Genomic DNA, 72,089 nt, shown 5'->3' with positions numbered 1-72,089 from the left:
TATTCTACGTGATAGTCCACCTCAACCCTCATGACAGTATATGCTTACCAACAATGATATCGATTCTATGGTCGTAGATTAGAAGCTTTAACATCTAGATTATGTACTATCTATACAAAGGAGACGATTGCCAAACCTCACTCCAATCATACATGGCAAGTGTGCTGGCAAGTGTGCCATGATCCAAGGCCTATATAACTTTGAAGAACAAAAGTTCATTTTTCAAATATAGAGTAGCTTCCCGAAAGCAGATGTGGGCATGCAAAGGACCTCATAGGATATGGGCAATGTAATATATAATGAAGTGCAATCTATAGGACTAGGGAAGGCTAGATATTTACAACAAATTATCACATTATTGCAACTACTCCAATCAACCTATGGAGATCATAAAACTCTTAATATTTAGAGTCAAGTTAGGGGGTCCTACCAAATACAAGACATCAATCTATGCATACATCTATAGAACTTACAATATATTATTTGACTTAGACTCATATATTTCCTTATAGGAGCTCACAAAAGGTTTGTCAATGCAAGGACATATCTTAATGAGCTCTACTTTGTGGGAAACATATATTGTGGAGGTGTATGATGCATTAATACAGTCCAAAAAATAGTTGCTATGATGGGATCAAGTGGCATGACACATGATCTTGGATATAGTGGAAGTTTACACTCGATACAACTGTATATAGAGAGATAATGATGATGATCATTCAACTACAGTGGTGCTAGAAGGATTATATTCATCATAATGAGTTGTGAAACAGAGGTCTACCAATTTTTCTTAGGCTAGGATAGCTAAATGTTGAAGGAATGACATGAATATGTTTAATGATACCCCTTCTATATGTATAGAAAGGTCTAAAAAGGGATTAAAAATATCCCTTCTATTGAACCCCTGTATAGAATTACATATTTATGAGTGAACCACGCCCCTCCTCCTTCCCTCCCCCCAGAAAAAAAAGTGCAATTGTCACTTATATGCTTGTGTCTTGTAGGTTTATATGCTTTCGTCTTGTGTGCTTACTTTTTTTCTCCAAAAATCTTATAGGAGTTACAATGTGTTATATGAACAATTATTGCAATAGCCTCATACTATATGTATTGTGAAGAAGAATGAGTACTATGGGTATGGCTCAAGGGGACTAGGGAGGGACAATTGCATAAAAGAATAGTAGAGGCACAATTTATAGGTAGGCCAAGTCTTTGTGGATGTAAATGGTTTTTGCAAGTGGGGATTCAATAAGAGGATCCACAATTTCTTACTATCTTGTCCTAATCATAATTGATACAACTCTTGCTCCTATATTTAAGGGCATGTTCATTTATTTCCTAGTACTGTTGTTATCTTTATAACAAGCATTGCCATATTAAACATTATGTGAGATGGTGCCACTTGGTGATCTGCTACCTGCTCTAATGTGTGGAAAATGATGATTGAAGATGTTGATAGGAATGCAACTAGTTGTATTACAAGGTCCTCCATAGGGATATAAAGGTCCAAATAGTTGGTTGGTGCAAAGTAGCATGTTGTTAGGTAGATGACTTTCAATCTCCCTATTTGGTTTTAGACCCATCTAGCTTGGCCAATTAGACTACACTTACTAGCTCCTCTCTATGTAGTATGCTAGCTCCTCCAAATCCTATCATCCCTCCTAGTGTATATGGTTAGAGCCAATGAATTAACTAGCATTTTTAATCCACCACCCCTAGTAGTTGAATTTATTTGTGTCAAGTGTAATATATATCATGCATTGCTACTCTTGTAGTGGTATTTCTTTATGTCGAGTATCATCTCTCTCCATCCATGTCTCCTCAAAGAGCATTGTGTCCATTCATAGTGCTCCATTCCAAGCCCATGCTCTTACTGTCCCTAGGAAGGTCTCATAGGCCTTTCACCATCATTGGGTGTGCCTCTTTGGGATAACAACTTTATTGTCTTTGTACATTGTTCACATACCCTGCTTCCTAGCTTGGAGAATTTGTAAGATACATTTCAAATCGTTAATTTGGTGGGTGGTATATCATTGTAGAGCTAGGTTCTTTCTCCCTATAGGGATCTTTTCTTGGAAAGGAAAGCTTTCCTCTTCCTTGAACCTTCAAACACTGAGGATGAATACCCTATCATTTGTAGTATCTTTAGCAACTATTATTTGCACACACGAAGGATGCACCCTTAAGTAGCATTGTTGTGTTGCATCTTCCATTGGGCATTTTCACTTTTTTCATTCCACCATATGCACATGCAAAGCTCACACTTACCCTTATTTTCTCCACTTCTAGTGTGATATGTACAATTCATGGCAAACCCTTTTCCAACCTAGATCCATGTTGAGAAACATGCAAATGTCTTTAACATTGTGCCGTCATTGTAGCTAGTTATTGCCTAGGGCTCACCCACACCCTCCCAAAATCTAATCTCATAATGTCCATCTTGAGTCCTCGAGGGAAGTGAGACTATAGTCAAATGGTGGATGTGCATCTATCCTCATTCCATGCTGAATTGCACATCTAGACATACCAACACTGGGTATCTTGCTTCATTGCTAACTACCTATAGAATGTAGGTGCCAAGAGGGGGTATTTATACTGGAGCTCTCATAATCTTTGCATGAATGTCATTTTCAGAAGATGTTATTTCTAACCATAGGTGGCACCTATAATAATCTCATGAGGTACTTAAGGCTTATTATGAATGACATGTGCTATCATTATAACTAAGCGGTCTCTCCATGGGCTTCCATCCAACATAAAAATACTTCTCCAATCTTATAGAGGTCTTGTAAGTGGCTCTCTCCCCTTGTGATAAAGGATAGGCCCACATTTCTTTGCTATAATAATCTTATAGTGTACAACTAGAGGTCTCTCCATGGGTTGCTATCTATCATCAAAATCTCATAGGGTACTAATAACTTGCTCCAAATGATGTGTGCTATCTCATGGGCACCAATGGCTTAGTCCAAACAATACATGCTATCATCATAGCTAGTGGTCACTCTACAGGTTGCCATTCACCATTGAAATATCTCTCCAATCAATTTGATCCTTTCTCTCCTCATGTGATAAAGGTTAGGTGCCCAAATCTTTGCTCCATAAAGAAGTGTTGATGTGATCAATGTATTAAAAAGCTATAGTTGGTGCATGGTTTCTGATGTTGTACACATGTGCATTGTCCCTCAAGTGCACCTAGTGCTACAAAACATTGTGCTAGCAATACCTTTGAGCCTCCCACATGGAGAATTGTGAACCTTGCAATATCACTTCCTAACAATTTCAATGAGATCTTTGTCAAAATTGATTTGATGCTTTGCTCTAATTATCCAAGTCTATGTGGTGTTAAGAACTATTAGTTGGTCTTCTCAAGGTTTGTTGGAGGTCTTTATCTATGCAAAAGGTTTATGGGCCATCCAAATGCTAATGTAGACTCTTTGGGGGGGGGGGGGGGGGGGGGGGGGTTGAGATAAGCATGAATTCATTTGTATACAACAACATGGACACTGAGATGCCAATTAGGCTCACGCCAAGGTCTTTCAATTTATTTATGTAGTCTAAAATCTCATCGATGAGACCAAACAAAGTGGGTGACAGTGGGCACTCTTGCTTCATCCAAATGGTCCTAGTCAGTCTATCTAATAGTCCTCTTGATTTACACTATCTATCAATAATTCATACAAAGCATGTATCCCCTACTATATCAAAAACTGTGGGTGAAAATGTGCACTTTGTTTCACTCAAAATGGTGCGGGTTAGTCTCTCCAATAGCCCTCTTTGTGCACACACTTTACTTGTGATTGATTCATACAATGCATCTACCCTGCTTTAGGTATTTTGGCTCTCAAATGTCTTGCAACCTCCTCATAAGCATGGCTCATGGTACAATCTCAAAGGCTTTGCAAAAATATACAAAATTATAATGAATCCTCCTCTCACATGTACATTCCTCTAATAGCTTAGAGTGTAATTATATGATCTAACTTAGTGTAACCCCCTCTTGCCTTGTAGCTATGTGCCTATATGTATTTTTTGAATGACTTAGCTTATGCTCAATAATGAAGCCATAGATCTTAGTGGTAGATCATAATGGTATGGTGGGGCTACTTGGAAGGATGGGGTATTTTCTTTTAGAAACTAGCATGATAGTCTGATTAGTCTCGTTGCTCAAAAACCCCTCACATTTGGCCCTATTAAACATGTGTACCAAAACTAGAATAAATGTATCCAAGGTTCAAGTACTTACAACTAAGCTATCAGTGGCATCCATGAGCATGATTCTAGATCAGACACTATGTAGGAAAGTACTTAGGAAATAACAAATAAACATAAATCTTTGATCATTAGCACTAAACAACTAGAATGTTATTGTTCCATAACATTATAGCATAATCAATAATGAATTGACAAGTAGGATAGTGATAGTAACTACAAATTAAATTTTTATGCTAAATATTTGTGTCAAATTGCTTGACGGCAAACTTCCCAATAAAACAAAGATGAGTAAGTGCTTCCTACAAGTGCTCAAGTGATGCTTCATACAAATTGGTAAACACAAATTACCTTAGTAAGTCACACTTGGGGAAAAGATGCAACAATCACGGTTTCCATTTGAAGAGACAAATGAGTAAAACCTCCAAAATAAAAATAAGAAATTAATCACCCATAATTAATTATTGAAACATTACCTTGGGGCGAGAAGCCTACCTTTGGTTACAATTGCGATAATGAGCATTGTTGAGGAATAAATGAGATCAAAAGGGTATTATTCCAATTTTATAAACACATGATAGGAAATTAACTTAGGAATAATAAATCCAACAAGCACAAATTTTTGTGAAATACTTTATCAATGTTGCGAAGATGAGGTAAGATTAGAAAAGGCTAGAAATTTTATGAATATCCTAAAGAGATGTGGCTACAATATATCACACGTACCCAACATGGGCTAGTTTGAGAGATATGACTTGTTGTAAAAACACATATTTGATAGATAATAGGGTTTCTAAGAATACTAGTAAACATTTTTAATTTATGTGCAATCTTCCATGGCTAGATAATGCATGCTCAACATAGTTTACTTAGTAATGTTATTAGATGTCCAAATAACCTAGAAGGGTAGTTGAAACTAAGTTAAATTAGTTCAAAGAATAACCTTTGTATACTAAATATGTGTGCATAATTACTAAATTTAAAAAATGATTTATTGAAGAACTCAATTTCAACATTGTGTGTTTGTGATAATTGTTAGTTATTAATTAACTAAATAAATAAATAATACAAAACTTTAATGTTCTACACACATCTATCATTATCTTAGTATCATAGAAAAATAAAGAAAAATGGATTACAAAGTAGAATTGTTAGCTATAGGGTGACTCACCAAAGTAGACTATAAAGACCAAGAGCATGGTGTGGAGTTATGGCACTATAGGAAAATGCTAAAGGGACATCAATGCACAATACATGCGACTCTACTAATTGGTAGATGATCTTGGTGAAGGCTATAAAATGCCCAACAACCCCTTCTTTGCATAACTTACTCTTTGTATTAGTACATTATTATGTTCCCCCTTTATTTATGTAACGTTAGAGGGGTCAACCATGGCTTAGAGTAAGAATATCATGCAACCCCTTGATTTATGCTTAGTGTAGAATGTTGGTCTTGAGTTGGGCCTTTATGGTGTTACTAATAAGTCTCAACCTATCTATGTTCATTATCATGGCTACTTTCTATTGCTATGTTCATATATGCACTCATCTTTTTGTTCATTTGAAAATACTAAATGCTTATAACTCTTCACTTTGTGTGGGCCTCATGTTGCTAATTGGATATTTGGGCATGGTGCTACCCCATGGCCCCCCCATGGAGCTTGACCAGTAATCTTGTTGAGGCTTAACCAAATACAATTGATGACCATAATGTATAAATCTCCACTAGTAAAAGTATGTGTATACTTAGTCCCAAGGGGATGCTTACACGACCATCCCATCATCAAAGGCCACTCTAGCATTGGCACCCCACATCCTATTCACACAAGAGGGCGATGATACTTCCCTTAGCCCAAAGCACCGATCCCTTTGTTGTGCCCATCTTTGTCCCCAATAATAGGCCTTGATATTGTTGCAACTAACTCTTTCCCTGGAGTTTATTTTTATGATTATGGTGGCAGTCTTAGTCAATTTAATTCATGGCAAAGATATGACTTGGGTTCCCATATGTTGCAATTTGAGAAGATTTATGTACTAGATTACCTATGCATGGTGGATGAAGCTTGGAAGGAAGTAGTGTTTGAATCCCAAATTAGTGATAAAGCAGTTGCTTGCCTAATTGAATATCCCATCAATAGGTTTTTGACCTATGTTGCATTAGAAAATGTATTCATATGCCATTTCTACAAGAAAAAGTTGATACCCCAAATTGTGCTTGCCTAATTGAATATCCCATCAATAGGTTTTTGACCTATGTTGCATTAGAAAATGTATTCATATGCCATTTCTACAAGAAAAAGTTGATACCCCAAATTGTGCCCTCAAGAGGATATCAACAATGAGCTCACATTGGCCATTATGGATTATACAAAACTACATTGGATAATGTCATTGATCAAGCTATTAGAACAAGTCCCTCCTTGGAGAGTTTCAGCCTCTACAACAATGCGATAGTCTGATCTGAGTTAGATTGAGGAGAGATTTCATAAACTTCTCAAAGCCAAGCAAAAAGGCAATAGCAAGAGGAGAAGCCACTCGTAAGCCACAAACAAGTCTTTTGTGTAGAAAATGAAATGATCCTAGTCATTTAACCCTAGATGCTATGGTCTAATCAACATTGGTGGGAGATATGCAACACCTACTCACAACATAAATATTTGTCATTACAATGGTCAAATTTAACAATCCCTTTCATTGCCATGGCAAAGCTTTGGTCTAATTGCACCCACAAATTTTTACGAGTATTGGCCTCGAGGTCATGGTGCCACATGAATGATCACGTGGGTGAATAACCCGACATGTAATCTTTGCATGGAGGAGGCCCATTGATAGCTAGATTGTTCTAAAGCAACCAGTGAAGACACCCAATGCGAAAAGAAGAAGATAAATAAGGGTAATGCTCATATGCCCTCTCTTTATATGGTCTAGATTGAAGAATTTGAGGATCTCACTATGAATGTGACCACTAGTCTAATATCAAGGTCACCCATCTAGTAAAAAAAGAAAAGCAATGTATGTATTGGTAGGCCCAAGTTAAAGTTTGACATCGGATGGATGCCTATATGACCAAAATTCCATTGGAGGTGATGATTGATGTATCTCCATAGGTTTTTTAGGAGCTCCCCATTCAAATACTCTTATATTTGACAGACCTATTGGGGGGTAAAGGTGCATGTGTCTAGCCACTTATGTATCAGTTATGCTGATAGTATTTGCACTATGTATTAGTTACTCGCACCACTACAAGTGGTGGGTGCCCATCACTGTCACTTCATTCTTTACTCTTTTAGTGACATTTGAATAAAGAGAAGGACAGTCACACACTGTGACCATTGGAGTTCTCACATCTTCTCTCTCTCTCTCTCTCTCTCTCTCTCTCTCTCTCTCTCTCTCTCTCTCTCTCTCTCTCTCTCTCTCTCTCTCTCTCTCTCTCTCTCTCTCTCTCTCTCTCTCTCTCTCACCATAGCTCTTGATTTCACTCGTGCTTCCACTTCATGGCTCACTCCCTTCGACTGGTATCACAGCCATCTTCCTTGAGAGCTTGAGTCTGACTTGACAACTTGTAGAGAATACCATCAATTCATAGTTTTCATGGCAACCATGGCTTAGCCTGACGTGGTGTATATTGTTGCCTACTTACTTCCCATTAGCTTGTCATGTTTTGGAGCTTCATTGAGCTCCTCCAGAGTCTTGTTAAGCCCTATTGACCTCAACTCCAACTAGCATTGAGCCCAAGATAGTAGGCGTAGTTTGTGATGATTGGGCTACCCCATTTTTTTTTATCAAAGTTGCTTCATTCCACATCATCTTCAGCTCCTAGCATTGCTCTTGGCACTTGGCACAACCTTGTGGACACTTCCTTGTCGGCATTGGTCTTCTAATTCTAGGCATCATTTGAATCTCCCAAGATCAACCATTGCTCACAGTTTGTGACAATTTGTTGTAATATAGCTCAAAATATGGGCAGGGTAAAACACAAGACAAAAATAAAGATGGTAACATTGTCCCTATCAAGTCTAGTGTTAAGATTGAAGAGACTAATGTCGTGCAAACTGATTTTGATAATGATTTTATACTTGCAACTTCTTCTCTTGATACTTCATAGTTAACTAATGCTCTATTAGGATATACTCAATGTTGCATGATCGATTTAGGGGCTTCCTTTCATGTGACCGCTCATAGATAGTGGTTCCATTCCTATCACAGTTTGACTCAATCTATCCGTTTGGATAATGGCATAGCATTAGAGATAGTTGTTATTGGTGATGTCTAGCTGTAGTTCGATTCATGTTGCAAATTCACTCTTCATGATGTATGCCATGTACTAGCTCTCATGAAAAGCCTTATCTCTCTAATGGCACTTTGGATGATGTAGGCTATGTTGTCCCCTCTGATGATTCCTCAAGGAAGATTACCCGTGGGAATCTTATCATTGCACGTGGTGCTAAGTGCCATATTCTCCCTTGCTTATATCTAGGTCAGTTGACTATGTTTTGGTAGTGGATGTAGTTTCACATGTATCTCTTTGGTATTGGCACATTGGACACATGTCCTTGAAAGGAATGAAAATGCTTACCCATTTGTAGTATCTTTTGCCCTCGTTGACTATGAGTATTTTGAGTTTTGTAATCATTGTTTATATGGCAGACAAATATATAATATGCATAAAAAGTTTGGTATGATACACGTGGGTGAGCCTTTGGCTCTTGTTCGTTCAGATGTATGTGGTTCTATGCCTTGCAAGTTGTTAGGTGGTGCAAAGTATTTTGTTACCTTCATTGATAACTATACACATAGGGTCTGGGCACACTCCATTAAGCAAAAATCAGAAGTCTTAGCTTCCTTTGGTTGAGAATCAATATGGGTATAGGTTGAAATGCCCAAGGCTAGATAATGGGGGTGAGTATGTCTCTAAAGTCATTGAGTAGTTTCGTGACGAGAGGGGTATTAAGCGTCGCCCTGCACATCCCACCCCAGAATGGTATGGTTGAGCACATGAATATGACAATTTTTAGGAGCAAGTTCATAGTATGCTTAGCCAATCAGTATTACAATAGCATTTTTGGACTGAGGCAATTACTACTATTGTACACGCTTAATCAATCCTTCTTATGTATTGCTCTTGACTCTAGTTGTAGAGGAGGTATGGTCTGGCAAACCTCCCTTATATGCTCATTTGTGTGTCTTTCATTGTGAGGCTTTCTGCCATGTTCCCAAGGACAAGTGTACTAAGTTGGATCCTAAGTCTAAGAAATGCATTTTTATTGATTACAGAGATGTAGGTGAGATGAGCTATCACCTATGGGATCCACATGCTTGGAAGGTAATCCGTAGCTATGATGTTATTTTCCACAAGGAGAAAATGCATAAGCAGCCTAAGCATGTCATTAAGGTATATAGGGGTGATGCATAAGCATTAGGAGTGTACACACGATGATATTTTTGAAGGTCCCTAATGTGCTCCACAGGACGTACATGCCCCAATCCTGTTTTGAGGTGGTCCACTAGAGATAGATGATAGATTGATATTTTGCATCCTCTATGGATTATGTTAGGGTGACAGATGTTGGTGAGCCTCTTACTTATGATGAGGCCGTGTGCAAAGGTGATAGTCACTCTTGGGAGAGAGCCATATAGTCAGAGTATGACTCACTATAGAAAAATCATATACATGATTTGGATCCTTTGCCTAGTGGAAAGTGTGCTTTGCCATGCAAGTGGATGTACAAGTTGAAAAGTATCCATGGACACCCCAAGCTAGCATATAATGCCAAATTGGTTGCTAAGGGTCTCAAGCAGGAGCATGGTGTGGACTTTGATGAAGTTTTTTCTCTTGTTGTGAATATAACTACCCTACGCTTGGTATCGGCTTTGGTTGCTCAGCTTGACTTGGATCTTTTTTTAGATGGATGTCAAGTCGACTTTTCTTCATGGGGACTTGCTTGATGAGTTTTACATGGAGTAGCCTAAGGGCTTTGCAAAACCTGGCAGGGACCACCTAGTATGCAATTTGAGAAAGAGTCTTTATGGTCTTAAGCAGGCACCTAGGGAATGGTACCACGAGCTGGATACTTTTATGCATTTATAGGGATATTCCCGTAGTGATATGAATCTGTGTTTATACATGAAGAAGGCTCGTGATGGTAGCCTTATGATTTTAGTACTCTATGTGAATGATATGCTGATTCTTAGGAGCACTCATGATGAGGTGGATACCTTGAAAGGTCAACTCAAGAAGAGCTTTGAGATTAAGGATATGGGATAGGCCTCACATATTATTGGGATGTGCATTACACATGATCACTCTAAGGGGCTTCTTTACTTGTCACAGAAGGAGTACATTCAGAAGGTCCTTGAGTAGTTTCGTCTATAAGTTGTTAAGCCTATTGGCTGTCCTTTACCTTCTCATGTGAAGGTTACTCAAGCTAATTGTCCGTAGTTTGATAAGCTGAAGGTCGAGATGGCCAATATTCCTTATGCATCCGCAGTGGGTTGTTTGATGTATGCCATGATAGCCACTCATCTTCTATTTTCGACATAGATAGAGCCGTAGGTAAAAGTCAAAAGATCAAAGAGATAGGCACAATTGCATAAGAATGATTAATCCATGAGGAACAATGAGAGAAGGCTCAAGTTGTGTGTGTGAGAGAGAGGGAGGATCACCTGTTGATGCTTGTAAGGTACCTAGGTTTTGAAGATACATTGCTACCATTGTTGGCAAATTAAGAAGCATGAGAAATAAATAGGGAAGAGGATCAAAAACATAGAGAGGTAGCAACAAGCGAGTCATCTGGGACAACAATCGCACTAAGATACAACAAAGGCGACTCAATGCTTTTTGGAAAAGCATCGATTAGTGTTTAAAAAAGCAAGAAAGGCCTTTGAAAGTTTTGAAAGCCTTCGGAAAGCTTTAACACTAGAAAAGCTAAAAAGCTTGGGAACTTGTGAGAAAACCTATAAGAAGAGGGTAATTTAGAGACAAAGGGCCCTTCTCTTGAGTTTCTTTCTTGCTTCTTAAGAGAGAAGAGAGGAGGGTCACTTATCAGTTGGCAAGATTTAGTGTGTCAAAATTTCTACAAATTGGATGCTGAGGGTTCAGTGTTTAGTCACATCCACTATGAGGTACGAAGCTTATAAGCAATTGTTCTTTCAAGTTCATATTTTAAACCTTGTTCAAGGTTTTAGATGCTTTTCTTGGTGCGTGTTTTCGATGTCATTGGGACTACAAGAGGCATAGTTGTTCAATTGTGCCAGTGTGTTGGTTGTGTTCTGGTTGTAATGAACCAAAAATTCATTTGTGTATTGTACTTAGACAAAGTCAATTCCATAATTGGCACTTCTTGTCATTTTTTTTCGGGTTTTATAAGATGTTTGTTTCTGATCACTGGTCGAAAAAACATCTTTTTTGGTGCCCTTGCTGAGGAGTGCTAAAAATAACTTTGTTTGTAATTTGTGAATTGTTTTGCTTGAGACCGTATTTCAATGGCTAGTTCTTTTCTGGAATTACACAATACAAAAGGAGAGGATCCTCAACGATTCCTCGAAAAGCTTGAGCTTGGATGTATACTCCAGCAAATTATTAGCTTGACCATGAAACTTCAAGTTTTAAAAATTTAGTTGTTGGATGAAGGTAGAAATTGTTTTGAGGATTATGAAAAAAGTCTTAGATTGTGAAACCCTCTTGTTCCTACAAAATATGAAACAACCAAACATGCATTTTTTGATTGATTTAAAGAAACCAAAACTTCCTAGGACCTTTGGTGAAAAATAGAAATATGTCAGAAAAAAGAAGATCAGAGCATAAAATTGTTCGCCCTAGAATACACCTGACTTTGGGAGGACTGTTGACACGCATCATTAGGCCCAAGAGAGAGAGCACCTGAAATGTTCAAAATAAAACATTTTGTAGAAAATTTGTAGGGAGAGGTGAGAACAAAATTAGAAATAAAGGAGCCAAGCACCTTTGAGGAAACTATAATAATCACCATATAAAAGGAGAGAATTTTTAAGAAAATACAAAAGAGAGAACCACTGAGAGTACCAAACATCGAAAACAAAGACCAAAACTAGTAAGGGGATGGACAAACTTTTCAAATGTTAGTGAGAAAGAATACTCAATTAGTGTTAGAGATCGAGGACCATTTTAGAGATCGAGGACCAATTGTCTGGGCAAATGCAAAACATGAGATTGGGAGCATTGAGAGGAAGATCTTGGGGAAGAGGAAGTGAGGAACCTGTAGGACAAACCAACCAGGAAAAGTTAAGAGGTGGAAGAGGAGGAAATGGAAGAATATATTTTCAAAGACCAATGGTGACTTGTTTTTCTTGTGGAGAGATAGGTCATATAAGTACAATTTGTCCTTATCCACCTAGAGCAAGAGGGGATATGTATCGTCTACCTCAAAATGATTTTGGGATAGAAATAAAGGACCATTTGACATCCCAAGCATCAAGGCCAACGAAAGAAAAGAAAGGGAAAAGTGCCATTAATTGTATTCTTCTGGAAAAACAGAGTGAGGCAAATAAGACAGTTGATGTAATGGCCACAATAAAAAGGAAGAGAGATATAGAGAGAGATGAACTTAAGACTAGTAAGGCCGGTGAGGAAAGAGGACGAAAGATAAAGAAAGGAGAGAAGAGAGAGAAGAAATAAGAAAATAAATCGAGAGCGTCTAGGAAACATTATCATGCTTCTAATATTCTATTGGGGGAAGGAGAAAGTGATTATGACCTAAAAAGAGTGTGGGAGCTTTCGCTCAACCGCCAAGACCCACGGACCACTTATTGTTTCAAGCGTTCCAAGCGAGCTCTAAGGGCTACCTCTCACATAGCTGACGCGCCCTCGATCCTAAGAGTGTAGTGAGCTTACCTTGATGCCGATATGAGTTGCCTCCTCCCTTCCACACTCTGGTAGCTCCATGATCCTAGATGCTAGCTCAAGCATGCTCAAGCCTCCTCCTTCTCCAAGCTCCAACCTCCATTGCCATGCGCGCAAAAGAAGGAAATGAAAGAGAAGAGAAGAGAAGATGCCCTTGATCCCTCACTCACTCCCTCTCACTCCCTCCCTCACTCTCACAAGGACACACACAACAAGCAAGGAGAGGAGAATAAGAGGAGAAGAGAAGAGCTCTTGTTGGGCACACACCAAAGAATGAGCTTCCATTCACTTTTTGAACTTTATATATACAAACCCTAAAACCCCATGGGCACCCATCCTTTTTTACATGACCGGCCATTGTGGCAAGGTCCCTTTTTCTAATTCCCTCTTTTTGCTTTGTGCCTGAGGCCTATATTCGGCTATTCTTTTATAGGTGGCACAAGAGGGAGCTTGGTGCTCTTTTACAAAAGTTTATTGGAGTTTTTGAGGCGCCTTTTATTTAAAACTATGCTTTTGGCCGTGGCTTAGCTTTGGAGTCTGCCAGCGTGTCCTTGCTCCTTTTCCATCTTCTTTATGCTTTTTCATTTGTCTTTCCTTCTTTTCGGCTTGGGGCCAACTTGGGGTTAACATTACCCCCCTCCGAGATGGGTGCCAGTCCCATGGCACTCTTGTTGACTGTTGGTGGTTGAAGAGGCAGTCGGCGGAGCAGTGATGTGGGGGCAGGGTAGCATGTAGACTCGGGTGCTCATGGAAGCGTGGGAGGAAGGTTGGGTGGAGAAGTAAGGGATGTTGACGGGGGCCTCCGAAGTTGGTGGGCGGGCGTGGTGGTGGTGCTTGGAAGAACAGGGGGTGGTGCGCCCCATAAGGAGGGGATGTTTATCTTAGTGTGCAGTGCAAGTGGCTCAGGGTGACAGGTCTAACCATAGGCGAGTGGCCTCCCTAGGTATGTCCTGCCCTTGTTGGGCCCTAAGCGTGCAGTGGGGGGCAAAAAAGGGCTAGGGGGTTAGGAGCGGAGCCGACCGACCGAAGCCACCGGGCACGCCTAACTTGAGGACCCCTAGGTATGGTGATTGTGCTTTATGTGGTGCTTAGTGGTTGTGGAAGTGAGTTGTTTGGCTTATTCCATGCATAGGGATACACAGGTATTCCATGTGTAGGGAGAATTTTTTTTTGTTTTTTTTTTTTTTTGCACTACTAGGAGAATGACGGCCCGTACCTAATCTTCCTTGTCTGATGGAAGTGAGTTGTTTGGCTTATTCCATGCCTAGGGATGCACAAGTATTCCATGTGTAGGGAGAGTTTTTTTTTGGCACTACTAGGAGAATGATGGCCCGTACCTAATCTTCCTTGTCTGATGGAGGTGGAGAAGGGGGTCGGATGGATTTGCTCAAAAATTGGCAGCTTTGCATGTACGCTTTGAGGTTCATGCAGACGTGGAGAGAGGTGGTAGAAAGGAAGGGGTGGTTGCACCTAGTAAACTGGCTATCGTTCATGTCTTCTAGGAGAGCTAGGCAAAAGGAGGGAAGTAGGCTAGCTCTCATCATTAGGCATGCCATAGCGCAGCTATCAATAGCATTGGGGTCAAAAAAGAGGGGGGGCAAGCCACTCTATTGTGATGTCGGATCTTGCTTGAGTAATAGCTTAAGAAGCCTAAGGTAATTACATGTAGTTATAAAGGCAGGATCTGGATAGGAGGAGAAGTCTACGAGAAAACGTGTCATGGAGTCACTTAGGCTTCCTAAATAAAAAAGGAGGGCATGCTCGAAGGAGGTGGCATTGAAGTTGTAGATAATGGGAAAATCATGCCTCCCATGGAGGGCGGCAATAAAATCCACGCCTACCCTATGAGGATATGCCATGAATGTGGGGTTCCTCTCGTAGGGTAGGGTGTTGCAAAACGCCATCCAGGCGAGCATGTTAATATCGCATACTCGCCTTCTCCAGAGAGGTTGGCAGTTGTAGCCCCTTACAGTGTGTTGTACCTTGAACACCTTGTCTTGCCAAAACTCTGCTTCCTCCATGCCCCACAGAGTGGGGGTCTTTGCCCTGTCTTCTAGCCATTTTTGGCCCAGCTAGCTACCAGCCACGATCACCTCCTCCATTACCTTAATTGGCATGACCCTTCTCAAGCTGTTAGGCATGAGGAAACTAAAAGTAAAAGGGTCCTTTTTGTTTTCTTGATGTTCCCAAATTACCAGCTCCACGTGGAATTGCGTTGGGAGGTCATTGGGGCATGGTGGGAGGGAGATGGATGGCCGCATGACTGGTTTGGCTGGCAACTGCCTTCTGGTTTCTTCCAGTAATTTTCTATGTCACTTCTTGGGTGTGGTTTGTCTATCCGGGGGCGGGTCGAGTTGTTGCTGTTCCTGATCGTGCGACGAGGGGGTTTGTGGGATTATTTCTTCGATGGTTCTTCTTATGACAAATTCAATGTCAGTGCCCTCCCCCTACCAGTCGTCTAGCTGCGCTCTTCCTCAAAGCTGAGTGTATCCGCCTCTTGGGGGGTTAGGCCGGCCAATAGCAGGTACTTTCGTTATTCTTCTAAGCCCAACCTAACCTCCGTAGGTTGGGGTGGCATCTGTAGCCCCGCATGTAGGGCTCTACGTGCGATGCTCAGTTTCTTCTGCACCACCTCCAACGACTCCTTTCCCTCCGGCCACGTTGTGTCCAGTAATGTGTTGAGAAAGGCTTGTTGTTGGGCAGTGAAGGCTATCGGGGTGGCGTCCGCTTTGCTTTTTGCCAAGATTTTTTCTTTTTCCACCAAAGCGAGGTGTCGCGCCAGTGCTTTCATCCATTTCTTGTTTTGCTTGGCCCATTCCTCGGCCCTTCTGTTCATTCCTTCCATGCTCTCCCCCTGCTTTTGTGCTAGGGTTACGAGCTTCTGCTCCTGTGCTCTGAGTTCTTTGCTCATACTCTCATGCTCTTTCCTTCTGAGGTGTAGTTGATCAGTCAAGGACTCGATCTCTTTTCGTTGTTGCTCCTTCTCTTGTCTTCTCTCCTCTTCTTTGGCATTTAGTTCCTCCATCATCTCCTCAATATTGCTAGTTTTCGCCTCCAGGTCCCTATGTTGCATCAGGAGGAGCTTGTATTCTCGCTGCATCTGCACAAGTTCTTGATTCTCGTCCTCAAGTTGTTGTTTGTAGCTTTCTTCCATGTCTTCTTTTGCTTTCAATTCTTGCTTGAGGTCAAGTATTTGGCGTTGTTGCATGGCTATGATGCAGGTTTTCTCCTGTTGGAAGGCGGCCACTGGCTCTTTCTCTACCACTAACTCAACCACCGCCATTCTCTTTTCCTCCTTCGCCCTCTCCAATTGGGAGAGTAGCTCAGTGACATATTCATCGTAACTAGCTGGTGGCATCATGGTTGCATGGGTGGGGGTGGTTGAGGCCTCCACACAAGGGTGCTTCTGGTCCTGCCTCGATTCTGCATCCGCGGTTGGCCTTTTCTGCCCCGTGGCTGTGGTTTCTGTGCTCTTCGCTTGGGCCATTTCTTTACAGATGAAGTATTGCATCCAGGCCACAAAGTTTGAAACCTCCATGTTGGTGGGGATGCTAGGGGTGAACATAACGGGTTCAGTGGAGGGTGCCATGAGGGTGGGGATAGGATGGAGGGGTGCTTTGCCTTTGCCTTCCGGGACTGCAGGCGGCGCGACTTCTGGTGCTTGCACGCTAGATCTAGGCCCTTCTCATTAAGATACTTCCATAGGCGATGAACGAGGCCTTGGACGAGGCTTTTTTCTTTCTGTGGCCTTAGATACCAGAGACTCTCCTCCTGCGGGCATGCTTCCTAAAGCCAGCGCCTTAGCTGCCTGGTCGATATTTTTACGCACATAGCCGTTCCAATCGACTTCATGCAGGGTATGAGCCGCCACATTCTGCACATGTACTATTTTTGCCCGCAATTTGGTTTCTGCATCAGGGATATCTTGAATGTTGATGCCATCGTTTGTCCACATGTCATCCTTTCTCATCCCCAGCATGGCGTACACATCTCTCTTATGCTTCTTTTCTATTTTGGGTTCTAGTCCCAGTGCCTTTTCCACCAAGGCGGGGGTTAAGCGAACCAATACTTGCTTGGCATTTTGTCCCCTTCCCATTGTGACAGTGCTGCATTCGTTGTCGAGGTCATAAGACCTAAGAAATTCCACGCACCTTGTGTGGTCGGGTTCTTGTGCGAATCTTTCCAGGTACCTGGTGAAGTTGCAGTTTTCAACAACTCTCCTGGCCGCCTCTTCCTTGGCCACCAATCCTTCTATGTTGTGAATAGTTTGGAATTTTAGTTGGTTGTAGGTGCCGATCTCCAGGGTGATGTTGTACTGCGCTCTCTCCTCTTCCGTGAATGGAAGCCGGTGGGCACGGTCTTGTTGCGACATTTTTCATTCGTCTCATGAACCCCAGTTTCCATTAGTTCTTCCAAATTGACAATAGAAAAATATTCTAGACTGAAAAGGAAAGATTTATGTGTTTATTGAATGGAAGCTTTAAAATCCTATCCAACGTGAAGCCCCCCTTTTCAGCTTTAACTTTTTGCCTTTTATATTAAAGTTCTCTTGTCATTTTTTCTACTTTGCTTGTTGCCTACGTGCTTAGCGTTTTACTTGACTTCCGCGAATTTTAATTGATCTCTTGATTCTGATTTTAATTGATCTCTTGATGCACCTTACTCCCTTTTCCCTCCCAACTTGAGAAGAATCCTTACTAGGATTGAAGGTGTGGGGGTGGAGGACTTTGGAATGGGTCTTAGGAGTCATCAGTGTAGGAACCAAGTGTAAAAGTCGGAGTTGTACTCTAACTGAGCTGTGCGATCGAGATCAACCAGGTGAGTGCTCACGTGCGTTATGTAAGTGAGAACATCTGTTAGGAAATCGTCGGAGGCATTGCGGCTAGCAATGTGTAGCTCCTCCTCAGTCAGTAGGCGATCGAGGTAAGGATGTCCCTTGATGTGGTCCTCCAAGGGGCGATTGTGAAGAGTGGTCAACTGTCTGTACGAGGTTGGCGCGATATAAGTGGGGTCATACTCCGCTGTTTTGATTGCACGACGTTGCTTCGTGTTGGTCATAACTCGGCAGCCCTCTACTTCCCATTGCAACCTAAGAGTGTACCAATGTCATAAAAATGGGGAATCTGTCCCAGCAAGTTGGGATAATTATGCGATTTCTTGGTCGGTGATGGTAGAAGTGGTTCTCTGATTGTATGATGTTATGAGATGTTGTTTGAGTGCTTGCTCTTTGGAGACCTCATTGTCGAGTAATACAGCCGCAGAGTTTGCTGCCTTTGCAAAGGCAAGTTCAAACGTCTCCCAAGAACAAGGCATCGTGTGAATTTCGATTGTGAAATGTTCGGGCAACAAGCCTAAGTCCAAGTGGTCATAGCTTAGAGCCAAGTCTCTGAAGGTGGCATCGAGCCGTCTAATGCAATCAACCACGTCATCCCCTATATCTACAGCTAGATTTGAGGCTAGTGTCAAAAATGACTTTCACTCGTAGGAGGGCTTAAGACCTGCCGGTGGTTGGGGTTTGATGGCCCAAGAGCCTTTGACAGCAGATAGTTGTGGTTGCGGGTGTGCCAGAGGTTGCGATTGGGCATCCTGGCTTAGGGCTGGTGGAGCGGTAGCTACTTCGGATGGATTGCTGTCTTCAGCGTGGATCATTGTCATCGGATGGGCTCTAGTGCGTGATGGGTTATGCAATGGTGTCCGTCGTTTGGCCCGGTAGGCTTGTTCGAGTCTCTCGGGCATATGTGTAGATGGGCTTGCTAGACGTGGTCTTGGGGAGCATTGCGGCTCGTTGTGTTGAGGTTTGATGGGGTCGAGGGTGATCAAGCTCGGGGGTAGCATACGAATGGCGGTCTTGGCCAGGTGGGTTTTAGGGATATACAACCAGGTGTTTCCCTCATAGTAGCCTTGCACGAGCAGGAGAGCTTTGGGGACCCACCTGCATCGAATCATGCCCTGATTTCTATAACTGTGCCTTGGTGTCCTAGTTTTAGCGCCATGAGTCTTATGCGGTCGTGCGTGGTGACTCCTAGGCGGCGGTTGTGGTTGTTTAGGCCTCCATTGGAAACTATACTGTTGAGCCTTAACTTTTGTCACCATGAGTAGTGGTGGGGGGCGGCTGGGCACTACCCTTCTCCTTAGATTCGGATGCTAATAGTTTTACCGGTGGTCGTGTGGATTGTTCCATTGCGCCACCCTTATTGAAAGGTGCATCAGTGCGGATGCTGCCTATGGTGAGGTGAATGCGTTGCGACTCATAATCGATGTGGCAACGAGTTTGCTTGTTGAAGGTTCACCCTAGCAACATCTCTGTGTCTGCACCCTTGGTGCTTTGGCAGCACGTAGAAGATCATTGGTACAGTTTCGGTCTTGATAGAAACGACGGCCCTGCACTTGCCAACGAGTGCATAAGAGCGGTCCCCATATGGGTTCAACCTGGCGTTAGTGGGTTGTAGTGGTGGTTTGCCAATTTGGGTCCAATGATCGTGAGTTAGGACATTGAAGTCCGCTCCCTCATCAGTTAAGGCATTGAGGATGCATGTCCGCTTGGTAGTGACCATGATGTGCAGGTATGCAGGTTCCACGACCTCCTTCTCCGCATTGTCGATTTCGGTGATGGCGGCTACACAGACGTTGACTAGTGGTTCCAACATTGGTGGTTCATGCAAAGGATGCACGGGGGGATAGTATTTCTTGACATGGCTGTCATTGAAGAAGCCAATTCCGTCGCCGGCTAGGGTTTCGAGCTCGACGTTGCCTGTTCGACTAATTACATGGATCCTGAAAGGTCCAAGACCTCGAAACTTCATTTTTTGCTTGTGCCCCTTGACTGAGTATAGGAGCACTAGGTCGCCTTGTTCAAAGTCGCATTGCTTGACATGTTTGTCAAACCAGATCTTGCATCGTGCCTTCTCACATATGAGTGCGTGAGTGGCTAGGAGGCGGGTCTCTGAGAGGCGTTCGAGTTCTACTAGTCGTTATGTCCATGCTTCCTTTCCTTCCCATCGCTCCTAAAGCGCAATTCGTAGGCTAGGCACGAAGAATTCTACGGGGAGAATTGCTTCAGTTCCATAGGTGAGCATAAAGGGGGTCTGTCCGACGGCTGTTTTGTAAGCTGTGTAGTAAGCCCACAAGGCCGCCATTAGCTTGTTATCCCAGTCACTGCGTGAGGCCGAGACTACCTTGGTTAGGACGTTGACAAGAATCTTATTTGTGATTCCCTGTGTCCGTTTGCTTAAGGATAGTATGGGGAGGATTTTCAATGGATAATCAGGAAGGTGGACAGGAGATGAGTTATCACTTCATTAATGAAGTGTGTCCCCTGGTCACTGACTAGTTCGATGGGGCATCCAAATCATGAGATCACCTGCTCCCATAAGAACTTAGTAGTCGTTCGAGCATCGTTCTTTCGGGTCGCTCTCGCTTTTGCCCACTTTGTTAGGTAGTCTGTGGCCACAATGATGCATTTGGCTTGAGAATACTGTGCAACAAGGCTGATGGGACCTATAAAGTTGATTCCCCATTTTTCGAAGGGTTGCCATGCAATAACTGGGGTCAACTCCATCTGATCCTTGCGAATCGGGACCTTTGTCCGCTGACATTCGTCACAATGCTCAACAAATCGTGCGGCATCATGGAACAGTGTCAACCACCATAGTTAAGATTGCAACACCTTGCGGGCTGTTGTGTCTCCGTAAAAGTGCCCTCTCATAATCCCACTGTGTGCCTCTGAGAGCACGTCGTGCATCTCATGCTCACACACGCATCTGCGCATCAATCCATCTTGCCCTAAGCGATACGGCTAGCCTGCTATCAACTGGTAGGGTTGGATTTTGAGAATAAGTTGCCTTAATCGTGCCTTTTCCATTCGTCGTTCCGGTAGTCCGTGCTCCAGCAGTTGGACTATGTCATCTGCCCAATACGGTGTTAAATCGGCTTTGAATAAATCCCTCCCGTTGGAGAGGTTAAAGAGGTGGGCATCTGGCAATTCATCCATGATGCCTTCTCCAGTGGGTTCCCCTGTGGGGATGCGTGACATATGATCAGCCATGTAGTGTTGTTTCCCTTTCCGTACAACCACCAAGAAGTCAAACTCCAAGAGCAGAAGGAGCCATTGAGCGATGTGTCCCGTAGCGTAAGGTTTGTTCACTAGGTATAGCAAGGCTTAGTGGTCTACGAAGAAGGTAAAGGGTGTAGCCAATAGATAATGCCACAACTTCTTCACAGCAAACACCATGGCTAAGCCCTCTCTTTCGATCATTGAGTAATTCATTTCTGTCTCTGTCAGTTGTCGGCTTGCAAAGCTTATTGGATAGTCTAGGTTGTGCTTACCAGGTTGGCACAACACTGCCCCCACCGCGATTTTAGAAGCATCGATATGCACGTGGAAGATTATGGTCCAGTTCGGGGCTCGTAGAATTGGTGATGTGGTTAGAGCCTTCTTCAGCTCTTCATATGCGCGTTGGCAAGCTTCAGTCCATTCGAAGACAATCAACAGTTTGTACAAAGGTCTTACTATCAATGCATAATTCAACACAAACCATCGATAGTATCCCGTATGGCCTAAGAAGCATTGAATTCCTTTGTGGTTGGTTGGTGGTGAAAGGTCGACAATAGCCTTGACCTTCGAGAAGTCAGTGGCAATGCCGTTCTTTGACACCACATGGCCGAGGATGCATCCATGTTTCACCCAAACTGGCATTTCAAGGGTTTTAGGAAGAGACGATATAGGCGACACTGATCAAAGACTGCTTGGAGTTTGTTCAAGTGTTCCATCTAGTTCGAGTGAATGCGAAGATCGTTGACAGAGACTTCTAACTCCTTGCAAAGCATATCTTTAAATATGGTGCACATGAGACGTTGGAAGGTGGCAGGGGCATTGGTCAACCCGAAGGGCATGACTATGTATGCAAAGACGCCCCACTCGGTGGCGAAGGCAGTCTTATGCCTTTCAGCAGGATGCACTTGCACCTGGTTGTATCCTGAGAAGCCGTCTAGGAAATTGTAGGCCTCTTTGCCTGCCACTCTTTCAAGCATGTGCTCGCTGTATGGTAATGGATAGTTATCCCTCTTAGTAGCAGCATTCACCTTTTTATAATTGACCCACACTCTAATTTTTCCATTTTTCTTAATCACAATGACTGTGGGTGATACCCAGTCCGTGTGCTCAATTTCGTAAATGAATCCTGCTTTCATCAGCTTATCAATTTCTTCCTTGGCAGCGTGAGTGTGCTTAGGATTCAATGGGTACGGTCACTGCTTTACTAGTGCTGCATCTGGTGTCATGGGTATGTTATGAGTCACCACACTCGGATCTACCCCTTTAAGCTCTTCTAGGGTCCATGTGAACACGTCCACATACTCTCTCAAGAGGGAGACCAAACTCGCCTCCTCATCCTCGGCCAAGTAATCGGCAATGAAGACTGGTCAAGGTGTCTCCCCTTCCCGAGCTAAGTTCACCTCTTTGACTCTGGCTGGTCCCTCGATTGGTTCGCTCGTTTGTCCATGCCGTTTGGCACCCATCAAGATCACTACCCTATCACCTTTCTTGAATTTCGTAAATCGTTTCGGAAGGTCCCGTGGTTTTCGTTGCTCATCTCTTCGGGTGTCCCTAGGTTGTTTTGCCTTTTCTTGCTTCAATCGTTTGCGCCTCAGATGGACAGGTAAGTCCCCGGCAGTGCGTCGGGTCTTGGGCGGCCTAGGTATCTCTGGGTCGCTATCCGAGCTCACTTCTGACTCAGAGTCAAACTTGCCATCCTTGCTAGAGGAGGGGGTCTCCCCAGATGGTCGCAGTTCAGATGGTGATTCTGCTCTAAGCACTTGTGTCATCCCTGGTTGAGCTAGGCCTGCTTGCTCAAGGTCTATGGCTGCTATGTGTTCTAACCAGGCACGATCACAATTCACTTGCATGAACCCTCGCTTTGTTTGGTAGGCACTTCTTTTTTGCGGCTTGGAATCTACCCGTATTTGTTCTATTACATGTCCCTCTGTGTCGTACTCTATCGAATCCACCTCCCCCCCACTCTCATCCTCGAAGGGTTGGCAGTCTTTATACTCGTCGTCAGAGTCCTCTACACTAACCGGTTCAACGTCATGTAGGGCTTGGTACTTCTCTTGTTGCTGCTCCGGGACCAAGGCCGAGTTGTACCTAAGGTTCAAGTCATGCACTCTGGTCCATTGCCACTCAAATTCACCTAAGAGGTTCTGGAGAGGGGTGAGATTTTCTGCTGAGTTGTTAGCCAGCTTGTCTATTAAGTATTCCAGGGCCTCTTGGAGTTCTTTCTTGTTGCCTAGCACTTAAAGGGTGACGGGCTTAGGTCTCCCAAGATGGGTTCCTTCCATCATGCACACTGGTATAGTGGGCGTGCCGTCGGTCGCGCCCATCATCGTGATGGCTTGCTCGTGCGCTTCTTTGTCCGAGAACGACAAGTCAACTGTAGCAAGGACATGCATCCAATCCCGCTTGTCTTCTGGACATGGAATATACTTAGTCAAGGGCCCATAAGACTTCTTGACCTAACAGTCGCCCTAGAGTATCAAGGAGATGGCATCCAAGTTAACTGGTAAGGTTTTCCAAGTATCCATCTCCACCCTCACAGGTTCCAACCTGTTGCCTAAGAAGATCAAGCCTCTACCCCAATCTTCAATAACTCTGGCATTGCGCATCCAGGGCTGGCCTAACAGAACATCATAGTCCACCCCCTTCATGACTATAAAGTCGGGACACCTGCGATTTTTACTGGCCAGTTTTTAAGTACCCCGAATGGCCTTACCCTCATGTCGTTTGCTAGTGTGATGTTAAATCGAGCGGTCTCAACAGGTGGGTTTCCCCAAGTTTGCAGTACCGCATGGCTCAACACACTAACCCCAGCTCCTGTGTCTATGATTCCCTTCCTTGTTGTGTCTCCTAAGGATAGGACTGGTAATACTACATGCATCTCGGTGCCTTCCCAGAAAGCGTTAATGTGCAAGGATTTGGCATAGAGTGTAGCGTTAGACTCGCTATTTGTGTTTCTGCATCCTGCAGATCTGACGCCTACTCCCGTGACTCCTCAATCCACTGCTTCAGGTTTCGCCATAGGGTGGGGTGTTGCTTAAGCAGGTCTCCTAGGCTTAACGTCACTGGGGTGGTCACTAATGTGGTGAGGAGTCCGTCGGTTGCTCGTCCTTCTCCTGTGCCAAACTGCCCTAGCCAATGACCGTGACTAATTTGTGGCCCTTCAACATCAAGGCTTTCCCTCAGGGGTGCTGTTTGGGGTGCAATTGCCCTTCCTAGTTTTGGTTGAGGGGGTAAGTCTGCCGTGGTCATGCTAATGAGATCCTCGCTCCCATCCTCTAGGATGGGCTCAGCGACTCTCAAATGTGCTTGTGCATCTTTTACCCAGTCACTCACTTTCTCTATGGCCTCGAGTTGGCTCTTCAGACGCGGGTACTCCCCTACCTTGGCACTCTCCTTTTTGGCCGTTTTGGGGGCGGAAGTTTCCGTCTCTGCATCCTCGACCTTCAGTGCGATTTTAGCCTCTGGCCTCCTCTTCCTTCGCTTGCGGCTCTTCTTTCTCGTCGAGGCTGCATCGAGGTTATTAGGCCCTCGTAGAGATATGCCAGCCTACTTTGTCTAAGCATGGGCCATGACCCACAACGAGATGGGCGTGGCCTCCCCATCAAGGTTCTCAATGCCGAATAGCCCCAATGGGACAGATGGCACTTCGGTTGGATTTGTAGACGGTTTTCACTTTGGGCAATCGACGAAGAGGTGGGTGATTCCACACTCTACGCACCTTAGGTCATCCTTGTCTCTGTTCTGCTACTCCCTTTCTAGGCAACGCGATGAGACATGGCCTGAGTGTCCACAGGTCCAACAAATGATTGGACCCTGCATCTGCCCCCCTAGGCCTCTACCTTGTCCCCTTCCTAACGCCATCACTGGTACTGGTCGATAGTCCATGAGGAGGTGTTACCCTCTTCGTCGTGAGAGACATAAGGGTATAAATAAGTCTCTTCCTCATTTGGCTCTTCCACATAGTGGATCGGAGCGTCACTCGGTGGTTGGGTCACATAGGGACCGAGCGACCTCGGTATACCTGTGGGGTTTATGTCCATCATGGGGACAGCCGGCTTTAGGTCGTTAGGCACATGAAGGGCCAATGGGGCTCCCCTTCCGGAAAGTGGTTGCGGTTTGTTGGCTAGGTAAGGCTGGCCATATGGTTGGGAGTATGGAAGTCTCCTGGGCAATCTGTAGTGCATAGCGTCGTGACCGAACCTGCCGCAGTTAGCGTAGGGTCTCGACCGAGGGTCTTGACACTCGGTTGGCAAATGATTTCCGCCATAGTACACACATTGGATGTGTGGCTGCGTTGGCCGTCTCCACACATCTTGCAGCTTGACTATCTCCATCTTGACATCAGCCAGGTCGTGGCTCGTCTCAGTGGCCTTCCCCTTATCTTGGGATGATGGTGTGGGTCGCTCACGAAAGGTTGGTGCTCTTTCCAAACCTTGCGAGCTGGTTTCTTCTGAGCTGGAGTTCCTGGAACTCCTCTCTTTTAGTTGGTCATCAACTCTAATAGCTTCCTTAAAAATCCTAGCTAGCGCGTCTTGTTGTAGGCTCAAGTTGGCTGCCAAAGCCTTATTCAGTTCCTCATTTCGAATTCCGCTGATGAACACAGTCAAAACTACTCTTTCAGTTGGTCGTTTGCCTATAGGGATCCTCTTGAAGCGACTCCATATGTGGGTTACGTAATCACGAATGTCCTCCTTCTCTTTCTGCTTGACATTCATCAATTGCACCAGTAGATCATCGAAGTATCCAGGCTCGGCAAATCTCTTAATGAAGAGATCCTTGAGGCTATTGAAGTTTGCCCGCTCAACAGCATCTAAACTTGTATACCAGGTCCTGCCCTTGTCCCCTAAGCAAAGTCCGAACGCTTGAGAACGCTGAGTCAGGTCGCTGAGGCCGTTGGCTTTGCAGACTTACTCGAACTGCTCTACAAAGCTGTATGGGTCATCATGGGGTTGGTACTTGTCGAGTTGCTTTGCGACTATTAGGATTTTAGACTGGCTCTTAGAGCCTCGGATTGCTCCTAACCTTGCAAGCAGTGAGGTTGCTAACACTGCAGCACTTTGCTCTACTGCGGCGTTGTCTAACAAGCGCTTCATAAGACGTTCGCTCAGCGTTAAGTCTCCTTCTAGGGCTCTCTCATGATCCGTTCGGTTTTGGCTGGCTAAGTTCAACACTCATTGTACCTCACGCAATTCCATGCTTTGCCTTTGGCTCCTGACCTGCTGGTCTCTATTGTACGCGGCTATGCCTTACAATGCCTCATGGGCTAGCTTCCTCTCTTCTTCTAAGTCTACGATGATTGCATCTATTGTTTGGCCACGATGCTCATATCGGGCGTGCGCATCGTAGCTACTGACTAGTTGCTGAATAGCCTCTGGGAAGACACCCAAGTCGAGTTCCTCATTAGCCCTAAGGTCCGCTCTTTCCTCCACCGTGGCTGAGTTCTCGCGCTTAGCCAAGCTATCAATCGAATTGAGTGGGTTTGTCAAATCTCCTTCGCTTGCGCCGCTTGCTTGGTCCCACTCTGTGTGTTGATGGTTTGTCTCCGTCCGTGGGTTTTCTCCTATTTGTGGGTTCCTTGAGTGGCTTATCTGAGTGAGTTCCTTGGCTCATTAAATGCAGCTCTCAAGTTATCTCCACTCCGTGCGAGTGTTCTTTCTGGTGCACGTGTTCAATCAGGCTTTCAGTTTTTCTCAAGTGCCCTTCAAGTATGGAAATTCAAGGTGAGTGCAACAACCAGCCCCTAAGCGCCTCATGCACCCTTGGGCGCTACGTTGCCTTCTCGTTTCTTGTGGGATTAATCAGGGTTTTACGGCTCGGCGGGTTACCTCTAGGTCTCTGGGTTTTTAGGTATCACAACACCCCACTCGAGCTGTTAAGTGGCCATGTCTAACGATTTTGTCTACTCGGTGCGCCAGAATCAAGCTTCAAGCATCAGGAAGGCTTACGACAAGTTGCATCACTAGGCTCCAGTTGGGTCAGGTCAAAACTCTAAGACTGAATTGGGGCACTCACTCGGCCCAACTGGTTCGAGTTGCAGGGGCCGAGTGGGTGACTCAGATGGGCCGTCCAAGTGCAAAAGGTTTTTTTGTAGGTCAAGGGCCGAGTGGAGTAACTCAGACGGCCAAGCCAAGTGTTGGGCCGAGGGCCAGGTACCGTGTCCTAGGCCGACCAAGTGTTAGTTTGGTCGGAGGGGCCGAGTCGAGTGATTCGGATGGATCGAGTCGAGTAATTTGGACGGGCCGAGTCGAGTAATTCGAACGGGCCGAGTTCGAGAGACGAGTAGGGTTTTTGGGTTGAGGTCCGAATGAGCGGGTCCGAGGGCCCAGTTTGAGACTCGACCTCACAAGGGCCGTTCAGGCGGGCCGAACGAGGCGCGACGAATGCCACGCAATGACGATTTCGATCAAATCTCCCTAATCAGGCAATCATTCCCTGTATAAACTTCCAGATCCTGGCTAAAGCACCAAGGGAAGTGATTGGCATACCTGGGGTGAGCGGTGGGCTCTCCGATGGCGCGATCGAATCGAATCTTCGCGGGGGCTCTCTCTCACTCACTCACTCACTCTCTCTCTCTCTCACTGCAATGGTTGCAAGTGAGCTCTCCCTTGGCCTCCTGACCCTTAAACCCCTTCTCGGGTAGGGCTTTGACACTCTCAATCATTCAGTTGCCGACATTGAGCATCCCAAGCTATCTTTTTGCCATTTTTTGCATGTTTTATGCCTTGTTTTGCCTTGTTTGCAACAATAAACCCTACCCTTTCCCAGTTCGATTTCCTAATGATATCCTACACTAAATGCAACGAGAATCAAAAGCAACAAACTGATATGATTTCTCCCTATTTTTCAATCATCAAACAAACTAACCCACCCAAAATACTTACTTGTTTCAAAGATCAAAACACCCAACCTTCCTACCTACCTCAAGCTCCGTTTTGGGGGGAGAATCCCTTACTTCGATGCTTGATATGGGGCGCGCAAGTGCTCAAGCTTGAATCCGTGGTCCCGGCAATGGAACCAAAATGTGGGAGCTTTCGCTCAACTGCCAAGACCCACGGACCGCTTATTGTTTCAAGCGTTCCAAGCGAGCTCTAATGGCTACCTCTCACATAGCCGACGCGCCCTCGATCCTAAGAGTGTAGTGAGCTTACCTTGATGCCGATATGAGTTGCCTCCTCCCTTCCACACTCCGGTAGCTCCACGATCCTAGATGCTAGCTCAAGCATGCTCAAGCCTCCTCCTTCTCCAAGCTCCAACCTCCATAGCCGTGCGCGCAAAAGAAGGAAAGGGAAGAGAAGATGCCCTTGATCCCTCAGTCCCTCTCACTCCCTCCCTCACTCTCACAAGGGCACACAAACAAGCAAGGAGAGGAGAAGAAGAGGAGAAGAGAAGAGCTCTTGTTGGGCACACACCAAAGAATGAGCTTCCATTCACTTTTTGAACTTTATATATACAAACCCTAAAACCCCATGGGCACCCATCCTTTTTTACATGACCGGCCATTGTGGCAAGGTCCCTTTTTCTAATTCCCTCTTTTTGCTTTGTGCCCTAGGCCTATATTCGGCTATTCTTTTATAAGTGGCACAGGAGGGAGCCTGGTGCTCTTTTACAAAAGTTTCTTGGAGTTTTTGAGGCGCCTTTTATTTAAAACTACGCTTTTGGCCGTGGCTTAGCTTTGGAGTCTGCCAGCGTGTCCTTGCTCCTTTTCCATCTTCTTTCTGCTTTTTCATTTGTCTTTCCTTCTTTTCGGCTTGGGGCCGACTTGGGGTTAACAAAGAGATATGATGGGAAAGAAGGCTAGTATATCCTTTGCTTAGTTCATGGAATTGTGCCCTAGGATGAGAGGATTGTGGAAAAAATTAGTGAATCCGAAGTCCAAGGAAAGAAAGAGAAGAATAGTGAGAGTCTTGAGTGTAGAGGAGTTACCATATATTTGCCCTATTATTGATGCTTGCTATAAGAATCAGAACATAGGAGAGGCATATATTGATGGAGGAGCACAAGTTCGTTCGATTACTCAGGCTTGTATAGAGCAGTTTCGACTTTGAATAGTTGAGGTATCAAAGTTTCGAATCAGGCTTGCAAATCATACTAAAGTGAGGTGCTTAGGCATAATTCAAATTTTGGAGGTCAAGGTTTACAACATGTCTATGAAAATAGATTGTCGTGTTATGCCAATAGGCTTGGGAGCTTTCCTTTGCCTTACCTTGATGACACCTAAATGAGGTTGTAAGCCAAGACATGTATTCCCTCCTTGATAGATTTAGTGGTTATAACTAGGCCCAAATGGCTTTAAAGGGTCAAGTCAAGTTGGCCTTCATCACCACGTTAGGTGTGCTTGTCTACACTATCATGTGATACAATCTTGAGAATGCACCATCTTTCTCTTTCAATAGAATATGCAAGAGATATGTGATTCCCACCTCACTTTTGAATATTGCATACCACCTAGAACACCTCACTCTTTGCTCATCCAAAGTGTCAAGAAGCTCAACTAAGTCACAATTAGCTCAAAGGCATTTTTTAAGTAAAAATGTGGTATGCTACTTTTAGGAAAACATTCTAAAGATGGTATTGTAGTGGATCCAAGAAAAGTGGCCACTCTCCTACAAGGTGCTTGCCCTATTCCCCCATGTGTTGACACTTGCTTCCTAGGGTAAGTCTGATCTAATGGCATGTTGGGCACCTTTAATTCTTAACACATGTCGCATTTACTTTGAACCAAGTAGCCCATGCAATGAAATATACTCTCCACTACTCCACCAGAAGCCCTTGTGCTCATCCCACCCAATTTGAATAAGGAATTTCATGTCTTTGTTGATGCATTTGATTTTATTATTTAGGTGTGCTCATGTAGATGGGATTGAATCCTCCAAATATTCTAACATGAGTCAACAAGTTTAAAATCCAAAGCAAAATTACTCCATGAAAGAATAAGAGTGTATTGGAGTCACCTATCATCCAGAATTTTCGGCACTCTTTATTAGGTGAAGACTTTGTTTTTCATCTCAACAATCATGCTCCTATATTTGGTCAAGCAAGATTGCCCATTCAAACTAGTGAGTGATCAGGGCGATCATTCCCCCAATAGAGTAATCTAGCATATGACAATACATTTTTGAAACTATTCATAAGAAGTCTTTCCCATAGTCCCCACAAGCCAATGGACTCTGAGAACTCTAACAAAACTAATTGCAATATCCTCAACAAAATAGTTGTACACATTAGAATGATTGGGTTGTTATATTACAACTCTCTAAGCTTGTTGAATGTCTTAGGATGCCACAACCAGCCTTGCCACATTCAAGATTGTATTTGGAGTCAAAGCTCTCACCTTGCTCGAGTCTATTGTACCCATTTACTGAATGCTAGTTATGAATTAGCTTGTCCTTGCAATTTTCCTTTCCTTCCACCTCAATGCACGTCCAGGTCAACATTTCCACTCTACATTGTTAATCATCTCCACCTCTAACTATACCATGTCCCTGACCTTAAATGGCATTCCCTCTTGATGATCAAAATGAGCTCTGTGAGGTTGGCAACCATGTCTCTATCAATACCACCCTCATAGACATACAATTGCCTCTTCCCTCCATTTACAACAAAGCACTTATTACTAGGCATGGAGCCATCACTCCATCAAGCAATAGGATCGGTCACACATTGTGAATGTTGGAGTTCCCACATATGATGTCTCTCTTTCTTTCTCTCTTGCTCCATTTGTCACAGCTCTTGCTTTCGTTTTGCGTGCTTCCACTTGGGTTCTACCTTTCAATTAGATAAGTCTAATGATAGTAGCATTGTTCGTAGTAAGTCTAGCATGAAAATTGAGGAGATAAATGCCTTGGAGCATGAGTTTGATGATGATTATATCTTAGCAACTTCTTCCCTTGATGCTAGTCAGTTCCCTCATCCACTTTTTCTCAGTGTTGGCTGCTTGATCTGGGGGACTTTTTCATATAATCCCACATAAGGATTGGTTCCATTCCTATAGCAACATGATATGTTCTATGAGACTAGGGAATGACTTGGCATTGGATATTATTAGCATTGGTGATGTTAGCTTCAAGCAACACTTTTGTTTTGCATGATGTACGCCATGTTTCAGATTTGACCAAAAGCTTACTCTCTACTAGACAGTTGGATGATGTAGAGTATCATGCATATTTTGGTGATTTCGTATGGAAGATTACCCTTGGAAATCTTTTCTTTCCTTGACGTGCCAAGGTTGGCAACCTCTATCCCTTGCTTATATCTAGATCTATTGACCATGGTTTGGTTGTGACTAACATCCACATCTATCTTTATGGCATCATCACCTTGGGTTAGATAATGGGTGTGAATATGTCTTAGGGTATTAAGCGTCAATTGACTGCCCCTTACACCCGACCCTAGAATGGTGCTGCAGAGTACATGAATAGGATGATTCAAGAGAGAGTCCATAGTATGCTTAACCAGGCAAGCTTACCATATGAGGCAATTACTACTATCATACACTTGATAAATAGATTCTGATGCACTGCTATTGGTTGTCAGGTTGCATAGGAGGTATGGTCTAGAAAATCTCCATCATATTTTCATTTGCATGTTTTTGGATGTGAGGCTTTTTGCTATGTTTCCAAGGACAAATGCAATAAGTTGAATCCTGAATCAATGAAATGCATCTTTTTTGGTTATAGGGATGTAGGTGAGATGGGCTATTGCCTATGGGATCTGCAAGCTAGGAAGGTCATCCGCAGCGATGATATTGTTTTCCACGAGGAGAAGATACATAAGCATCATGAGCAAGTAGTTGTGGTATGCAAAGTGATATTTCAAAAGGAGCCTCTTGTTACCATACAGGCAGCTAGACAGCATGCAGCTAATGTTCTGGTGGTCCATGATCACAATGTTGGATAGGATGTATAAGACATATAGCCTATTTTGCATCTTATCTATGATGAGGCCATGCACAGAGGCAATACTCACTCTTAAGAGAGAGCCATGCAGTTAGAGTATGATTCATTGTAGAAAAATCATACATGAGATTTAGTTTCCTTGCCTAGTGGAAAGAATGCTTTGCCATGCAAGTGGGTGTATAAGTTGAAGAGTATCCCTGGACACCCCAAGCTAGCATATAAGGCCATATTGGTTGCATATGGTTTTAAGTAGGAGCATGGTGTTGACTTTGATGAGGTCTTTTCTCTCGTGGTCAAGATAACTACCCTATGCTTAGTACTAGCTTTGGTTGCATAGTTAGATCTGGACCTTTATTAGATGGATGTAAAGATGACTTTCTTATATGGGGACCTTCATGATGAGATTTATATATAGTAGCTTAAGGGCTTTGAGAAAAAAGATAGGAAACACCTAGTGTGCAAGTTAAGAAAGAGCCTTCATGGCCTTAAGCAAGCACCTAGAGAATGGTACCACAAGTTTGATGCTTTCATGCATTCATATGGATATACACGTAGTGATGTGGATCCATATCTCTACGCGAAGAAGGCTTGTGATTGCATCCTTATTATCTTGGTACTTTATGTGGATGATATGTTGATTGCTAGGAAAGCTCATGATGAGCAGGATGCCTTGAAAGGTCAGCTCAACAAGAGCTTTGAAATGAAGAACATGGGACATGCCTCACATATTCTTAGCATGTGCATTATGCACGATTGCTCTAAGGGGCTCCTTTACTTGTCGTCATAGAAGGACTACATATAGAAGGTCCTTGAGTACTTCCATATGCAAGATGTTAAGCCTATTGGTTATCCTCTACCTCCTCATGTGAAGGTTACCTAGGCCGATTGCCTGCAGTTTGATGAGTGGAAAGCCAAGATCCTTTATGCATCTACTGTAGATAGTTTGATGTATGTGATGATAGCCACTCGTCTAGACACAGCATTTGTAGTGGGAATTGTGGCACACTATATGGTTATACTTGCCCAATGGTATTGAGATGCCATGAAGGTATCATGAGGTCCCTAAAAGACACTGCAAATATGAGCATTTGTTATGGTGGTCATGATACTACAATTGTGGGTTACATAGACTCTGACTATGTAGGACATGTAGATAGTAGGAAGTCCACCTCAAGATATGTCTTCGCTTTTGCTAGAGGTGGTATTTCATGGATATCTAGGGTGCAAAAATGCATGGCCTTATCTACTACTGAGGCAGAGTATGTTGTAGCTTTTGAGGCTTGCAAGGAGGCCCTACGGGTAGGTAATCCATATCTTGGTGCATTGCATTTGAATTCTACGAGTGTTATTCAATTGGCCAAGAATTAATCTTCCATGTGAAGACAAAGCACATTGAGGTGCGCTGTCACTTCGTAGGGAGGTGGTAGAGGACAAGTTTATTGAGCTTGTTAAGATTTTGACTGACAAGAATCTTGTAGATCTACTCACAAAAAGTTTCTCAACAGAACGTTTTGACTTTCTTAGGAAGATGATGGGTGTAGGATAAGATGACGTCTATTTCTCATCCTATTGTACTTTATCTACATTTCCACTTTGTCATTTACTTATTCTCTCCTCACTAAAGGCACATTCACCTTTAAGTAGGAGGTCATTTACTCGTTCTCTCCTCACTACTTTATTCTTTATTCTTTCAGTGACTATTGAATAAGGGAAGGCTGGTTACACATTATGATTGCTAGAGTTCCCATATACAATGTCTCTCTCTCTCTCTCACACACACACACACACACACTCTCTCTCTCTCTACCTTTCAATAAATGGTATGTGCTTTTATCCTTATTTTGTACTTATTCTTTGCCAATATCACTATTCACCACGACTCAAGTAATTCGAGAGTAATTCATGGTGCTCGGTTTGAATCTCACCCTCAGCACAACTGCAAATGACAACTAGTGTGCTACCTCTATGCATAATTAACTCTTTGTCTTGTCCTATGACACTTCAAAGGATTGTGAAATCGAGTCCTTTATGCATGTCTATGTATATGCAAGAGTATTGCTAACAACAATAATAGCTTATAAAATGTCCAACAAAAGGTAGTCATACCAACATTAAAGCTAATGGTGATGATAGATGATGGGGTTGAGGCTTTTATATATCTTAGTATACCTAGCCCAAGGGTAGCCCTATTGAGCCTATTTAATGTGACGAAGACAAGAGGAGACCACAAATAAGGACATGCTACAAGAAAGAGGGTGCTTCAAGACGTGAAGAAGTAAAAGGTGGATAATATCATGGTGCCATCACTATCGATATAAGGATTAACAATAGTGGATTTATCTACATGCTTAGATTACTTTTTGATCACGATTACTCTTAGGATCTACTGTGTGAGGAGAATCATTGCAAGGCATCCCCCCCTTTAAGATGAACACCTCCTACCTTGTTGTGCATCATGAGTTTGGTGTTATTGTAAAGAAAACATGGAGTTATACGATTTTCAATGCTAAATATTCTTTAAATAAGTGGAAAATGTGCATTGATGATGTAACCATTTTTTGTGAAGAACTATGGGTGTTATAAGCCTTCTTTTAGGGATAAGGCAATACAACTTACTTTTAGCATGTCAAAGCAAGATTCTTGATTCTCTTATTCTCTCTTGGTGATGGCATTCTACTTTGTATGTTGTAGGACATCGAAGGTCACCTCAAAGCTTTGGAAGGATGATCAAGTTTTAGGTGTTAGGATTCAACTAAGAGCTAAGTTTGATATAAAGTTTGAAGGCCGTAACAAAATTTTTTGAGTTTTATGAAGGCTAAGTAACATAGAGAGGCCTTGATTGTTATTGAGCATACTATAATACTAGCGTTCTGCGCGCGTTTCATGCGCATAGAACGCTAGGCTGCTTCGCTGCCTCGAAGCGGCAAGCGAAGTAGCTCGCTCAACAATCCATTTCTCATCTTTCTCTCTCCTCTTTTTCCTCTCTCTTTCTCTCCCCTCCCCCAAAATTCCCTATGTCTAATTTTCTATCTCTCTTTCTTTGCCTTCTATTTTAGTTTTTTTTTTCCTCTCTTGGTTCTCTCTCTCTCTCCTTTTTTTCTCTCCCCGCTTTTCTTCTCTCTCTCTCTCTCTCCCTTTTATTCTCCCCCTCTCTCCTCTCTTTTCCTTCTCTCTCCCTCTCCTCTTTTTTCCTTTTTTTTCCTTCTTCTCTCTCTCTCTTCATTCTCTTTTTAAAAAATTTCTTCTCTCTCTCTCTCTCTCTCTCTCTCTCTCCCCTTTTCTTCTCTTTGCACTTTTCTTCTCTCTCTCTCGCTCTTTGTCTCTCTCCTCTCTTTTCCTTCTCTCTGTCTCCTCTATTTTTTATTCTCTCTCTTTTTAAATTTTATATTTTCTCTCTCTATAATTCTCTCTACATGTTCTCTCTCTTTTGTTCTTCTTCTTTCACTTTATTTCCCTCCCTCAATCTCTCTTAAAGTATGTAAATTTTATCTTTTCCTTATATATAATTCTCTCTTTAAGTTTATATTCTCTCTCTTCTCTTCTCTCTCTCTCTCTCTCTCAATCCCCTTTTCTTCTTCTCCCCTTTCTCCTAATTTTTATTTTTTTCTTCTCTCCCTCTCTCTCTTTTAAATTTTATATTTTTTTTTCTCTCCTTCTCTCTTTTAAATTTTATATTCTCTCTCTCTCTTCTCCCCCTCTCTCCTTCTCTCTCCCTTCCTCTCTCTCAAATAATATTTAAATTTTAAAAAGACTTTTCTCTTTTTTCTTTTTCCCCATCTCTCTTCCTCTTTTCCTCTCTTATTATTATTATTATTATTCTCTCTCTCTCTCTCTCTCCCCCCTCTCCTCTCCTTTCCTTCTCTCTCATTTTTTTCTTTTTTTTCTTCTCTTTAATTTTTTTCTTTTTCTTTTAAATTTTATCTATTCTCTCTCTATAATTCTCTCTGTATTCAAATATTCTCTCTTCTTATTATTATTTTCTCTCTCATTTTCTTTTCTCTGTGTCTGTCTCCCCTCTCTCCTATTTTTCCTTTTTTGTTTCCCCCTCTCTCTCTCTTAAATTTTATATTTTCTCTCTCTATAATTATCTTTCTCTCTGTTCCCTCCCTGTCTTCTTCTTTCTTCTTTGCTCTTTGTATATTTCTCTCTCTCTCTCTCTCTCTCTCTCTCTCTCTCCTTATTTTAATTAAAAAGAAAGTTTCTTTTTTTTATTTTTCTTTTTATTTTCTCTTTCTTTTAAATTTTATCTTTCATTTCTCTATAATTCTTTCTCTTCTTCTTATTATTTTCTCTCTCTGTCTCTCTCCCCCCTCTCTCCTCTCTTTTTCTTTTTCTTTTCCTCTCTCTCTCTCTCTCTCTTAAATTTCATATTTTCTCTCTTTCTTTTAAATTTTATCTTTCATCTCTCTATAATTCTCTCACTATGTTCAAATTCTTTATCTTCTTATTTTCTCTCTCTCATTTTCTTCTATGTGTCTCTCCCCCTCTCTCCTCTCTTTTTCTTTTTTCTTTTCTTCTCTCTCTCTCTCTTAAATTTTATATTTTCTCTCTCTATAATTGTCTTTCTCTTTATTTCCCCTCTCTCTCTCTCCCTCCCTCTCCTCTTCTTTCTTTTTTGCTCTTTGTATTTCTCTCTCTCTCTCTCTCTCTCTCTCTCTCTCCTTATTTTAATTAAACAAAAAGTTTACATTAAAAAGTTTAATCAGAGAGAGAGAGAGAGAGAGAGAGAGAGAGAGAGAGAGAGAGAACCTAGGCCCTACGCATGAGAGAGGGGGGAGGGGGAGAAGAAAAATGTTTAATTAAAAAAAGACTATTCTCTTTCCTCTTTCTCCCCCTTCTCTCTCCGTCTTCTTCTTTTTATCCTTCTTCTTCTTCTTCTTCTTCTCTCTCTCTCTCTCTCTCTCTCTCTCTTTTATTCTATCTCCTTCTCAAAGTGTGTGAAAAACTACGTTCGAAAATTTTTAAATTAAAAAAACTTTTAAAATTTTAAATTAAAAAGTTTAAATTAAAAAGTTTAATCTAAATGTGTGTGTGTGAGAGAGAAACTTTTGATTTAAAAAGAAGTTTGATTTAATTAAAAGAGAGAGAGAGAGAGAGAGAGAGAGAGAGAGAGAGAGAGAGAGAGAGAGAGAACCTAGGCCCTACACATGAGAGAGAGGGGGGAAAGGGGGATGAATTTAATTAAAAAGGGAAGGGGGTTTTAATTTAAAAAAGGGAGGTGAAGAGGGGAGGCTTTAATAAAAAAAGGGAAGGGGAAGAGAAAATGAGATATTACACCTGAGAAAGAGAGGAGGGGAAGGGGTTTTGATTAAAGAAAGGAGATTTGGAAAAGGAGGTAGGTTCGGGAAGCCCTCTGAAGGTTCGGGGCTTTTCGAACCTATAGCTAAAATAATATAGTAGTAAGATATGATTCCACGATGAAGCTATTATTAAATATTTTCATAGCCATCTACTATCTATTACATGTGTTGAATATCAACATTCTAATAATCACAATCCAAGGGCTCTCTATTTCTTGAGCAAGCTTGCCCAAAAATTGAGAGTGACATGGCTCTTCTATTGGAAAGGTTGGTTAGCCTAGAGGAGGTTCAATTTGTGCTTAGAAGAATGAAGAGGGAAAGGACCCATGTTTTGATGGCATCCCCCTTGAATTCTAATCCAAGTTTAGGGAGTGTTATGGACAAGATATCTCATCTCTACTAAAGTAAACTAGAAATGGTAGTGTGATGCCCACCTTCCTAATTTAAGGGGTGATGGAGCTCATCTCTAAAAGCCATAATAGGCTAAAGATAAACTAGTGGCGGCCTCTCACCGTGTTGAATGCTTCTCATAAGGTAATGGTCAAGATGATAGCTTTGTGTATTAAGTTTATCCTCAATTGACTTATCAAAGCAATACAAGTTATACTACATAGTAGTTAGATTTCAAATGATACAATATAGTTTATGGGTATCGATGTGGTTGTTGATGAAGGAGGGATTTTTTGCTTGAAAGAATGGATCTAGATAAAGACTATAATAGGATTAGTTGGAGTTTGTTCTTAAAATTTTTAATTGATCTAAATTTGGTCTAAACTTCTATATTTGGCCCACTAGTAATTGTAGCTCTTGATCATCCTGCAAATTCGAATGCTCACAAAAATACTATTGACCATTTTCATGGTCTAAAAAAGATATAAAATAGCTAATTATTCCAATTATTGAAGGAATAAGCGTGGATCATGCAAAATCATTTGACTGTTTCAACTTTGAGCATTGACAGCAATGCTAGCAAATAAGGATGCTCAGAATAATTGCTCATGTAATGTTGTTCTAAGCCTAAACTTGAAAAATCATAATCCTTCACTACTCCAAAAAACCTATCTTCTCCCTACAAGAACCTTAAGCCCCTTGGGCCAAAACCCTAACTCTCCAAAATCCTAACCTTTGTCCTCCCAAAATTGTACCTCTTAAGTCCGAAAATACCCCAAGCAAAGAGCATGAACTCTCTTACTTAATTTTCAAGAAGGGGCTTCAAATACGGAGGAATGTCTGGGGCTAAGCATTACATTTGTGAGTTTAGAGATCTGCCTTTGATCTAACAATTTTGTCAAAGAGAAAATAAAAACTTATAGCATGCATTATGGAGTCCCAAAATAAGTGAGATCCCCCTAGGTCCCTCCATATTATTAAGGTCACAAAGTTAGTGAGCCTACACGATGTGGTCATGTGGAAATAGGCCCTATTAGGTGATAAGGGTAATCACAATGATGAATCTAGAAGAATTTGGGATGTATTTAGATTATTTGTAGAATTTGGGTTGCTACTAGAAATGATATACTTTTTGTTTCTCTATGCGACGAGGGAGAGAGAGAGAGAGATCATGCTGCAGTGACTAATGCTTTATCTATTCCGTTGATGAAGTCTCCTCATGGTGTTGTTGCTGTCGAGGCCATACAGGAACACAGTTGGTTCAACATCATCACAGCATGGAAGACAGTTTACCATCCTGCTCTTCGAGTGGGGGCAACACCGCAGCATCCATCGCTCCCCCCGGCTTGGTCCCTTTCAAACCCCTGCACCACCTGCGGGACAGCGTCTTGAGCTTCGCAGACTTCCTGCTAGAGCACCTCACTGAATGGGGCGAGGTCCAACCTCCATGGCCGCCGCCTCCTCCCATAACTTTCTTGAGCTCCGATCGTGCCATCCAGGGTCGCTTTCCACACAGGGTCGCCTCCCTGTCTGTGTTGCCGGTCTTCGCCACTCCACTGGTACGTGATGGAAGTGCCAAATTGAATGCTGGAAGCTTGTCCTCATCTGAAGTGCATCCTTCTTCTCACCTTGCAGATACTGATGGTGCATCTGTATTGTCTTCATCAAATATGCATTGTCGTACAGGTAGTAACTTTGTGACCAGTCTCTCACCTGAAAATTCCTCTTGTCAGAATGAAATCCGGTCCATGATGCCTTCACCTACACCGAGTCCATGCCCTACCGAACCATCCATTCAGCGATGCTCCCCTATCTCAGAGCCCCAAGCACACTTGTTATGTGAAAATCAGGCCTCCGTGGATGCATTATTGACACCGGATGTGATTGGTGCATCAGGAGTCCCTCCTAAAACCTCTACCTCACCTGGTTTTCACCGAGGGAGCGAGCATCCTATGGAAACTGCATCAGAGTGTCCTCATGCAAACTTGGTGATGTCCCAACCGTGCCTTTCCATGAGCAGCCAGCCTGATGACTCTACTCACTGTGTACCGTTAGAGCGGCCTGCTGCTTTTGACACAACTGCTACAAAGTTGACTGATGCACATCCCATATGCAGGGAAAATGCAGCATCTGTCACAGTCCCTCGTCACAATACATGTACTATGGCTAACAGCAACGAACAGCCATTATCAGCAGGTGATGGACATTGTGAGCCAGAGCAAAGAGAAGGCAATATTGCAAGTGGGGGAGGTCAACATGGCAGCAAATTTAAGGATGCAGAAGGTCCTACTACGAGCCATGGGAACCATAAGCAGGAAGAAGACCTTGAGGATGGAGAGCTGTCTGAAGAGTGGACAGCTAATGATGTTTCAGATTCAAATGATAATGACAAGTCTACTGTGCAGGAAACATTGTTGTTGGATGAGTGCAGACAGCAAGTATCTCAAGTAACTCAAAGTACTCCTTCCCAAGTTGGAGGACAGGTGTATATGTTTAGTATTAATGGTGAAGCTGGTCAAATATTTGGGCTGCCCAACGGAGGCAGTAGTTGTGCTGCAGATGTTTCTAAGAAGGGTGGAGGCCACTTAAATATACAGAATGAAGTGAAGAGTATGGCTGCACATTCAAATGTGGAGCATGTTGATATAAAGGACCCGAAAACTGGCAAAGTATCAAATAAGGTAGCAGCTATTAAAGGGATTGTGAATGTTAAAGGCTTGGCATCAGAGGTACCCTCCATGCACTGTGTTTTTATCTGTTTGCTGTAAACAGAAAGCCCTATAAATATTATTGCAATCTCTATTATTGTACAATAGTGGAAATTATGTTTTTGTTTGGGTAGACTGGGATGTGATTCTAAGAATGTGTTTGTGATAGTCATCAACATCTAACGTTTACTGGTCATAACTTATCTGTTTGGACAGCAAGGAGAAAATAACCTGCCAGTGGCCGTTGAAGGGGCTTCATGGACAACAGATGCTGGTGATGGTCAAGTTTCGACCATTGAGGTATTGCATCAGAAAAGTTTGTGTTTGTTCATCTTTAACTGGATGGATTTCAAGGGACTTTCCAGCGAGATGATTAAAAATAAGTATTGTATGTGCCACTTGCCACTTAGCCAAAACAAAATGGCATCCTGTAAATCAGGTCTGGAAATATCAAAGCCAAGCAAGCAGCATGCCAATTGTAAACACGTTGAGCTGCAGGTTTGTTACAGCACAAGGAGCAAACAGCAAGCTTCAAAAAAGGAATGTTGTGTCTACAAGTCCTGAAGCCTAAAACAGCTGTGCTAGGGCTCAATGGGGTGGTCTGGGTTAATCCAGACAGTGTGTGGCAGCCAAAGTCTAAGGTGATGGGCAGGAGTGTAGAAGCTGATTTGATAGCATGGCTATTGATGCATCAGCAATGCGAAGGTGGCTGTTACATTAGACTATTAGTGTTACAGTATCGGTAGAGACGTGGATGCTTGTTGAGGCCTACATGAGAGCCATCAATAGACTGAGCTGGATCTTGGATGGAAGCCTGCAGCAAATGTACCTTGCACATGATTGGGATTGGAGCATCTTGTGGATAACATTGGCCATGGTTAGCTGATGAATCATTCTTCGACTTTTGACATAGAATATCCTACTTTGTGTTGAGAGTAGCAACATCAGGTTTTAGGGGTGCAGTGCTATGATTATCATCACCCAAGAGTAGATGCAGTGCTAATTTTTAGTGCACCTGATGACATGGCTGGTTGAGCATGCATGGCGGATTGGTTGGGGTCAGGTCTACACTTCATTGCGTGAAGGCAAATTTGCAGGTGATAGGAGCTATGCAGGTTTGCAGGCAGCTGGGCAGCAGATTGTGTATGCAATGATGGCATTTCAATTGCTCTTGATGAGTGGCAACATTAAAACAAGAAAACGTGCAAAACATTTGCGGTTTTAGATGTTGCGACACTTATAAAGTGTCGGGCAGTTTAAAAATTACGAGGCTGAGTTGTCATCAATGGGGTAATTGTGGATTGTGATCAGCGTTGTGATCATCGACATGGATTGTGAAAATCATGGGTAGTGTGCCTTGGTCTTCAGCAATGATTGAGACTTGGATTTATTGAGATCATGTCCAATGAGTCTACAACATGATTGCAAGTGCTAGACATTGGGAGCACGAGCAACTGGTCGGGCAGCACAAGCAGGAGTGTTTGTGGGTATGTGACACCAAGCAAAGGTTGATTGTGATTGGTTGAGGGATTGTCTTGGATTGGGTAGGGATGTGCTCTATGGATGTTGATTTGAGATTGTGTTGGATGGTATAGTGGGTTGGACCAGCTATGCAGATACACTATTGGCAGCCTATATCTTGTAGATATCCTATCATCATTGTAATATAGGAATTGCGGATCTCATTCACCTTTTGGGTTATCTTGTCTTTCTTGAGTTGTGCTATGAGAACCTAATGCCTTACAATTGATATTAGAGCTACCTTGTAGTGATGGGCAGAAAGGAAAGATTCTAAAATTTTCGAAGCTTCGCTATACTTTTTTTTGATAGTGAATGATTTTTCTAGATATTTGTGGGTATATTTTCCAAAGCATAAATTTGATGCAGTCACCCATTTCTCTTCATGCTTGTTGCTTGTATATAATTAGACTAGTTGTTGAGTAGGATGCATGAGGAGTGATTTTGGTGGTGTTTTTATCTCCCATGAGTTCACCAAGTTTCTATAGGAGTACGGCATCTCACGTCAGCTCATCTCTACTAGCTTCCCCTCTTAGAATGGAGTCATAGAGCATAGGAATTGGAGTGTGATGAACATGGCACTCTATGCTATTCATAGAACTTCTTAAGCGCCTTCGGGTTGATGTTGTTACCACTTTGGTGTGCATCCTTAACTAATGCTCAACTATGGTGGTTCCCTTTGAGGCATTTTTTGGCACTCCATTTGCTATTTGCCATTTTAAAGTCTTCGGGTGTTGCGTGTACATGCATCTGCTTGATGTTAAAATAGAAAAGCTCACTTCCCGAGCTGATCTCTTGATTTTTGTAGGCTACTCTTTTGATGCGAAAGCCTATTTTGTTCGATCCTTGAAAAAACAAAGTGATTGTTCGGAGAGAGGTCGTTGTTGATGAGAGATATATTGTACATAGCACATTGCCGGTCTTTGAGTCGATCCCTCTCACATCAGAAATAGTGCTGTCTGAGCCAAGTTTGCTATCCTCTCCTGACCCACATGTAGAGTCTTTAGTACCTAGGCTCTCTGTGAGACCTGTTATCTTGCTGGTATCGGCATACCATGCGGAATTTGAGAATCCTTCCATCGGATTCAACTCTGGAGGGCACTAGAAGATCTGCTTGGCTTGCTCCTAGTGTTTCATAAGTGTCTATTATCTTTATAGTAGATTATATAGCGTATTTTAAGCCGGAGAGTTGGTAGGAGGCTCTATAGCATCTCCAATAGTGAGAGGCTATAAAAAAGGAGCTTGTGAGCTTTGATTGCGTTCTTGGTTCCATAAGATGACGAGTTCCTTAGGACTCATGGATTTCATTTTACCTCTTATGGTGTGAACTTATTTGTCAACCACTTTAGAGGGGGTTAATTAGATTCTCTTGTACGTACATGATTTACTTATCACAGGCTCAAATTCTATTGTCATTGTAGATACTAAGGCCCAATGAAACTAGCCTTCCTCCTTGGATCGGGTAGTAAATCCCTGATTACAACTTAATTACAGCAGCAAACAATAAATGCAAATCTGAAAATATAAATTTACCTATTGATCTTGGACAATACACACCCGATTTGCCCAAAATTGGTGCCCCTTTCGGTATTTCTTTATCTTTATTGAAGAAAAAGTTGATTTACAATGGGGTTTTCCCAATCCCTTTCGGTATTTCAACTCCCCTTGCTGTCCAAAGTGACGAGCAAGTCGTCAATCTATTTTGCCCCTTGATTCGAGCACTCAATTGGCCTTCACCTACTTCATAGACGATGGAAATGCCCCAAATTCAATGGCTGGCTAGTCCACGTGAATTTAGGTGAAATTCACCTTCGGCCTTGTTGAATCCAAGTCTTGGGGCTTTCAATTTTTGGCACGCTTCCCAAGGCTATTGCTAAACCCTAATTTCTATTGTAAATTAGGGTTTACAAAAGAGAAAGTTGCAACTTCTCAACCTCCAAGGGTCCAAATGCTGAGATATTCGGAGTAAGGTGAAATGGCTGGGAAAATGCGAGGGAAAGCTGTAGAGAGAGAAAATTCAGAGTTTTGTCGCGAATAATGACTGAAAATCAGTCAAGTGCAGTTGCTACCTTGCCACAACAGGATGTAGATGCAAAGAATTGAAAAAAACCAGTCATTTACTGTTGTTGCCCTACCTCAACAGCGTGTAGATGCTGTCTCCTTCTGTTGATTGGTTTTCTTTTGCCCCTAATTGTCTCAGAAGATCCTCCAATGGCTGCAAATCAGACCCTCAGCCTCTCTCCCTCTCTTTTGCAGGCTGAATTTATAGAAATGCCTCTCTCCAGCCTCTAAAGACGTTTGTTAGTCTTGCATGGGCATTCTTCACAAGTGGCAGCCTTTCCAAATGGTTTTTCCAACATTTTTCATAATTAAATATTAATTTTCAGCCTTAAAATATTAAAAATTAGTCTAATAATTATTTCAATGCCTTGAAATATAATATGAATGGCCAATAATTAAATTGGCTAGGCAACTTTCATTCCCGAGTGTCTTTGCGCCATCTTTGACCATCAGATTGGTGTTAGGTATCACTAAACACCACTTCTCTAGTGTTACCAACTGACGCTAATAGCCAAATGGATGACCTAGGCCAACAACTGGCACCAGATACCACCAAGTACCTGTGCGGCATAACTTATAGCAACTTTTGCCTTTGACATCCCGTGATATCTTCGGATCCTGGGCTCGTAAATTTTCTTCAACTCTAGTTGCACCTCACATGTGTATCATTTACTTAATCATGTGATTAAAAATTAATCCACATGTTAAGTGAGGTTTCAAAAATATATGTCCTTATGACAACCTTCCCCCTTGAAATCCTTGCAATTGTCCTCGATTGCACTGCCAAATGCATCAAAAGCAAAGTATTACATTGGAATTTCCATAGGGCATCATAGTCAACATAACATTGCGCAGTGCTGTTCAACCATTTCATATGCCCAACATATGCTAAAATTTACCAGCCAACATAACATAATATAAGACTCATAAAGAATCTCAAAAACATTGCCAGATTATCATATGACATGTCTATTTCTCATGAGCTCAACTCATCTGGCAAAACCAAACCATAGCATAAACCATGGCTAAAACATCAATGGCATCTTAACATATGGTGTTGTCCATGGAACTAGATGTAAACCATTGAAAACTGAGCATAATTTGATCATAAACTGATCACTTGTTGCTGATATGAGAATTGATCACAAATTGTTGGAAATGTGACCCCAAACTGATCACAAACTCATTGCAAAAATTGACCAGCAATTATGCAAAAACTGATGTACAACTGATCCAAAAAGTAATCATAAACGGTTCTCCAGTTGATCAAAAACTGAGCTAAAACTGATCATAATTTTTGTCTCAAAATTGAGGCAAAGTTCATACTAAATTGTTCATAAGCTGATGCAAAAGTATAGATTCAATGCCCGGGTGAAATTCATACTCATCTGCCTACATCTCACAGTGACTAGTGCACTAAGTAGTGATCTCATGGCAAATATATTGTCAGCGGAATACCTTGGATGCACGTTGAATACATCGGAGATCCACTACATACGAGAGCTGTCCTTAATTGGAGGAGGGGAAGTGCCACCTCCCCCTTGAGCATCAGGCAATACTCCAGACCCTTGCTTTGCCGAATTTGACAGAGCCAGAAGTTCCCAGAACTAAAGTCGGCTCTAACTGGAAGGCATCTGGGTAAAGCTACAACAACCGAGGATGGTTTGCCAAGTCATCCTCTTCCATCCATTTGGCATCCATTGGTAAATAATTATGAAATTTCACCAAGTATCTCCTGGAAACTTTACATTTGACTTTTCTTTTCTTATGTGCCAAAATTTGCTCAGGTAGCAAAATCTCATCTAGCTCCTCAATCTCAAGCTGAATTTCAGCAGACATATCCTCTGACACATCACTATGAAAAGGCCTCAATAGATTGACATGAAAGGCATCGTGTATCCGCCAATGTGGAGGTAATTTCAGTCGATATGCCACATCGTTAATCTTCTACAACACCTGGAAGGGCCCATAGTATCTCATACTCAACTGGTACAATCTTTCTCTTCGTTTAATTTTTTTTCAGCCTTGCCTTTTCAAAACGCAACAATACATAATCACCCTCTTCAAACTGCAAAGCACGTCTATGTCGATCAACTACCCTCTTTTGCTTTTCCTGCGATCTCTAAAGTGCATATTTTATCTTTGCATAGGCTATATCCAAGTTTCCCACATAACGATCAACCTCAAAGATCTTATCCTTAGTTTGCAGAATAGGTGGTACCTTCTTGCCACCCTCAACCACCTCAAATGGAGCTTTGCCCGTAGAACTATACACTGTGTTGTTGTAAGCAAACTCAACCAAAGGCAAATACTACTCCCACTGTGTCTTGTGGTTTGAAACATAGCACCTTGAAAGAACTAACTCTGTGGAATTTGCTTCCTCAGAGAGACCATCTGTCTGCGGATGGAAGAATGATGAGAATTTCAGCGTGGTATCCATATTCTCAAACAAGCCCTTCCAAAATAAAATGGTCATATGGGGATCTCCATCACTAATGATCGACTCTGGAATACTATGATATTTAAAGATGTGCTGCAAAACAATCGTGCCATATGATCAGCCTTTGTTTTCTTCCTCACCGGAATGAAATGGGCTTGTTTGCTAAACTTGCAAATGATAGTCGATATCCCATCATTCCCTGTAGGTGTCTTAGGGAGCTAAAAAATAAAGTCCATTGCAATGCTCTACCAAGGCCGATCTGGAATAGGCAAGGGCTGCAATAAACCCAACAACTTTTGTCTATCGTGCTTTACCTTCTGGCATACGATACATGTCTTAACAAACTCTTCTACATCATGCCTCAAAGCTGGCCAATAAAAGAAATGCTCCACTGCCTTGATTGTGGCATCAATACTTCTGTGTCCTGTATACGGAGGAACATGACTTTCAGTGATAACTCTAGGCCTTAACTGCTTTGTGACACATAGTCGTCCATGCACATCAGAAATCCATCTCTTAGCACAAAGTGTTCATGCCTTTGGCCATTGTAAAGCTGATCATAAACATTAGCAAAGTTCGAATCAGCAACATATTGCTCTTTCATGGCATCCAACTCAGTGTGATAAACCATGCTGACAGCTGAAATTTGTGGCTTACGTGATAGTGCATTAGCGACAACATTCTTTTTACCATCAATATGTACAATTTGAAAATGAAACATAGAGAGAAAATATGCCCATCTCATATGCTTCTCTGACAACTTTGTCTGCGTCAGAAAGTATCTCAAAGTTTGATGGTCTGCTTGCATTGTAAAATTAGCCCCCAACAAATTAAGTTTCCACGTAGATAGTGCATGAAATACAGCCAAGAGCTCTTTCTCATAGACATGCAAATTCTTTTTTGCACCGTGGAGAATTCGGCTCTCATAAGCCACAACTTAGCCGTCCTGTATAAGAACAGCCCCAATGCTGTTACCATATGTATCACATTGAACTATGAATGACTTCCTTAGATCGGGCAACACAAGCACAGGATCTAAAGTCAGCTTTTCCTTTAACTTTGTTGGTCATCAGCCTCCTTATGCCCTGAAGGCTGTGCATCTTTCCTAAAAGCAACATTTTCAGCTTGTTGTCCATGGTCTGAGCCTTGTCCAAGGTCAGACATTGCATTTCCTTCATTTCCATGTGAACGTTCCTATTGAGAGGCATCATCACTATTTGAGTCCATCTCATTGCATGAAGATATATTCCTGTAATTTCTCAGCTGAGAGTAAAAATCAGCACTGACATAGCTTTGGCTTGCAATCAGGCACCTCGGGTCCACCAAATCAAGGGATTAAGTGGTATCCCGGCAATGGAACTATGAAACCAGCCTTCCTCCTCGGATAGGGTGGTGAATCCTTCATTACAACTTAATTACAGCAGCAAACAATAAATGCAAATCTGAAAATACAAATTTACCTATTGATCTTGGACAATGCACACCCGATTGGCCCCAAAATTGGCCCCCCTTTGGTATTTCTTTAGCTTTATTGAAGGAAAAGTTAACTTATAGTGGGATTCTCCCAATTCCTTTCGGTAGTTCAACTCCCCTTGCTGTCCAAAGTGACCAACAAGTTTTCAATCTATTTTGCCCCCCTGATTCGGGCACTCAATTGGCCTTCACCCACTTCATAGACGATGGAAATGCCCCAAATTCAGTGGTTGGCTAGTCCTCCACGTGAATTTAGCTGAAATTCACATTTAACCTTGTTGAATCCAAGTCTTGGAGCTTCCAAATTTTGGCACATTTTTCAAGGTGCTGCTAAACCCTAATTTCTGCTGTAAATTAGGGTTTATAGCATAGAAATTTGCACCTTCTCAGCCTCCAAGGGTCCAAATGCTGAGATCTTCGGAGCAAGGCTGTGAAATGGCTGGGAGATGAGAGGGAAAGCTGTAGAGAGAGAAAATTCAGAGTTTTGTCACGAAGAATGACTGAAAATCAGTCAAGTGCAGCTGCTGCCCTGCCACAACAGCATGTAGATGCAAAGAACTGAAGAAAATCAGTCATTTACTGCTGCTGCCTTGCCTCAACAGCCTCAAGATGCTGTCTCCTACTGTTGATTGGTCTTCTTTTGCCCCTGGCTGCCTCAGAAGGGCCTCCAATGGCTGCAAATCAGACCAGCAGTGAAACAAGCCTTCCTTCTTGGAATGGGTGGTGATAACCTGATTTAAGAGTTAATTACAGCAATAAATAAATGCACGTAAAATGAAATACACACTTTACCATAACATTCTTGGACAGTAGACTCCCTGTTGGCCTCAAAACTGGTGCCCCTTGCGGTATTTCTTTAGCTTCATTCAATTGGAAGGAGTACAACTGGAGATTCTTTAATCTCCTCTTGCTAACCAATTGCTCTTGTTGTCATAAATGACCAGCAAGCCTTTTGGGTCATTTGCCCCTTGATTCACCCAGGACTTCTTCTTCAATTTGACCCTTGGTTGGCCAAATGTTGCCCCAAATCAATTCAGGATGGGCTGGCTCCTGAAATCTCTTGATAATCTTTAATTATCAGCGCTGATGTCAATTCCTTGAGCCTTTAATTTCTGGCACTGATCCCAAGGTGGCTATTAAGTTTACTGCAGAAATTACAGATTAGCCTACCAAAAATGGCTGAGATCTCCTCCGAATGGCTAAGAATTGCTAGGAATGGTTGAGCATAGGTTGAAGGAGATGAGAGAATGTTGTAGAGAGAGAAAATTCTTAGATTTGTCGCGAAGAACTGATCAAAATCAGCTGCTGCCCTGCTGTACCAGCCCCAAATGGATGCACCAACAATAATAGGAGCATTAGAGACTGTGATCTTCAGGAGAAAGTGCATCAGCAGCAATTGCCAGCTTCCTAAGGTCAAGAATATGCAATCTCCATCATCAAAATGGTCTTTAATGGCTGGGAAATGGCCCCAAAAGCTGGCAGCAACAGTCCAATACCTCTTTCCAACAGCTCCAAAATGAAAAAACGAGATTTCCCTCTCCCTTCAGGCCTATTTTGCCTTTCCCCCACTTGCATGGGAAAGTTTTGCCAAGTGGCAGCTTTCTTAATCCATTTTCAGCAATTTTCAGCCATTTAATTACTTTTCAGAAAATAATTAATTCTGAAAATTAATTCAGCCCTTAATCCATGCCGAGAAAATTGACCTTGCCCATCCAAAAATTAATTGGCTAGGACATTTGCAACCCAAAGTGGTCCCATGCATTAATTGACCCTTGGACAAGCATTGATCCATTAATTAATGCCTAGTCCCTAGTGTCACCATTGACACTTAATGGCCAATTAATGGTCTTAGGGACAAACTGGCACTAAAATTCACCTAGAATTTAACAATTGTAACTTGTTACAACTTTTGCCTCTGACACCCATATTTTTCACAAGGTCCTTGGGCCTTCAACTGTAAAAAAGTAGCTTGCACCTCACATGTGCAACACATGTGCATCTTTTGATTGCACATTTGATTAATCCTTTAATCAAATGTCAATTAAACATAAGCAAAGCATCAAATTTTCATGTCCTCGTGACAAGTAGTCTCTCTCCCTCTCTCTTGCAGGCTGAATTTATAGAAATGTCTCTCTCCAGCCTCTAAAGACGTTTTTCAGTCTTGCATGGGCATTTTTCACAAGTGGCAACCTTTCCAAATGGTTTTTCTAGCATTTTTTATAATTAAATATTAATTTTCAGCCTTAAAATATAGAAAATTAATCTAATAATTATTTCGGTGTCTTGAAATATAATTTGATTGGCCAATAATTAAATTGGCTAGGCAACTTCCATTCCCGAGCGCTTTGCGTCATCTTCGACCATTAGATTGGTGTTATGTACCATTAAACGCCACTTCTCTAGTATCACCGACTAACACTAATGGCCAAATTGATGACCTAGGCCAACAACTGGCACCGGATACCACCAAGTACTTGTCCGGCATAATTTATAGCAACTTTTGCCTTTGACATCTCGTGATTTCCTGGAGTCTCGGGCTTGTAAGTTTACTCTAACCCCAATTACACCTCGCGTGTGCAACGTTTACTTAACCATGTGATTAAAAATTAATCCACATGTTAAGTGAGATTTCAAAAATACATGTGCTCATGACACCCAGCTTTGTTCTACTCGAGATGATTGACCTTAGTCAGTTGTCCTATTTCTTGGGAAGGAAGGCCGTTCAATTTGGGAATAGTATTTTTGTGTCACAACAAAAGTTTGTGCTTTAGTTAGTGAAACAATATTGTATTGATCAGACACGGCGCCGCTCATATAATTTTCTTTTGGTCATTACTAACATTTGTTGCAACTTGAGGTTGTGGTGGCTCTTATTTGGGAGCTTCTTGTTGTCTGGAAGCTTGGAGGATGACATTTTCTTCTTGCCCTTGTTGTCCTCCTTCAAGGGGTTCAAGGGTTATGTGAATTGAGGATCCTTAGCCAATTGGGCAAAGTTATCCATAGCTGTCCTCAACGGAGCCTTAATCTAGTCATCATTATCTTTCTCTCCTTGTTGGTCATCAGCAATTTGTGGCCTTGAAGGATCCGCTTCTTCATTTAAACCACATTCCCTCCTTACTGTCCATGTTGTGTGCCTCTTCTAAGATTAGGCATTGCATTCTCCCTATTGCTTTGTGTACTTTTAGATTATGTGGCATCAACACATGACAAAAACTGAAATCACTATATATGATGACATACTTGTTGTTCTGCACTCAATTGGTCGCAATTTCAGCCAAGTGCAATTTCATTGGCTCATTCACAAGTGCCATAGGCCCATCTACTCAAGGGAGTTGTATCTTGGCAATGGAACCATCAAGCTAGCCTTCCTTCTTGGCAAGGGTGGTGAATAACGTGATTTATCACAAATTACAGCGATCAATGAATATACAAATCTGAAAATGCACACTTTACTACTTATGATTGGATAGCCAACACCCAACTGGTCTGAACAATTGGCACCCCTTGTTGTTGAGCTAAAACATGCTTTATAGTTGATTAGCATTTTTAAACAACCCCAAAACATGCTTAATTAATGAAAAACACAAATTTGGTGCATGATTCGAGAGAGTTTCAGTGGTCCCGCAAAACCTTAATTTTTTGGGCCACCCTTCAATATCTATAAATAGATGGGCTGCAGCCTCATCCTTTTGTGCAGGTTTCTCACTCTACTATGCAGATTTCAGCCATCAGCCACCTACGATTTGCTGTCCACTCATCACTGATCGCAGCCCATCACTATCCAGCTCTAGGTGGCCTGTTTTCAACGATCGCCTGCTGTTTGTTTGGTTTCCATCTATTGTGTCATCATAGCGCTTGGTGCATTTTCAGCATTTGGTGTCAAGTGACAAGTTGCTGCCAGCACTCCCATTGGGCGATTGTTGCAGTACTTGTGTTTTTGTTGTCCAACAAGCAATCTACATCAGCAAACACCTCTCTTGTTGTCGCTTGACAATTCTCTGCCTCCACACTTTCTCATCTCCAACTGGTGGTTATTGTATTTGGGATCCAACTTTGGTGTAGATCACTCATTGACACTACATTGCTCTGCCGTTGGGCATTCTGTACACTCTTACATTCATTTACAGCATTCATTCACTTTAGAGTTTCTTCTCTCTATGTTTGTTTTTTGCATTTTGCATTTGAGTTTTGCTTGTCTTTATCTAAGTCTTTGTGTTTGAGTCTTGGTTGTAAGCTGTGTTTACTCAGTGCAAATCCTAGCATATCTTCACATTTGCTGTATTTCTGCAATTTGTATTGCCAAAGGTTGAAGTACACGCAGTGAACTTTGAGGAAATGTCTAGAGATGAGAGAGGAAGCCAAGGAGAGAGAATTTTTATTTCTATCATGGGAAGGTGCTTAAACCAGATTCTGCTTTTATTGTGAAACAGTATTAAATGCTGTTGCCCAGCAGCCTAGAGGACTGAAATGGCTGTTTACCTAACCCTAAATGGAATTGCTAGTTGCTCCCCTCCCTATTGGAGCTGTTGTCTACTATAGAAGCCTTCTTGATTGGCTGAAAACAGCCAAAACCTTCAGATACCTGCTTGGACAGCACAGTCTCCTCTCTCAGCTTGCATAATGCATAGAATGGTTGGAATCAGCCTCAGCCAGGCCCAACAGCCCCCTCTTTGAGCCTTGTAGGGGTAAGTTTGGGTCTGTCTCTCATGACCAACTTCTAGATGGAAGAAAGATCTTTGGTTTATGTATATCTTATCTTCATGTTCAGCCTCTTTGCACTTGGAAACCCTCTAAATGGAAATTTTGGCATTAATTAATTTATTTAGTTTTTGAAAATCAATTGTTATTCCTTTGTCCTTGCCCAAGAATTGGGCGGTGCCCATTCACATTTGATGTGCTAACTCCCATGGAACATTTGATCGTTCCAAACATCAATTGGCCTAGGAGTAGCATTAATTAATTAATTAATGCCTAGTCCCCAATGTTACCATTGGACATTTTAATGGCCCAATTAAAGGCCTAGACCCAAATTGATACAAGGCACCTACAAGTACATGTCCAACATAACTTAATACAACTTTTGGCAATGTCACTCATTGCTCACTTGAGGTAGTTAGACCGCCATCGTGACTTAGTTGACTTGCACTTCACATGTGCGCTTGACATGCACATAACTTAATGATGCAAAGCTAAGCACTAAAAATACATGCCCTCGTGATAGCGATGAAGATGGCAGCTGGTTTGACAATGCAGAAACCTGGAGCTATAGCTGATCAAAATGTAGCTTGTTAGGGAGTGAAGTGGCTGTCCAGCAGGTCATCTAGCTTGCAAGAGATGAAACGTACTTGGCTCTTGTCAGAGAAATGTGAAGCAACGGAAGCAAAGATACATTGCCAATATAGACTGCAATGAATAGAAAGAACAGAAAAGCAAAACACAATAACTTAAAGAAAATAGACTCGGGAAATGGAATCCATATATCAAGGCTTGAGAATAGTACAATGGCATAGGTAGCAAGTTGCCGGCAGTGTACCCAAGTCTCCCTCTCTCTAGTTGGAAATAGTCGTGTTGTAGGGTGTGTAGATAAGTCAATGACTTTGGAGGAGGGAAACTGCCTATGATCAGGGACAAATATCCCAGAAGCATCCCAATAATATTAACGAGTCGGCCAACATAAAATGCTCTGGCATAAATTCTGAAATGCACACAGATAGACTTTCACACCCTATGAGATGTACTTGGCTAACAGCTCTCACATGTGGCAGTCCTCTCTAGGGAGCAGGTTGTAGTCCAACAATAGGTGTGGCAGCTTCCATAGTAGGGTAGCAACAACAGCAATGGGGTGGAATTGCTGGAGTTTTGGCAGCTGCAAGAGCAGATTTGCCGACAGCTGGCTAAGTAGGCAACAACTACCTTGATTTGATTGAGGACTTCCAGTTGGGTTTAGGGTCTTCAATCATGTCATATTGTAATACCCATGCGTAGAAAATCCCTTACATGACAACAATGGCATTTCACTCATGGGTGTGAACTCAATAGAAAAAACACACGTATCATTTGGAGGATGTTGCATATTCATACTTTTTTCACTCTTAAGGTCTAAGCCCTTAGGGACATCGAGTTGAGTAGATTTACATTTTCTTCTCTAGAGTAGTTATTTGGTGATTTGGGGGAGGGGGATTTGTAGTTCATCTTCACATGCTAGATCTCAAGTTTTCATGTATGTCTATGGATGTAATCATTTCTTTGTACTTGTGTTTTGAACTTAAGATGTTTCTTTATGGATGAAATCATTTCTTAATTTCAATTTCCTTGTAATTTTGTGGTGGACTTAACAAATCCCATAATACCATGTCCTATGGGGCACTTCTAGTGGTATTAGCACTTTTGCTTGATCCTCCATCTATAAAATTCAGTTGATAAGGTAGAAACATGATCCTATTGATACCTCTTTGTGGAAGATGGGCAGCACAAAATTCAAAAGCCTTGTGCTTTCACCAAAAAGGATTTTTTCAAACTTAGCATCTGATGAAAGTCACTTTTGCAAAATATACACCCTAGTGCCTTCCAAAATAAAGTGTAACTTTTGACCAAGGCATTTCGCCAGCTTTCTTTGACACCCTTTTAATAAGAAACAGATTGTTAGTGGGATCTCCAAGCTGTTGAAGTCTCTTGAAATGCTTCATGGACTGTTTTTGCTATGATGTCTGCATATTTGTCATGATGAGCAATGGTATTTCCTTATCTTCTTTGGGCCATGTCAGTTTCTGTTGTCACCTTCGTGGAGATAGCTGCTTAGATGTTCAGTAGGCAGGGAATGAAACTAGCCGTCCTTCTTGGAATGGGTGGTGATAACCTGATTTAAGAGTTAATTACAGCAATAAATAAATGCACATAAAATGAAATACACACTTTACAAGTCCCTAGTGTCACCACTGACATTTAATGGCCAATTAATGGTCCTAGGGGCAAACTGACACTAAAATTCACCTAGAATCTAACAAGTGTAACTTGTTACAACTTTTGCCTTTGATACCTATCTTTTTCACAGGGTCCTTGGGCCTTCAACTGTAAAAAAAGTAGCTTGCACCTCACATGTGCATCTTTTAATTGCACATTTGATTAATCCTTTAATCAAATGTCAATTAAACATAAGCAAAGTATCAAATTTTCACGTCCTCGTGACAGACCATCCCCTTGAAATCCTTGCAATCGTCCTCGATTGCACTGTAATGTGTCAAAGTAAACAATACTGCACTGGAATTTCCACAAGGAATCATAGTCAATACAACATTGGCCATTGCAGGCTAACTATCTCATATGCCCACCATTTGCTGAAAATTTCCAGCCAGCATAAACATAGCATAAAGCTCAATAATAAATCAGAACAGTTGCTAGAAACTTATCGGATGCTTCCCAAACTCTTGTTTCTCAACAGTGCTGACTACACAACCATAATAAAGCATAAATTGAGGCGAAACCATGGCTGAATTGTCAATGGCATTCAGTACACATGCTGCTGTCCATAGAACCAGCTGAATACCACTAAAACTAATGATCATACACTGAAAACCAGCACTCGGTAATCAGTCTCTCATGATCATAACTTGATGCAAATGTATAGTTTCAGAGCTGCAGTGAAGACCATACCCATCTGCATACATACCACAGTGACTAGTACACTGAATAGTGACCTCATGGCAGACATACCGTCAGCACAGGTACTTGGATGCATATTGAAGACATCGGAGATCCACTATACATGAGAGCAGTCCATTCCTGGAGGCCACATCGCTGATCCTCTCTAACACCTAGAAAGGTCCATAGTCCCTCATTCTGAACTTCGGATACATTCCCTTTTGCCCTTTCACCTTGTTAGCCTTGCCTTTTCAAAATGCAGCAATATATAATCACCCTTTGGAAAATACAAAACACATCCATGGTGATAAGCTGCTCCCTTTTACGTTCCTTAAGTTCTTTGAAACGCATACTTTATCCTTACATAAGTTGTAATAAACTGCGGCATCTTTTGCCTACCATGCTTCACTTGCTAACATACAATGGATGTCCGATCTTTCATCACATGCAACCCAGTGTGATATTCCATATATCACTGATTCTCTCATGTGCTATCATTGTTATCAGCTTGTTGTTGATTTAGGACAGTTCCTAGCAATGTGTCCCTCTTGTTCACATATGTAACATTTATTAGCAGCCCACAATTCCCTACGTTGTGCCACACTTTTCGAAGGTCTTTGCTGCTGTTTTTGCCTCTTTTCAGCTTGATTTTCAGATCTGCCATTTTTCTCAGCCTTCTTTTCCTTGACATTTGACTCATCATAGTCTTGAAAGCCGGCATCCTTTTCACACAGCAATGTATTAGCTGTAGTAGCAGTTTCTATAAGCTGAGACATGCTTGAAAGAGTGGATTTAATGCAAAAATCCCTGATTCCTTTAGGCAAACCACATACATACTTCTCCACTTGCTCATGAAGGGGTACGGCACGATAAGAAGTGTCGGGCAGCAATGCATTCCAAAACTTCTTATTGTATTGCTCTAAATTCTTGCATCAAGCTTGTTCCAAGCTGTCATGATGTCCACCTCAAAGGTAGTAGTCAACCAATTTGATGCAAACATTTGCTTGAATTGTACCCATGTTGACGGTGCTCTACCTTGCATCAAGAGCGTGCACCACCACTACAATGCATCCCCTTCAAGAAAGTGGCTGCCTTTCGAATCTTAGAGGATTCGGTGAAGTTTTCCCCTGAATAGGCTGCATCAAACTGCTGAATGAAGGTCAAAGCTTTCAGCCTATCTTGTGCACCACTGAAGGACTCAAACTTCATTGCTTTTCCACCCTCATCATAGTCTTTTGCTTTCCCTTTGGGAGTCAAGTTGTCATACGCTGGCTGCTGCAAAAAGGGTGCATTTGTTATATATACATCATGACCAAGCCCAAATGAAGCATTTGGATGACCAACAGTCATTCCTTGAGTCCCATAAGCATTCAGGGGTGCAGATGCATTGCCAAACATTCCACTTTGTGCCCTAGGCATCAAGCCAATGCTACCATACATAGGGTTTTGCACATTTCCAGCCATACCTGAAAACAATCGGCTTTGCACACCATGCATTTGCTGTTGCATACCATAGGGATTTGTGCCATGCATTCCCGTGTGCAGCCCTTGGCCAACCATTGCATGAAAAATCGTACTACCATGAAAGTATCCTTGCTGCTCCATCATAGCATGCATGCCCGACTGTCCAAAATCCATTGGATTGGCACTTCCATAATCGCCTTGCATTTGCATTCCTTGCTTCATAGGTACCAACTATTTAGCTTCATTGGTCTCTTTAGGAGCTTCAAGTGAAGGATTTGGCACTACCTTTGGTGCACCTTGCTATCCCGAAGGTGTAGAAGTTTTCTTCTTCTTGCCCTTGGTGTCCTTCTTCCGAGCATTCAAAAATCGAGTAAACTGAGGATCCTTTGCCAATTTAGCAAAGAGATTTGCTGCTGTTCTCATCCGATTCTTGAACTGGTCATCAAATTCCTCTTCACTTTGCTGGTCATCTATCTCATGATGGCTTGAAGGCCCTGCATCTTGCCCAACAGCAACATTTTCAGCTTGTTGTCCATCATGAGAGCCTTGTCCAAGATAAGGCATTGCATTTCCTTCATTTCCATGAGAATGTGCATCATGAGAGGCATCATTACTGCTTGATTGCATCCCACTGTATGAACATCTTGCTGTAATTTCTCAGCTGAGCACAAAGATCAACACTAGCACAAAGCTTTGGCTTGCAATCAGGTGCCTCAGGCCCACTAAATCAAGAGATTTGATGTATCCCGGCAATGGAACCTTGAAACCAGCCTTCCTTCTTGGAATGGGTGGTGATAACCTGATTTAAGAGTTAATTACAACAATAAATAAATGCACATAAAATGAAATACACACTTTACCATAACATTCTTGGATAGTAGACACCCTGTTGGCCCCAAAATTGGCGCTCCTTGCGGTAATTTTTTAGCTTTCATTCAATTGGAATGAGTACAACTTGAGATTCTTCAATCTCCTCCTGCTAACCAATTGCTCTTGCTGTCATAAATAACCAGCAAGCCTTTTGGGTCATTTGCCCCTTGATTCACCCAGGACTTCTTCTCCAATTTGACCCTTGGCTGGCCAAATGTTGCCCCAAATCAATTTGGGATGGGTTGGCTCCTGAAATCCCTTGATAATCTTCAATTATCAGCTGCTGATTTCAGTCCCTTGAGCCTTCAATCTCTGTCACGGATCCCAAGGTGGTGCTAAACCCTAATTTCTGCTGTGAATTAGGGCTTACTGCAGAAATTACAGATCAGCCTACCAAAAATGGCTGAGATCTCCTCCGAATGGTTGAGAATTGCTGAGAATGGCTGAGCATAGGCTGAAGGAGATGAGAGAATGCTCTAGAGAGAGAGAATTTTGAGATTTTTCTCGAAGAACTGATCAAAATTAGCTGCTGCCTTGCTGTACCAGCCCCAACCGGATGCACCAATAACAATAGGAGCATTAGAGACTGTGATGTTCAGGAGAAAGTGCATCAGCAGCAATTGTCAGCTTCCCAAGGTCAAGAATATGCAATCTCCATCACCAAAATGGTCTCCAATGGTTGGGAATTGGCCTCAAAAGCTGGCAGCAACAGTCCAACACCTCTTTCCAACAGCTCCAAAGTGAAGAAACGAGATTTCCCTCTCCCTTCAGCCCTGTTTAACCTTTCCCCCACTTGCATGGGAAATTTTTGCCAAGTGGCAGCTTTCTTAATCCATTTTCAGCAATTTCCAGCCATTTAATTAATTTTCATAATTAATTAATTCTGAAAATTAATTCAGCCCTTAATCCATGCCGAGAAAATTGACCTTGCCCATCCAAAAATTAATTGGCTAGGCCATTTGCAACCCAAAGTGGTCCCATGCATTAATTAACCCTTGGACAAGCATTAATCCATTAATTAATGCCTAGTCCCTAGTGTCACCACTGACACTTAATGGCCAATTAATGGTCCTAGGGGCAAATTGACACCAAAATTCACCTAGAATCTAACAAGTGTAACTTGTTACAACTTTTGCCTTTGACACCCATCTTTTTCACAGGGTCCTTGGGCCTTCAACTGTAAAAAAAAGTAGCTTGCACCTCACATGTGCATCTTTTAATTGCACATTTGATTAATCTTTTAATCAAATGTCAATTAAACATAAGCAAAGCATCAAATTTTCACGTCCTCGTGACAGGGAACCGGTGTAGGAAAGCAAGAAAGAGACCAAAATCAGTCTATTGAGGTCATGAACAGGCTGCTTTGAATAGGAACAGTCCACACAGGTGAATAGTAGTCTGGCAGGGACCTCTTACTCAGATCTGGATAGAAACCTAGTTCGCAGAGAGCAGGTGCATGTGTCACTAGCATGTATCTCTAGGTGTGGTGTACTTGGATGGTGTGTCTCACCGAAGGTCTGCCTATTGACCTGCATACAGTGACATGCCGGCACATTTTTTTAAGTATAGCTAATGTGAGAATGAGACACGGCCATATATCTACGTGTGTGTTAAAATGTGTGCTTCAGGAATGACATTTGATTTGTGATTTTTGCCTTACACTATTTTGGTGGATGGAACTGCAGGCAGTTGCAAAACCTAAGCGCATATTGACAGCTGCAAGGAAGAAGAAAAAACAGGTGAGCCACATGTTGAGTAAGTAGTGATTCGTCTTTGATATTTGATTATGCTTATATACCGTCAGGGTGAATGTGAATGTACTCTTAGGCATCCTTCCAAGTTTTCTATCAGATCTTGACCTTTGACTGATGGTGTGATTGTAGAGGGCAAAACATAGGAAGAAAATTTTGAAGGAGCTGGCAAGTGGCACTAGAAAACTTAGATTCCAGCTTCCAAAGGAAATTAAAAAAGTGATTAAGCATTGCGAGTTTTATATGAAGGGAAGATGCACAAAGGTATCGTAAATACTCTTGAGTTTCTTATTGAAGAGTTTCTTGGAGGATTGAAAGTTTGATTGTGAGCTTTGAAAAGTATTCATTTGTTTTTGGTTAACCTTTAGCTAACTTTCTATGTTTTTGTACTGTGCCTTTCTGATTCCTCCTTTTTGACAGGGCAAAGATTGCTTATTTTCCCATGATGTTGTTCCAAAAACAAAGAGTGAGGTAATTACTATTCTTATTTCATACATCAATCTTTATACTTTTTGAAAATAATGTGAGCTGTTGACTTTGCTTTTAATTGTGATTCAGAAATGCAAGTACTTCATTAGTCGGTGCTGTCTTAAAGGAGACGATTGCCCATTCTCTCACGATCTCAGTCTATTTCCTTGCAAATTCTTCCATACAAGAGGATACTGCTTGGATGCAGACTCCTGTCGTTTTTCACATGAGGTAAATTGTTTTCCCCTGAAGCTCTTAATACTTTGCTCGATTGTATGTTTCCAGACTAAATATGATATTGATGTGGCAGCCCATAAGTGAGGAAAAGAGGCAAGAGTTGCTTAAAAAAGTTGAACAAGAAGAGGGGGATCATGAAGAGGGGGGGCCCGCAAGAAAGGTTTCTTCAGTTGGCAAAAGTCCAACAATGTCCATGGGATATCAAGAGTCACAGAAACTTATGCCTTCAGTCAATTCACAAGGCACTTTGAGTGACATGAATTCCCAGTTCTATAATACTGGTAGAGTCCAAGAATCTTCCAGGGGAATACCAGTTTCAAACATAGATGAAGTGTATTTGGCATCTGATAGCACAATAGTGACAACAAGAACAGGCTCCTCATTCAGCTGTGAGCCTTCCACAGGCAAAGATTCCTTTATGCATGCTAGGCCGGTAGACAGCTCAGGGCATTTATTCAACAAAGATAAGCTGCTGCACGTCTCAACCCCATGGGTAAGTAAAGAGGATGACAGACTGACTGGATACCAAAGGCTTGGATCTCTTTCTGATGCATCTGTACACAAAAGCACAAGTACCATGCGGGACAATATGATGCCATGGTTGGAGAGGGCGAAACCTGGAGAAAATAGCATGCCGCTAGTTGGATATCCCTTTTGCCCAGGGTCCCCTGGGTTGTCCAGGGCATGGGATTCACAAACCAAAAATAAAGATGTCATGACATTTGTTAGTCCAGACAACCCTAGGACAAATGGATTCTCAACTGATATGCCTAAAACCCTGGATCCCAAACTTGGAGCAAGTGAGGCTTCTTTGAATGCTGTACAGTTCATGGTGAGACATAATTTTGTATCAAAGAACGTTTCTGATCTCTTCAAGGATGCCATGTCGGAGGATTCTGACAGATCAACAACAAAAGATGACAAGACTGCTCACGAGCCTCCTTTGAACACTGTACAGTTGATGTCAAGGCCAAAAGCTGCTCTGGGAAACCCCTCTGATCTCTGGAAGGATGTGCTGCTAGGGAAATTTGGCACATCGGTAACAGATCTTAGTACTTCGACCAACAAGGCTTCTCTGAACAGTGCACACCTGCCATCAAGGCCAAGCCCTGGCGTGGATTATTCTGATCAGTGGAAGGATAACTTGTCAAGGAATGTAGTGCCAGCAGCAGCATCATTACAGCCTCCTTTTGCAGCATCAAGACCATTCTCAAATTCCTCGAGTGAAAAATCTGACATGCCAAACCCCAACAAACGGCAACGTTTAGATGATTTGTTGAGTCAGATTCTAAAGGGTTGAAATGGTTATGATGGCATGATGTACAAATCCACTGTAAAGTATGAGATTTCCAAATCATGGTTTCCTTTGCAGTTTTTTGTTATTTCATTTGGAGTTTTGGGTGATTGAGGAGTGGTGGCAAAAGGCCTGAACAACTTTTGAATTGAATTGATTTCTCTAGTTGTTTATGGTGGACACTCGTCAGCCTGGGACTCTCAGAGGCTTATAGTCACGCATGTTAAATGTCTCGATGGCTTTGCTTATGTCTGTAGGGACAAAGAGTTCTTCGAAAGATCTATCAAACAACGTGAGCATCACATATTTATAGGCGTAAAATCAATCAAGAACCATATTCTTTGTCATCAACATCTGTGCCTTTGCTTCTCAGAGGGTTCAGTGAAGGTGGTGTGGACAAGAGTCAACACATGTGGTCTTCCCCAAGGTTTGATTGAAGATGAATCAAAAACAAGTGTTTTAATCTATAGGGTGGTGGTATGGCCAATATGGCCTCCTGCATGTACGTGTGCACCAACACAGACACATATGTGAGTGGCTTGTGCAAGGTGATGTCGGGAGACTTCAAGGATCTATATAGGCTGTCTCTTCCCATAATGTGAGATGTTTCCAAGGTTACTCGTGTATACTATCATAGATGTGCAGAGATTCTTGTGTATAGGCTGTCTCATCCCGTAATGTGAGATGTTTCCAAGGTTACTTGTGGATACTATCATAGATGTTTCCAAGGTTACTCGTGTATACTATCATAAATGTGTAGAGATTCTTGTGTTGGAACATGGACAATGCTTAAGAACTTCTGTATGCTTACTTTATTGACAATGTTAACCTTACCTTCTTTAGTGGTTTTCCTTGCAAGGAAAAGATCAATATCACTAATTTCAAAGGAGATAATACTTCACCTTCGGAATGGGAGGAGTGGATCAATAAGCTTGAGTCGTACTTCACTCTTTATCCTAGAAGTGAAGAAGCCAAGATTTATTTTGTAGCCATTCATCTTGAAGGTTACGCCCATACTTGGTGGCATTACATGCACAAGATTGGGCAAAAATTTGGCACTTCGGAGGAGTTCAAGCAAGCAATGATTGATGTATTTGTGTCTCCTTTGGAAAAAAAAAGGCTTCAAAGAAGATGGTATGCATGTGCTCAAAGAGGAACAACTGTATTTGTCTCTTAGTATCATTCCATGGGTTATGTCTCCTTTAAGCCATAGTAGCCACCATTTAATGTAGGAACACCCTTTGGGAGAGAATTCATAACATCAAAAGGCTTTGACCTGCAAAATGTAAGGCTTTTATGAATAGGGTCAAGGCTTTCAAGAACATTAGTGTAAGTCTCCTCCTTATGATGAGCTTGTCCTACTTGTAAAGTCATTGTAAGATCAGCTACTCTAGAGAGAGTTAAAGGATGCTTCAAGGAATTATCTTGATTGTGTAGGACTCAAATATACACTAGTGCCTTAGAGATTTTTGTGTATAGAGCAAAATGAGCAAGGCTGTGTGTGTGTGTGTGTGTGGCAAATTGATAAAAAAACTCTTAAACGTGCATTGATCCATTCAACATATCTATCCGATAGCTTTTCTTGAGGCATCTTCCCATATGTGAGACCTTGTAAATTTTCTAGAGAACCTTTATGATCGAATCCGTATTTGAGTGTATCATATTAAGGGACAAACTCTTTGAATAATTTACATATCAAGCAACATTACATTTATTGTTACATTTATGGTGTAACTAATTGGGGAACAAGTGTGAGAGATGACTGTACGGGGGCCTTGGGCACCTGAACGGAGTCAAGGGGAGTCTAGGAAGTGAGTGAGTTTTAAAATAAGTATAACTGACCCTAAGGGGACGGCTGGCAAGAGAGTCACGACTTGGGGGGGTTCTAGCGAGTAACTTACTAGACGTGGTTGGGTGGAGAACGGAAGAAGGCTCTCGTGCTCGTTTAAAAAAAAACACAGGGGGGCATCGACAGAAGAGAGTTCTGGATAGGTCCCACATATAATAATGGTATCAGAGCGATTTTGATCATGCCGTGTTAGCGATTGCATTTGGATCACGCTAATCGAGCCATTGATGTGTCGTCGTTTGCAAGCCGGGTCGTTTTTCGCTGAAATGATCAAGTCTCGTCGAAACGAATATGTCTCGTTTCTAGTCGATTTGGCCACGTCCTGTGTCATTACGGGCCATGTTAACTATAACTTTGGCCACGACCCTGTTTCCACGCAACCTGGTTGTGGTGTTTAATCACACCCTTACCCAGTGCCCATGCCGACAGGTTTTATGGCTACGCGACCTGCACATATTGGAGGAAAGTCGCACTGTTCCTCACGTTTTTTCTATCACTAAGCTGTAAAGGCCGTCGACATTTGCCCTATCACTGTAATCAGGGAAGTACCTCATCTTTGTACGCAAATTTCTTATATTTGCTTTCCAATTCCAATGTATAGATGGAGGGGAAAGAGAGAGAGGGGGTAATCGAAGGCTCTAGTTCCGAGGACTACCCTATGATGGATCCCCATGAAATGGAAATACAAGAACAATGGGAAGAATTTTTCGCTACACGAGAACAATTTGATGATCTAATTGCTCGTGTGCAAGCACATGGGGTTCAAATGGAGTTGCAAACTCAAGCACTCACCGAAATAAAATCCCAATTAGCCTTATTACTAGAAAGAGATAAAGGTAAGGTACAGACCTCATATATTCCATCTTCATCGAAAGATCTTAATGTGACTATGCTCTCCCCTAGGGAGCCCCACCAAAAGCTGAGGGATAACCCAATGTTAAAAGATACGAAACCCCCTCAGTTTCATGGGGAGGAAAAAGACAGAAATAAAGACACTATCTTTAATTTCCTCCAAAAATGGGAAGATTTGCACAAATTAAAGAATACTTCACCAACATCTTCAGGTGCTAGAGGCTAGTTTAACCTTGGGGCCAAAGGCATATAAATGGTGGAGAACTTTAAAGGAGGCAAATAAAATACTTGAAACTTGGGCTCAATTTGAATCAGTCTTTCTGAAAGAATTCATTTCTGAAAATAAAATGGAAAGAAATTGGGCAGATTGGGATTTTTTCATACAAAAGGGAAGACATTTGCTGACATATCTCGAGGAGTATCGTGAGATAATCCTCAAATTGGAAGAAATAGATGAATTTCAAAAGACAAGAGGATTCATAAGGGGACTAGATAAGACTTGTAAAAAGGAAGTGAAAAGGAGTTCACCTAAGATGCTTGAAGAGGCAATTAAATCTGGTGTATAGATCGGATGCCGTAAGCGCGCATAGTGAGCGTCAAAAGGTTTCCAAGAACAAAAGAACTCTACTTTTTGCACACAAATCAATGTAGAAGACTTGCACGACATGAACAAGAGACAAATTGGGTGCAATCTCCTCCCATGCCTTGTGTGAGTGCTCCACAAAGCATGTATTTATGTATTAATCATCTTCAAGCTCAAATAATAGCCAAAATTACAAAATAGCACGCTTTTGGCTTTTGAGTTTGCTTTTGTGCCAAATAGAAATAAAGCTAATGGGCGGGCGCCCAAGAAGTCAGACATACCCAATACAATGTCCAAATACAAATATCTAAATCGTGCTCTCATGCGCATACAAAAATAATAAATAAATATCCAACGCCTTGATAAATAGGCGCGGCAAAATATAGGCGCTATGCCTAAGGTATGCGCCCATCAAAATATTGCCGATAATTGGAATACACGCTATCCTCCAATGCTTTCCACCGCCACTGCTGCTATCTCTACACATCAACTGAAGCATTCACAATCGTTAGTAAAATAATATAATTAAACCGACAAAAGTGAATACCTAGCAGTCTTCAACTACATAAATAAATCAATTGTTTAGAAATCAATCTTAACCTTAATTTATCACGAGTGCGCACTCTAAACTCATAAACGTTTATTAATTTAATATGTATTTTGCGGAATCACCTACTATGGAATCACCCATGTACACACTAAATTAACAAAACGCCCGAAAAGGATAGACGTCCCCATCGACTTCTTGCACAAAGAATCCACTTTGTGTATGAGCCCCGGTAATAAAAGTTTACAGAATCCACCGTGTAATATGCCTCCTGGCATCATACCCCGGGGTGGGATAGCAATTGTCCTCAATTGCTATTAGCTCAATGTGGAGTTAACAGAGTAGGGAAATCATTTAAGTCGACCAAGTATCTAGAATATCTACGGCCAGTTCTAGTGGTTATAAAGTTAGTATCTAGAATAGCTTCAGGCTCAAGGATTTCAGTCTCTTCATTTAACAAAGGTGGGTTTTCATAGACAGGGTTTACAGGTAATTAGCCTCTAAAGGGTCGTAATAAACTAATGTGAAAGGTGCTATAAATTTTTCAATGCTGTGGTATTTCTAATTTAAATGCATTGTCATTGACTTTGTGTATGATCTTGAATGGTCCATAGAATCTAGGTGCTAATTTCACAACTGGATGTTTATCTACACTTTGTAATCTACGTTTCTCTATTCGTAACCAAACATAATTATCAACTTAAAATTCATGGCATGTCTTTTCTTATTTGCTTGCTTTGTATATGATTGCTGGGCTTTGGCAATCATATCTTTAACTTTATCAAAAATAGTAGCGTGCATGTTAGCAATATCATCAGCACTTTGAATCTTATTTGATAAAGATGTAACACGTGTAGACAATCTATAACCATAAATAACTTCAAATGGTGCTTTCTTTGTAGCTGTGTGTGGAGTATTGTTATATGCAAACTGAAGTAAATGTAGATGTGCATCCCATGTATGTGGTTTAGAGATAGTGTAAGCACGTAAAAGATCTAAAATAGTACTGTTAGTAGCTTCTGTTTGACCATTTGTTTCAGGATGAAATGCAGATGAAAAATCAATCTTTGTTCCTAAGCTAGCAAACAAAGTAATCCAAAAATTATTACAGAATCTAGAATCACGATCAGAAATAATAACTTTTGGTAAACCATGATTAGTGAAAATAGTTTTAAAAAACAATTGAGCTGCTTGAGATGCTGTTAAAGTTTTCTTGCATGGAATGAAATATGATTGTTTGCTAAACCTGTCTACAATAGTCCAAATCATATCATGATTAGCTTTAGTGTTAGGTAAACCAGTAATAAAATCCATAGAAATTTGTTCCCATGGTCGTGATGGAATAGATAAAGGCATAAGTAAACCATACTGTTTACCATGATGTCTCTTAACTCTTTGACAAATTAAACATTCAGAAACAAAGTTAGATACATTAGTGTCCATATGTGGCCAATAAAAATCTTTAGTCAATGTACGCAAAGTAGATATAATACCTCTATGACCTTGATATGGAGAACAATGAATCTCATTCAATACAAAAGATCTAAATGGAACTGTAACACATAATCTCTTTTCATAAAATATGAATCCATTATTGTAAGACAGTGAATCAATAAGAATCCAATTATTTACAACTAATTTATTTCAATCAGTTTGAAAAATAATGTCCTGTTGATAAGTATCTTTCATAGGGATAAGAGAATCAAATGATATCACAGAGATATTATGAATGGTCGGTCTTCTACTTAAAGCGTCGGCTACAATATTCTCTTTTCCTGGTTGATATTGTATAAGAGGATGAAAACTTTAAATGAAAGCCGCCCATTTGATATGTCGGTCAGATATTTGGGGTTGACTAAGGAGATGTCTAATACTTTGTTGGTCAGTTTTAATCATAAACTCAGAACCCATTAAGTAATGTTTCCATTGACGTAAGGCTTGTACTACAGCTAGCAATTCTTTATTATATGTAGAATATTTAAGTTCGGATGGTTTCAGTTTACAACTAGAATAGGCTATGGGATGATTATCTTGCATAAGTACAGCTCCTATTCCAGATCCATTAGCATCAGTAATTACTAAAAAGAATGGTCTATTGAAATCAGGTAGTTGTAATACAGGAGCATGGGTTAATGCATGTTTCAATAAATCAAAAGATTTTTGTTGATTATCAGTCCAGTTATAAACAATACCTTTCTTTAAAAGTTTAGTCAAAGGTAAGGCAAGTAATGAAAAATTTCGCACAAACTTCCTGTAAAAACTAGCAAGACCTAGAAAAGAGCGTAACTCATACACATTTTTGGGTATGGGCCAATTCAATATTGCTTCTATCTTTTAGGGTAAACTTTAATACATTCTGATGAAACAATATGACCTAGATATTCTATTTCTGTTTGAAAGAATTCACTCTTTTCTGGATTAGCATACAATTGATTATCTTTCAACAACTTGAAAACTAAAGACAGATGTTCATAATGCTCATTCTCATTTTTACTGAATACCAATATATCATCAAAGAATACTATAACACAATGCTGATATTTCAGAAATATGCGATTCATCATTCGACTAAATATAGCAGGTGCATTAGTTAATCCAAAAGGTATCACTAGAAATTCATAATGTCCAAATTGTGTTCTAAATGCAGTTTTGAATATAACAGATTTATCTAATCTCACTTGATGATAACCAGATTTAAGATCTATCTTACTGAATATGGCATAATCTTGTAGTTTATCCATAAGATCATCTATCCTAGGAATTGGATATCTATTCTTAATAGTAATTTTATTTAGGGCATGATAATCAATGCACATGCGATAAGTATTATTATTATTCTTTACTAATAAAATAGGTGCGTTAAATGGAGAACTACTAGGTCTAATTAATCCTCTGTTTAACAATTCCTCTACTTGATTTTGAATTTCTTTCTGTTCAATTTGGTTATGCCTATATGGTACTTTACATGGTGGTTGTGTACCAGGAATTAAATCTATTTTGTGATCTTCAGGACGTGAAGGTGGTAGTCCAAGTGGTAGATCATAAGCAAAACAATCTTTAAATTGAGCAAGAAATTGTGTATGCTTAGGATGCATATGTTTTTCTTTAGCTTGAAGTTCATTCACCCAAATTAGATAAGATTTGCTACTTTTACGTAATGCACATTTAGCTTGAGTATGAGTAAGCAGTGGAAAATTATTAGAGGCGTGCATATCATTCAATGTAATTTGTTTTCCTTGAGAATGAATTTTAATTGAATGCATGGAATAATCTATGTTAGGATTATACTGATGACGCCAAGGCATACCTAGGATAATGTCACTAGACTGCAAAGGTACAACTAGAAAATTTCTTTGTTCAGTATATTCACAAATTTTAATTTCTAAATCATGCACCTCTTGTGTTCCATTATAGCTTGTGCCTAGGAATGCTGCTTTAATACGATAATGTGTAGAAACAGTTTGTAATTTCAATTCTTTCACTAGCTTTGCAGAAATAAAGTCATGTGTGCTGGCAAAGTATCCGAAGGAGTAGCAATGTCGTCATCATCTTCCATAAAATCACGCATTTCCTCACGTTCTTCATCTTCCATTGCTCCAAGATAATTTATATGGACAGGTAGCTTCTTCAATTGGCAATTGGCTGCTAGATGTCCAGGTTGATGGCATTTGTAACAAACTATAGGTTTGGCTTTAGATACATTGTTGGTAATGGCAGGAAGTCTAGAAATATTAGGATTTGGCTGTGAGGATGGCTTAGGGTTTTGATTGGTATTTGACGGCAAAGCAGGTGGTTTTGTCCAAGACTTACAGAAGGAAGATGGAAGAAAATGACTTTGATTGAATCTTCTAAAATTTGAATTGAATTGCTTGGAACCATAGTTACAATTTGCTTGAAATTGTTGTGGACACTTGTCTCTTCCTCGAATCTTGTCTTCAGTGTCATGAGCCAAAGAAATTACATCTTCAAGGGTTGTTGGTTTGAACATATTGACTTCAGCATAGTAATGTCCAAGTAGGCCAGACATAAACTTGCGTTTGTGAGTCGCTTCAGGTACGTCTTCTAGCATTCGGAGTTGTAGTAGGGCATTCCAAAAACGTTCAGTGTATTAGGAAATAGGCTCACGATCTCTTTGCTATAGAAGATCCCATTGCTTTATGGCTTTTTCATGGAATTAAGGAGGAAGGAAATTCTGCAAAAACTTCTTTTTGAAACTCTCGCAGGTAGTGGGACAATCTATGCTCTTACGAACCACAGTTCACCAAAGAGATGCTTGATCAACTAAATGATTAGTGACACATTTAATTTTGTCTTTCTCAGCATATGTCTCTTCATGAAAGTAATCATCAAACTGACTGATAAATGCAAGTACAGTCTTTCCATCTCGAGATCCATTGAAAGTACGAAATTTGAAATTTCTTTTACTTATCTTTGTTTCTTTGCGGATGGATTGAGCTTCGAGCGTCGCATCAATGGTACGTCGGATAAGATCTTCGGGTTGCGGTCCATCTTTGTTGGTGGTAGATTGTTGCAAATTGGCCCATTGAACTTGCAAAGCTTGTCGGCTCTTCGTTCTTCATCAAGCTGCATCATAATCAAATCCAATTTTTGTTCCATCGTAGGTTCAGGAAGGTCGCCTTCAGCCATTAAATCGTCCATATTTTGTTCCGTCATCCTGTAAAAATCCAAAAGACCTCACTCTCTCAAAATCTGATTAGCGGGATGAATGTAGCTCAAAGTCGGGTATACAAGGCTTATAAATGTTGTTTGGCTTTTATGGTCTTTATCTTTTGCGATTATAGAATTTGTTGTCTTCGTAGAAATGGTGTATGACCTTCTGCGTTTGCTGAAACTGGTTCAGCAAGTCTGTGTGTGTGAACAGAGTCTTCCAAGGAGCAATTTTGTAATTCTGTGCTTCTGCACAGGAACAGTCTTTATGGGAGTTGTTGAAGTTAGTCTGTCTTGACTTCTGGGAACTTGCAGGACTTGCAGAGTAAGAAGACTTGTAGAACTTGAGTGATTAAGCTTGTTTAAAGCTTAAGTTATTTAGGCTCTAAAGGACTGAAGCTGTCGATGAATTTTTGGGGGAGGGCCGTTTTTTGCGCCGATTTTGACGCTGAGATGTCGCTGCCACAATCATTGAATTTTCGAAATTGAAGCTTTCTTAAAGCTTTTTATAAAGCTTACTAAGCTTTATTTTAAAGCTTAAGAACTTTTAGATATGGAAGAAGCTTACTGTGATTGTGAAAAAAAAAAGTCTTGAAGAAGGAGATGTAGAAGTGGTCCTCCGCCTCCTCAGGCCAGTCCTTCACGATCAGAGGCTGCAGATAGAGGTTCTTGACCTCCAGGAATCCATCCGTATCGATTGTTCCATAGAGCTCGATCGTTCCAGGAGCTCCGCCTTCGCGCAAGATGGGTAGCGATTGGAAGCTCTCGATCTCAGCTTCACTCTCATACCACTGGTGCACAGATCGGATGCCATAAGCGCGCGTAGTGAGCGTCAAAAGGTCCCCAAGAACAAAAGAACTCTACTTTTTGCACACAAATCAATGTAGAAGACTTGCACGACATGAACAAGAGACAAATTGGGTGCAATCTCCCCCATGCCTTGTGTGAGTGCTCCACAAAGCATGTATTTATGTATTAATTATCTTCAAGCTCAAATAATAGCCCAAATTACAAAATAGCACGCTTTTGGCCTTTGAGTTTGCTTTTGTGCCAAATAGAAATAAAGCTAATGGGCGGGCGCCCAAGAAGTCAGGCATACCCAATACAATGTCCAAATACAAATATCTAAATCGTGCGTCCATGCGCATACAAAAATAATAAATAAATATCCAACGCCTTGATAAATAGGCGCGACAAAATATAGGCGCCATGTTTAAGGTATGCGCCCATCAAAATATTGACGATAATTGGAATACACGCTATCCTCCAATGCCTTCCACCGCTACTGCTGCTATCTCTACACATCAACTGAAGCATTTACAATCGTTAGTAAAATAATACAATTAAACTGATAAAAGTGAATACCTAGCAGTCTTCAACTACATAAATAAATCAATTGGTTAGAAATCAATCCTAACCTTAATTTATCACGAGTGCGCACTCTAAACTCATAAACATTTATTAATTTAATATGTATTTTGCGGAATCACCTGCTATGGAATCACCCATGTACACACTAAATTAACAAAACGCCCGAAAAGGATAGGCGTCCCCATCGACTTCTCGCACAAAGAATCCACTTTGTGTATGAGTCCCGGTAATAAAAGTTTACGGAATCCACCGTAAAACCTCACGGAATCCACCATGTAATATGCCTCCTGGCATCAAAATTTGCATTAATTAATGAAGATAATATGTATCCAGGTGCACTCACTAGTCTCACTGATATGGAGCCCAAGACTAAGGAATTTGAGGCCTCAAAATTTATAGGCAAATCTAAAAGGAAAATTCCATTCCTTAACGGTAAGAAACAACCCTTTGAAAAGAAACAATATATAAGGCCAAAATTAAGTCAAGATGACTTTGATAAGGCCAAAAAAGAAAGGCTGTGTTTCAACTGTCTATCTCCTAACCATGTTGCTTGGAATTTCCCTCAAAGGAAA

At 41.6% G+C, this 72,089-nt stretch overlaps 1 protein-coding gene across 3 annotated transcripts; it reads left to right on the top strand.

Moving 5' to 3' along the window:
- Positions 1-38,859: 38,859 nt before the first annotated feature.
- LOC148015572 (uncharacterized) lies at positions 38,860-61,727 on the top strand. Of its 3 annotated transcripts, none has more exons than XM_087664998.1 (8): positions 38,860-39,284; positions 39,459-40,454; positions 40,650-40,733; positions 59,583-59,636; positions 59,781-59,912; positions 60,069-60,119; positions 60,207-60,347; positions 60,427-61,727. In XM_087664998.1, exons 1-8 carry the CDS (start codon positions 39,003-39,005, stop codon positions 61,651-61,653), a joined length of 2,967 nt encoding a protein of 988 aa, XP_087521124.1. In that variant the 5' UTR covers positions 38,860-39,002; the 3' UTR covers positions 61,654-61,727. The 3 variants fall into 3 exon arrangements, with proteins under 3 accessions (XP_087521124.1, XP_087521123.1, XP_087521126.1); XM_087665000.1 differs by having other exon boundaries at positions 39,155-39,284; positions 39,412-40,454; XM_087664997.1 differs by having other exon boundaries at positions 38,860-40,454.
- The last annotated feature ends 10,362 nt before the right edge of the window (positions 61,728-72,089 follow it).

Source organism: Lygodium microphyllum, chromosome 24 (assembly GCF_053477565.2).
Source record: "Lygodium microphyllum isolate KBCC chromosome 24, Lygodium_microphyllum_v1.1.10, whole genome shotgun sequence".
In the NCBI taxonomy this organism is placed as follows: domain Eukaryota; kingdom Viridiplantae; phylum Streptophyta; class Polypodiopsida; order Schizaeales; family Lygodiaceae; genus Lygodium; species Lygodium microphyllum.
This window is presented reverse-complemented; position numbering and strand designations above follow the sequence as displayed.

Excerpts from the sequence above, each read along its gene's own strand:
- LOC148015572 (XM_087664997.1), top strand. The coding sequence starts at position 39,003 with ATGGAAGACAGTTTACCATCCTGCTCTTCGAGTGGGGGCAACACCGCA. Across the intron at positions 60,120-60,206 it reads TTCCAAAAACAAAGAGTGAG|AAATGCAAGTACTTCATTAG; the intron begins GTAATTACTATT and ends ATTGTGATTCAG. Across the intron at positions 60,348-60,426 it reads CCTGTCGTTTTTCACATGAG|CCCATAAGTGAGGAAAAGAG; the intron begins GTAAATTGTTTT and ends TTGATGTGGCAG.